The sequence below is a fragment of the Canis lupus genome, chromosome 17 (genome assembly GCF_011100685.1).
Source record: "Canis lupus familiaris isolate Mischka breed German Shepherd chromosome 17, alternate assembly UU_Cfam_GSD_1.0, whole genome shotgun sequence".
Lineage (NCBI taxonomy): Eukaryota > Metazoa > Chordata > Mammalia > Carnivora > Canidae > Canis > Canis lupus.
The window spans coordinates 15,572,435-15,642,583 of record NC_049238.1 but is presented as its reverse complement, the minus strand read 5'-3'; the positions used below and the strand labels follow the sequence as shown (position 1 = coordinate 15,642,583).

At 53.1% G+C, this 70,149-nt stretch overlaps 1 protein-coding gene and 2 long non-coding RNA genes across 3 annotated transcripts in view; 2 read left to right on the top strand and 1 right to left on the bottom strand.

Moving 5' to 3' along the window:
- HS1BP3 (HCLS1 binding protein 3) overlaps positions 1 to 20,283 on the top strand; it is a 33,238-nt gene extending 12,955 nt beyond the window's left edge. Inside the window, exons 5-7 of the mRNA XM_038560874.1 lie at positions 10,709 to 10,869; positions 11,734 to 11,848; positions 18,140 to 20,283. Of these exons, the coding sequence (XP_038416802.1) occupies positions 10,709 to 10,869; positions 11,734 to 11,848; positions 18,140 to 18,398 (535 nt within the window). The 3' untranslated portion in view covers positions 18,399 to 20,283. The remainder of the gene's footprint in view (positions 1 to 10,708; positions 10,870 to 11,733; positions 11,849 to 18,139) is intronic.
- A 17,026-nt stretch (positions 20,284 to 37,309) lies between these two features.
- LOC119869805 lies at positions 37,310 to 45,943 on the top strand. Its single transcript, XR_005372158.1, has 3 exons — positions 37,310 to 37,911; positions 44,221 to 44,481; positions 44,971 to 45,943. It is a non-coding gene; the product is annotated as an uncharacterized LOC119869805 (long non-coding RNA).
- Positions 45,944 to 48,418: 2,475 nt separating this feature from the next.
- On the bottom strand, positions 48,419 to 55,330 carry LOC119869820. Its single transcript, XR_005372157.1, has 3 exons — positions 54,966 to 55,330; positions 54,567 to 54,727; positions 48,419 to 52,015 (listed from the first exon to the last, which is right to left on the bottom strand). It is a non-coding gene; the product is annotated as an uncharacterized LOC119869820 (long non-coding RNA).
- Positions 55,331 to 70,149: the final 14,819 nt, after the last annotated feature.

Below are 70,149 nucleotides of genomic sequence, written 5' to 3'. Positions count from 1 at the left end.
CTGAGAAGGACTTCAAGGGTTTACGCCAGCCTTTGGCTGAAGGTCACGCTTAGCAAAGCGGCTCCTTTTTTGGGTAGGAAAATGCTCTTTGGGGTTGGCAAGGGCCGCCTTGAATTTCCTACTTATTTCTAGTAGCAGATTTTCGTGGGATGCGTCAGCTGTCTGGGACCACCTGCCCCCCAGCACCGTCACCAGCTCTGCACTCCAGGGACCTCATTCCTGGATCCTGGGAAAGCATAGCACCTCAGAGGGATCCCAGAGGCTTCAGACCTTCTAGTTTCTCCTTTAACGACTGGTGTGGCAGTGGGCAGTTATGTTATTATCTTAGGGATAAAAACAAAACAACTAAGGCTTTTTGAGAGCTTATTAAATGCCAGGAACCAATTCCCATTCATGTAAATAGACATTTCTATTTCTGCCCTTTTTTTTTTTTTAAGAGGTCATGACACATTGCTCCCAGGACCTGTGTGGATCTGGTGTGAGAAATGGTGCTCTAGAAAGCCAGCAGTGGCATCAGGCTCATCGTGTGTGTGGAAGCCGAAGTCTGGAGACAAATATCTCATCCAAATTCATGCAGCCACCAATGGCAGAGTCATGATGCAATGGCGTCCCCTGGCACTGTCCCCTGATTCCAGTTACTCTGCAGTGTGGGAGGTGGGCAAGGCCCTAGGATTATCCCCCTTTCACAGATGGGAAAGTTGAGGACAGTTGAGCAGGGACTTGGCCGAGCCCTGTGTGTGTGGCAGCGCACCGACCCCCCTGCTGCCCCCCACCACTGTGACCTGTTGACTCTTGAGCAGGCTGTCCACCTGCCTGTTAGTGGGGAGCATTCTGGTTCTTGCAGGAGACTTAGGCCTTGCATGTATATGTCCCGCTCTGGTGCCTTCAAGTCCCCCTGCAGATGCAGCACCCCACTCTCCCAGATGTGTACCCCCCCCAAGCACCCATCTGGGCCTGGCTTTCTGGAGCAGCCACATTTTCCAGGTGATAGGCGTCCGGTCCTTCCTGCCGTGGACCAGGCGGGGCGCTGTTGCTCCACCGCAGGGCTGCTGGGGGGCGGGGGAGGGGGTGGCCAGCACAAAGCCCCGTGCGAGGACTGGCCTGGCTTTTCTTTGTCTCCTAAACCTGGTTCTGATTAGGGAAAAGACGAGTTGCTACACCAGTACCAAGTGCTTCGAGAGGGAGAGAGCTCTCAGGCGGCCCGTCCTGGCCCTGCTGCCCTCCTGTCTGCAGGAGCGTCCCTGTCCCGGCCACCCGGTAACCACACGCGCAGCGCTTCTCTCTGTCCTCTCACGGTCCCCTTGCGCGTTGTACACAGTTCCCGTGTTTCACTATTTTAGAGACTTCACACGTCTGAGAAAGACGAAGTTCTACCATAATAGCTCTGCCTTCTGCCGGAAATACCCTGTTAGGAACATCTTTAATTGTAACTTGAATAACATAGGACTGGAACAGAAAAATTAACGACGCAGTGAAAAGGCCTTTTGCCGTGAAGGTATATGGTTTTGGATACACATTTTTTAATGTTTTATTTATTTATTCATGAGACAGAGGGACAGAGGGAGAAGCAGGCTCCCATGGGGAGCCCAATGTGGGACTTGATCCTGGGACCCCGGGATCATGCCCTGAGCCAAAATCGGATGCTCAACTGCTAAGCCACCCAGGCATCTCTGGATATCTGTTTTTCATACTAAAAAAGGGATTGTGTTGAGTACACCATTCCAAAATTTGCTTATTTTCAGCTTCTATGCTAGGTCTTTCTAGATCAGTAAATAGACTGACTTCTCTGTTCTTAACTGTGCTGGTCCGTTGGGCCCGGTGGGTGTGCTGTGAGTGGTATTGCCAGGTGCCTGCCTGGGGGCATCGTGGTGTTTTCTGTTACAGACAGTGAGGAGCTTTATCATGTATGGAGCTTTTCCTCCCAGATAACTGCCCTCGAGCAAGGTCCTGGAAGCTTCTTCCCTGGGGACCTTGGTTGTGCAACTCCAGGAAAGGATTCTTTTAGGGACTTAACCCCTCTCTTTTGGGAAGGCATCTCTGCTTTTGCAAACCCTGCCCACCAGGCAAGGTTGCTGCCCCCCACCTGTTCCCCCAGTGCCCAGGGAGCCCCTCTCCAGCCCCAGGTGCCAGAGGACCCTCAGCTCCCCGAGGGGCAGGCTGGTCCCTCCATGAATGTGGCTTCCCTTACAGCTGGGCTGGGCCTCCCTCTCTCTGCTCACAGGGATGGCCTCAAGTCAGGAGGCTAGACCCTTTTTTTTTTGGAGTGTGAATCCTGTATTTTGTCACAGTTGTGTATACATATTTTGCTTTATCTTTGCAAAGTTTCCTATGTGTTGTAGTATAAAAACGTCTTACTCCTTATATTTGGATAAAATCACTGCTCTGGGATGACTCTGTGGTTTTGAAAACCTCTCAGCACACTGCCAGTTACCCCCAGATTTGCTCCACTTGGAGATTTATTTCTCTTTGCCCCGGTTTTATGGAGAACAAATCGGCGTATAACATTGTGTGAGCTTCAGGTATACAATGTGATGATTTAATGTGTGTATATATTGAAAAGTAGTGACCACAGTAAGGTTAGTTGCCACTTCTATCACCTCACAAAACTATTATTTCTGAGATTTGGGAGCAAGAGGTCCCCCAGGGTGGGCCGTGGAGGGGCCGTGCAGGTGGCCTCAGCCCCGCCTGGTGAGATGCACAGGAGCTGCTTCGTGGCCACTTCACTGGCTTGGGATGTCTTTAATGTTCTGACCCCCGCCTAGGATAGCCAGCCCTGCTGTGAATCCAGCACCATCCTGGAGCTTGCGAGAAGTCCTCTTAGACTTGGGCTTTAAGGAGTTCTTTAGGTGATTCACGTATTTAGGGAAATTCGCATTTGAGGAGCCCCAGAAACCAAAGCTGATGAAAGCCTTGGATGAGGCAGGAGCAGCAGGTTCACTGGCCACGGCTCTGCTACCCACAGGGGTTTCGGGGGGCTGGGGGGTTGCTCAGGGCTCTTCCTGCTACCCTCGGTCCTGGCCCGCCTCTGGCTCTCAGGCTTCCCTACTTTCTCACCTGCCACCTGCCAGGACATGGCTCTTCCTGGTCACAGCTGGGCTGTGAGCCAGCACCGGCGGGCCTTGCCCTATATCTCTGCAGATACCACTCAGCTGTGGCCTGAGACCAAAATCAATGAGGAATGCAGGGGGCACCATGACGGCCACCGCCGGCCGCACCCTGGAGCTGCCCCTCTGATCACAGCCACACCCCCCATTAGGGCAGCATTACGTGCTCTGCTGACCGTATTTCCCCGTCCGTGTCAGCGCACAGCGTCTGGCCTGAATGAATGGTGTGACAGTGCTTTCCACTTCTTTAATTCATTTGCAGAAATTTCAGCTCAAGAGAAATCCCCTACAGAGCCCCAGTATGTATGAAGCCAAATGAGGGAGAATTGGCCTGGTTGGGACAGGAGTAGAGCCTGGATCTCTGCCGCCTCGGCCTCAGCTCACCTCTCCCCTGAGAGGAGGTCCAGGCCCCTAGAGCACGGCCTGAGAGTCCCTGGGAAAGCTGAATGTGTGGTCGGCCCAGCCGAATTAGGCGTAGGCAGGCCGTCCCAGTTCTGCCTCTTACCAGCCAGAGAGACTGTCCGGGTCATTGAACTTTTTAGCACTTCAGTTTGTCCTTTTAGAAATGAAAGACCAAGTCTAGCCCCAGGGGTAGAAGGATGAAGTAGCCCCAGGGGTAGAAGGATGAAGTGAGATGTAGTACAGGAAATTTCCTTTGGGTAATGTTACGACCATTTCGGATTAGCTTCGCTCTGAAGAAGCCCTTGGCTGTTTGAACTAAAGGCAGCCTTCCCATTTCCTGTTCTGTTATGCAAATACCAGCACCCAGTACAGCCTGTCAGACTTGCTGCTTCCAGGTGGCAAGGGTGCCTCCCGGTAGCCTTGGTCCAGAACGTGGTCCTGAACATGGTTCAGAGCAGCAGGCTTGATTAGCTGTCCTCTATGGGATTGAATGGTCACTTGACTCCATAGAAACTTGGGAGGTCAGGCCTGCCATTCCCCTGCCTCGGGGGACCCGCAAGTAACAGCATTAGAATGACATAGTCCTTAAACTGAAGGACTTGAGGGAAAAATCCAGAGTCTTCCTGGTTATTAATCAGGAGCCTTCGAGAGATCATACACTCACGTACCATGGAGCTCCTGGCAGGAGCTGTGCCAGGGTACCAGCTTCCCAGCCCTCGTCCATGCATTCTCCATGCTGGGTGATGGAGCTGATGGGTTTTCTCAATCCAAGGGACTTCCAGGTCCCACTGGTCATGTGAGCATTTGGAGTGTCCTCAGGGATATGGGAATAAACCAAGACTGCCCCGGTGAGAACAGGCAAAGGCCTTGATTCAGAGCTGGCCATGGCAAAGCAGGGGTCGGCCCTCAGACCTGCATTTAGCAGAGACTCAAAGGCAGGCTGGGAGTAGGAACGATTCCTCATGGGAACGAGAAGGCTCAGGTGTGCCCCGACTAGAGGCGGTTGGCAAGGGAGGCTGCTGACTGGCAGTGGGGCGTCCTGCACGCTGTGCACTTGGTTGGGGGAGCATATTTGGCTTTCTTTAGCTGGTCCTATGAAGCGGGAGACAGGGGTAAAGATGAGGGTTGCCGGCAGTTATTGGTCAAGTCCTGACCATCGGGACCGTTGCCCATTAGTATGTTCAGTCTCTCGGGGCCGTTTCGGGTGTGAGCAGCAGTGGGGGGGACGTGCCCTTGCAGCCAGACCAGCCTGGTTCCGTGGTGATGCAGGAGCCGTGCTGCGGCAGGGGCAGGGTTTGGCCCCGGCAAGACAAGAAGAAATGTCAACACAGCCCAGCTGAGATGGGTGGGGGGTCATGAGGTGCTGGTCAGCCCTCAAGTGGGGCTCTGTGGCTGGGAAGCCAGGCTCCGGCTGTTGAGAAAGATCCTTGAGTGTGACCCTAGGGCTACAGCAAATGGTGGATGTTTGCCAGGCCTCGTTTATGTTTTAGGGCCCAGAATCAAGTCTTTGGGGCTGAAACATGTGAACCTAGCCGTATGATCACTGTCTCCTGCTGTGCCCTGTGCCAGCCTGCATGTGGGCTCCATGTCGCAGCTTCCAGAGCATTCCTTGCTCCCATTTAAGAGCTAAGGAGAAAGACCCAGAGAAGTGAAATGACTGGTCTGAGGTCAGACATGGATGCCCCTCCAGTGCTCCTCCCCGGGAACAGAAAGGCCAGAATCTTCCCCAGGCCCTTTGGCCTGTGGGCCCGACTTCCCCTCAGACTCCTCCCTCCCCCGTGTGCCTGCTGCCCAGTTCTTGGCCACTCTGCATGAGCCAAGCTCTTCCCACCTTGGCATTTTATAGGACCGTTCTGTGCCTTAGAGCATCACTTCCCCGACTCTGCTCAGCCCCCACCCAGCACTTCCCCGAAGCTCCTGTCGGGGGAGGCTAGCCCGGCTCACGGGTGACTGCCTCTCCTCAGTGACCTGTACCACACTGTTGGGTCATCGTGGAAGCCCCGAGGCCTGGCGCTGCTACAGATAGCGTTGTCCCGGAATAAGCTTCACAAAAGTTCATTTACGGGTACTCTGAGAATTTTCTCTAAATGAAAAAGGAACTGAATTTAAAATTTAAAAATGAAAACCAATGTGTAAAGGCAGGAAAATTGTATGACTGGAAAGGAGGTTGACTTCTGTGTTTGGTGAAGCATCACTCTGGCTTTAAAGGTAAGTCATGTTGTCACTGAGTCTTGGCTTCAGAAGGATCGACCACCTTCTGTCTGGTCCAGGAGATGCTCCTGTAACTCAAGTGATGCGGGTCCTGGGCAGCTGGTGCCCATCGGTGGTCTGCTGGGGTTGGGAGGCAGGTGCATCTGGGAACACGGACATAGGCCCCCTGGGTGGCTGGAGGGGAGGCTGCTGTCATGTGTCTGTCACTGTCACCAGAACTGCCTGAGCCACATGAGCAGGGCTGCCTCTGACTGTCAGAGCTGTCAGCCTCGGCATCTGCTGCCTCCCTCACGTTTGCTCCACACTCGCCTGCAGAATGCGGCTTGGGCTGGACATCTGTCTGCCATCAGGCACACAAAGCAGGAAAGCTGACGTCTGTCCATGCACACACCTGCGTGCTACAGGAACTTGCTTCCACTCGCCCGCACCCATCCAGGGAGCCCCCAACCCATCTCCTGCCACCTGTGCTGTGTCAGAGCCTGCACAAGTTCAGGTGACCTCCTGCGTGCTCACTAGGAAGGCAGGAGCAGTTCTGTTGTCCATGGCACAGCTCTCTTCAGTGCCCAGCTGCCCCATTACCCCAGCCCTGGTGACAAGAGTCTAATCAGTGAAGGGAGAGGAGAGGCATCCTTTATCACGCTGGTGCTGAGGGTGGGCTGGCAGACGGAAACAGCAGAGCTAGGCAGTGCATCCTTTTTTTTTTTTTTAATAAATTTTTTATTGGTGTTCAATTTACCAACATACAGAATAACACCCAGTGCTCATCCCGTCAAGTGCCCCCCTCAGTGCCCGTCACACAGTCACCCCCACCCCCCGCCCTCCTCCCCTTCCACCACCCCTAGTTCATTTCCCTGAGTTAGGAGTCTTTTTATTCTCCCTTCCCTTATATTCCCTTTCACTGTTATTTATATTCCCCAAATGAATGAGAACATACACTGTTTGTCCTTCTCCGATTGACTTACTTCACTCAGCATAATACCCTCCAGTTCCATCCACGTTGAAGCAAATGGTGGGTATTTGTCGTTTCTCATGGCTGAGGAATATTCCATTGTATACACAGACCACATCTTCTTTATCCATCATCTTTCGATGGATACCGAGGTGCCTTCCACAGTTTGGCTATCGTGGCCATTGCTGCTAGAAACATCGGGGTGCAGGTGTCCCGGCGTTTCATTGCATCTGCATCTTTGGGGTAAATCCCCAGCACTGCAATTGCTGGGTCATAGGGCAGGTCTATTTTTAACTCTTTGAGGAACCTCCACACAGTTTTCCAGAGTGGCTGCACCAGTTCACATTCCCACCAACAGTGCAAGAGGGTTCCCCTTTCTCCGCATCCTCTCCAACATCTGTGGTTTCCTGTCTTGTTAATTTTCCCCATTCTCACTGGTGTGAGGTGGGATCTCATTGTGGTTTTGATTTGTATTTCCCTGATGGCAAGGGATGCGGAGCATTTTCTCATATGCATGTTGGCCATGTCTATGTCCCTCTGTGAGATTTCTGTTCATGTCTTTTGCCCATTTCATGATTGGATTGTTTGTTTCTTTGGTGTTGAGTTTAAGAAGTTCTTTATAGATCTTGGAAACTAGCCCTCTATCTGATACGTCATTTGCAAATATCTTCTCCCATTCTGTAGGTTGTCTTTGAGTTTTGTTGACTGTATCCTTTGCTGTGCAGAAGCTTCTTATCTTGATGAAGTCCCAATAGTTCATTTTTGCTTTTGTTTCTCTTGCCTTCATGGATGTATCTTGCAAGAAGTTGCTGTGGCCAAGTTCAAAAAGGGTGTTGCCTGTGTTCTCCTCTAGGATTTTGATGGAATCTTGTCTCACATTTAGATCTTTCCTGCAGACAGCCAGGTGGATGCTGGTGGGGCAGGAGTAGAGCAGGGATGGGGGAGGCGCTCCAGGGCCATAACCCGTGTGTGCAGCCTGGAGGCCACGCTCATGCAGTCTGTGGATGAAGGAAAGAAACTGCGCTTGCAGACTCACCTCGCACATGACATGCCTGACCCTGTCCCCAAGGCCAGAAATCTGGCATCATTCTAGGCACGCCCCTTCTGCCCACTGATCACTTCCCAGTCCAGATTTTCTAGGAGCACTTTCGCCTTTCTAGGAGCACATTCTCCCATTCTCTCTGTCCTCATCTCCCCGTCACACTGCGGTGCTCCCACAGGCCAGGCCCTGATCGTTTCTCCGTGGACCATGAGCCGAGCTGCCGTGGGGACCTGATTCCTGGTCATGCTCGAGCCATGCTCTCGGCAGACCTCCACAGACGAAGGGCCCGCTTCCAGTGCCGAGTCCATGCCTCCATCGCCTTGGCTCCTCCAGGAGCCCTTGGGCTGGGTTGGATCCTTCCTCTGTGCTCTGCGTATCCCGGGACCATTGCTCTGTGTGGTCATGATGGGTCTCTGCGTGTCTGACTCTCAGCTGTGAGCTTCTGGGGACCGTGGCAGGTCTCACCAGGATCTTGCACGTGGAAGGTGCTTCAAAAGTGCTGGGTCACACGGGGCACTGGGGAGGAAGGCAGGAGCTGCTTACAGAGTGGCCGAGGGCCGGTGAGGAGACCAGCTGACGGGACTGCGGGCTTTGGAGGAGCGGAGCCCTCCACGTACCGTCTGTCTCAGACTAGTGCTGACAACTGCCTGTCTTCACACGTGCCATAGGTTCACCTGATTTCAGTTCAAGACAAGGAAGGATCAGAAATGGCTCCAGGGAGAAAAACAAGAACATTCATCCAATCTGAGAGGAGAAGTCACATAGCAGGAAAGTCAGGCCTCATTTGCGTTCTCAGAACCAGAGTAGGTGTAAGAAGGGAGATCACTGACATCTCTGCAAAGCTGCTCCAGACATAACTCGTGTTTGTTTTCTCTCCCTTCCTTTGCTCTTCAGACGCTTCCCTCCTTTCTGTGTTTCCTCCGAATTCTGGTTCATGGGAAGCCTGTCACCCCCCTGCCCCTGGGGACCCATGTGCTCCATATAGGATTCGAGTTTGCTTTCCTAAGAAATGTTCAGGGACCTGCTAGTTTCTGAACAGGGTGGACCTGCGGACAGTGCTGCAGAGGGAAGGCCTCGGCCCAGCCCTCCCTGGGGACTGCAGCCCTGGGCAGGGGCCGGGAAGGGCCAGGGGAGGGGTGGCCATTGGGTGATTGAGGGAAGCAGTGGGGCAGAGCCCATTGATCATCAGATTCCACGGAGACTCCACCACAGCTTCCTGGGCTGGCCCTGCGGTTCTGACTCAGTAGGTCTCGGCTGGAGCCATCTCCGGCTGGCCTGCCTCGAGGGGCCCGGCCTGTCTTTGGTATCCATTTCCCAGGGGCCGTTAAAACCAACATGCCTGACCAGTAAAACAAAACACAGGTGTCCCTGTCAGAGCAGGCCACCCTGGCCCTTCAAGGCGTATGAGGTGGCATGGCTGAAGTTTCTGGAAAGCACTTGCTGCGAGAAGGGAGCAGGCCAGCCTCCTTCCACCTTGCCCAGCACCACAAGCAGGGCCTGGGGGGTGATGCCAAAGCAGAGGCATGTCCCTAGTGGCCTGTGGCATGAGCCTGTCTGGCTTGTGCCCAGGATAGAGAAAGCAGGAACGGGGGCATTTGGGGCTTGCTGGCACCGCCCTGCCACTGAGTCTCCGCTCTCCATTTCATCCTCAAAATGTGCATCCCTGAACCTGTTGTCCTCCCCGCATCCTGGATGTGTTTCCTGCTCCTGGGACACAGGACCATGAGCACAGGACCGTGAGCGGGCCTCTGCCAGAGTGCCTAGGTGTGCTGCATCCTGGAAGTGTGACCCTCCAGCAGGTGCATTTCCAGCTTCTGTAGCTTCTCGCATGTCAGCGGGAGCCCGAGATTGTACCGGAAGTCTATCCCCAGACCGTGGGAACAGTCTCCTCGGAGCACCCTGCCCTCTGGCACCCAGGGCCACCCTGCTGCTTTGTCCATCTGCCGCCGGTTGGGCTGACCACTGCTGAGGGCAGGGCCGGCTTCTCAGTGCAGTCTTGCCGCACACTGTTGCCAACGTGAGCCCAGACGGTGACCTCTGTCCAGTGGAGCTGCCTGCCAGGCAGACGGCTTGTTTCCAGTAAAAAGCGGATTTTCACTATTTGTGGGAACCTTATAATGGCTAAGTTGGGCATCAAGAGCGGGGATTGGATCACCGTGTTAAAGTTAAACCAAGTTTGTTTATTTATCAGCAATGTGGCTGCAGACCTTCAGGGTTCAATTCCACAAGTGCTTACATGCACTCTGTTTAACCACCACCCGGGTCGGGAAACAAAGCCGTCCCGTGGTCCAGAAGCTTCCCTTGTGCTCTCTCCCAGTTTCCCGAAGCAGCATCTAGTCCAAAGCAGGACCTTGGCCAGTGGGTGAATGAGACATAAAGGGATCTTAGTGGGGGTGACAGAGCCAGTGGGGCTCCGAGTAGCCAAGGGGGTGTCCTGAAGGAGGTGGGGTTTGCTCAGTGGGACTGAAGAGTTTGCTAGATTGACAGAGGTTCCACTTCTCAGGGGGCAGAGACACAGGGGAGCATTTACCAAGGCTGCTTTCTGCTGTTCCCCGGTACCACCTGTCCGCAGCCTCAGACTGCGTCCAGCCCCCCTTCCAGTGGCTATGGAGTGACTCTGAGCCTAGCCTCTGGGAGCAGCAGGAGGCGTCGGCCCCCACAGCCTCCAGAAGGAAAGCAGCTTCCCTGCCCTGTGACCATGCAGGCAGGCCTGAGTCCTGGGTGGCCCTTCAGGGCTGGGAGCTGTGCGACAGTCGTTTGGTTCATTCAGACTTTCACCTGCTCCTCCCTCATATCCTGACGGCAGTGGTTCCTGGGGCACAGGGCTCAGCCACTTGCAGTAGCAGGGCCTCACACCTCCACTGTCAGGGTGCCAGAAAGTTCCTTCTTGACACAAGCTAAAGCTCACCTAGCCTGTGTGGCTCTGACCAGGCCATGTGCACTGGCCATCAGTGCTTTCGAGAAAAGTCCTAACCTTAAGCTGTGTCTGTGATTCTGTAGCTCTAAGAAGCCCAAGAAACGCCCCGAAGTGGCTGTGAAGCCCAAGCCCTCACCCCGACTCACCATTTTTGATGAGGAGGTGGACCCTGATGAGGGGCTCTTTGGCCCCAGCACGAAGCTCTCCACCCAGCGCCCTGCAGAGGACGTGCCCCTGAAGGACCGTAAGTAGAGCCTCCAAGTGTTCCCTTCAGTCTTGGTGTCCGTTCAGTGACCCAGCCAGTGTCTGTAAGTGGCTTCGGACCTGCCACACGTGAGCATGATGGAAATCTTCCCCTTGTCCTATTTTGACCTGATGCACACTCAGCTTATGAAGATTTTTCTTCTGGGGAGATCTAGTCTTGCACTTCGTGTCCCGATAGCCTGGAACATTCCAGGGCTGGATGTTTATTCTAATCATCCCATGGAAGAGAAGGTGGCACCTTGGTCGCTTGAGAAGTGTGGACTGTGAGTGGACCAATCTTTTTCATTCCAGTGGCCAGATGTGGGCACTGCCTGGGAGTTGGATGCAACCACCCCAGGAGTGCTGTGACTCTACAATTCAGATTGTAATGAGGGATTTTGTGTGACCTGTATAGACTCCTCTGGAGGGTCCTGTGCAGAGTTGGAAAGGGGAAAACCAAACGGCCTTGGGACTTCATGCTTATCCTAGGTCTGACGTTTGCTCACCCCACCCGGCTCCTCCTTCAGGATGGACAAATGATGTCACCCATGGATCCAACCAGCACTTGGTGACCAGCCACTGAGGGCCAGGCTCTGTGTTGAGCCTGGGAACTCATTGATGAGAAAGACACAGTCCTGGCCTCAGGGCTCTGAGGATACATCCTGACAATTACAGGGTAGCCTTTGAGTTTCTGTCCCTTCCCTTCTTTCTGTTCTTCTGGTTCTTCTGTGCTGTGTCTTGTCCCTTGCTCACTGTTTCCTGGCTGGGCCAGGAGGCTGGGCCAGGCTGTCTCTGCCATGTACCCCCTGCAGCTGAGAACAGGCCTGGACTTCCTCTGAACACTCTGTTCCTGCCTTCTCCACAGCCCTGAAGTTGTTTGAAGATCCTGATCTCGGCGGGGCCGTCCCCTTGGGTGACCCCTTACTACTGCCTGCCGCCAACAAGAGTGGAGGGCCCACGTCCCACCCGGAGCTGTTCAGGTACCACCTGTCCCCCGCGGTGCTCCACAAGCCCCGAGACTAGCCTGGACAGAGCCAGGGACCCGTCCCAGCATGGGAGCGTCTCATCAGCTTCAGCCTCCAAGGGAGGCAGTCTCGGCCCATCAGAGGCAGGAGCCTGTGGGTGGGCACCAACCAGGAGGCAGTGGCGGGGATTGATTCAGGGGTGGGGGTAGTCAGTGGTCCAGGGCAGCTTAGCAAATTCCAGAAAGAACTTAGTGAATATAAGTCTTTTCCTTTTCACATACACTTTAGTAGTTGATGTGAAGAATGGTTAAATTATGTGATTCCAAGCGCAAGGATCACTGGCATAAACAGGATTGGGAAATAAGTGAAATGGATTCTCGGTAGCAGGCAGCCCTCCCAAAGGGAGCAGGACACACATATGCTGGACAGCGGCCAGTCCCTGCAGGGTCCCCACAGCAGGTTTTAGGGGGGAGACCGAGGCCTAGTCTGGATCAACGACGTGTGCACAAGTGCTTGCTCCTACGTCAGACTGCTTGCCGTGGTCAGTGTGCTAGACCCTACACGTGGCCTGATTCCATCCTCACAGCAGCCCGCCACCTAGGCACGATTTTCTCTGCTTTAGAGAACAGAGTGTGGGAAAGGTAGATGGTCCAAGGCCGCAGCTCCCAAGGGACAGAGCCACAATTGGAACCCAGTCTACCCACCTGTGTCCCGTCCCCTCCACTCCTTCCAGGACTCTGAGCACTTAGAGGAGGAGATGCTGGAAGATTGGCCTCCGGCCCTGGGCTGGCCACACTCCCTGGGCTTCTGCGTATGCCGCTGCATTCTCGGTGTGCTTGCCATCACACGTCTCCGTTGCGTCACGCACGCCCCCCAGAACGCGGCTATGCTCAGAGGTCTACAGGAAGCTGAGCAGTCTCTTTCCAGGAACAGTTATATGGGGCATGTGGTCCCGAGAGGCTGCCATCTGCACCCTCGTTAGCGGCCTCGGGCTGTTAAGCAGCCCTGTGAGTGCCCACCACGCCTGCGTCCCAGCGAAGGTGTCTTGTCTTTACATCTCCCCGTGGTCCCTCGCATCTGTTCTCTGTCATCCTGTGTCCTCACCCCTGACAGCCCTGGCAGGCTGGGAGAAGCTCCTATATCTTTAGGAGGAGAAACTGAGGCACAGAGAAGCAGATGTAGTAGAGTCAGCCCTGGGGAGGGTGGCAGGGCCGTGCTGAGTGCACCCTGCCTGGGAGACTGCCATCTCCAGGACCCAGCATGCCCCAGGGAGGCCATCCTTTTTTTTTATATATATAAATTTGTTTTTTATTGGTGTTCAATTTGCCAACATATAGAATAAAACCCAGTGCTCATCCCATCAAGTGCCCCCCTCAGTGCCCGTCACCCAGTCACCCCCACCCCCTGCCCACCTCCCCTTCCACCACCCCTAGTTCGTTTCCCAGAGTTAGGAGTCTCTCATGTTCTGTCTCCCTTTCTGATATTTCCCACTGATTTTTTCTCCTTTCCCCTTTATTCCCTTTCACTGTTATTTATATTCCCCAAATGAATGAGACCATAAAATGTTTGTCCTTCTCCGATTGACTTACTTCACTCAGCATAATACCCTCCAGTTCCATCCACGTCAAAGCAAATGGTGGGTATTTGTCATTTCTAATGGCTGAGTAATATTCCATTGTATACATAGACCACATCTTCTTTATCCATCATCTTTCAATGGATACCGAGACTCCTTCCACAGTTTGGCTATCGTGGCCATTGCTGCTAGAAACATCGGGGTGCAGGTGTCCTGCCGGTTCACTGCATCTATATCTTTGGGGTAAATCCCCAACAGTGCAATTGCTGGGTCGTAGGGCAGGTCTATTTTTAACTCTTTGAGGAACCTCCACACAGTGTTCCAGAGAGGCTGCACCAGTTCACATTCCCACCAACAGTGCAGGAGGGTTCCCCTTTCTCCACATCCTCTCCAACATCTGTGGTTTCCTGCCTTGTTAATTTTCCCTATTCTCACTGGTGTGAGGTGGGATCTCATTGTGGTTTTGATTTGTATTTCCCTGATGGCAAGTGATGCGGAGCATTTTCTCATGTGCGTGTTGCCATGTCTATGTCTTCCTCTGTGAGATTTCTCTTCATGTCTTTTGCCCATTTCATGATTGGATTGTTTGTGTCTTTGCTGTTGAGTAAGTTCTTTATAGATCTTGGAAACTAGCCCTTTATCTGATACGTTCTTTGCAAATATCTTCTCCCATTCTGTAGGTTGTCTTTGAGTTTTGTTGACTGTATCCTTTGCTGTGCAGAAGCTTCTTATCTTGATGAAGTCCCAATAGTTCATTTTTGCTTTTTTTTTCTTTTGCCTTCATGGATGTATCTTGCAAGAAGTTGCTGTGGCCAAGTTCAAAAAGGGTGTTGCCTGTGTTCTCCTCTAGGATTTTGATGGAAACTTGTCTCACATTGAGATCTTTCATCCATTTTGAGTTTATCTTTGTGTATGGTGAAAGAGAGTGGTCTAGTTTCATTCTTCTGCATGTGGATGTCCAATTTTCCCAGCACCATTTATTGAAGAGACTGTCTTTCTTCCAGTGGATAGTCTTTCCTGCTTTGTCGAATATTACTTGACCATAAAGTTCAGGGTCCACTTCTGGGTTCTCTGTTCTGTTCCATCGATCTATGTGTCTGTTTTTGTGCCGGTACCACACTGTCTTGATGACCACAGCTTTGTAGTACAACCTGAAATCTGGCATTGTGATGCCCCCAGATATGGTTTTCTTTTTTTAATATTCCAGGGAGGCCATCCTACTGGGACTTTCCTGGCACAATTCATTCTAAATCCATGACACCGGCACTTCCCAACCCACGTTCTGCAGAGCTCTAGTTCTGCCTTCAAAGGGGTTCCGTGGCTGGTGGCTTGGGCAGTGCCAGTGTTAAGCAGGACTCTGAGGGCATGAGTGGGAAATTGAGTGTAGCATTCCACGTCTCTGTTGGTCTCTGGGACCCTTCCCTTGGTCGTGCCCCTTGGCGTCCCACAGAGCACTCTGGGAATCACTCCCTTAGGGGCCAGGTGTCTGCAGCCCTGTCTTCGCTCTGCCACACATTGGTGATAAAGAATTCACATTTTGAGAGCAGGAGCCATGTTTTATTCTCCTTTGTGCTGGCTCTGTGACTATCCAGGCAGTGATCGGGGTTCCTTATGATTAAAAAAAAAAAAAAAAAAAAACTTCCTGATACTCATTTCATTCACTGATGCTGTCACCATTCATGCCTTCATGGCCATCAGCTAGCCCGAAGCGGCAGGTGGTGGAGTCCGATATGCCTCAGTCTCCTCTTGCTGTGCAGCCACGCCATTGGAAGGCCTGCAGGTGTGGCCTGTCCTCTGCAGGGACCTGGGGAAGGGGAGGGGCACCAGGGTCCTCCGAGTGCCCCGCAGCCTCTCAGTGGTTGACCTTGCACTGGCAGGGCCTGGAACAGAGGGAGGGTTAGACCTCGAGTTAGTGGGTCCTAATTCCAGCCATGACTCAGGTAGCCTGGGAGCACATGGAAAGGGGTACCCCTGAGGCCCCCCCAACCCGAGTGTGACTGCCCCACCTGCCACCTCAGAGCAGCTTCTGATGAGTTCCAAACAGTGATTTCCCAAGCAGTGTAAATCCTGGACTCTGAAACAAGCTTTTAGCTGCTGCTTTATTTACCGAAGGGTCCCGTGTGAGGATAATTCGGTCCTTCTGAGCTTTTCCTGGGCTCTAGTTCCAGTGGAGGGTGAGGAAGAGCCAGCACCTGCCCCCAGGGAGTTCAGGGAGAAGCTGCTGCTTGTGGGGAGCCAGGGCACACCTGAGCTGAGGTTGCCAGGAGCAGCCTGTCCTAGGTTACACTTCTTGAGACTGCTGCAAACCCAAGATAGCTGCCTGTCTTTGAAGGCCTGGCTTGGGCTGGACCCTCTCGGCCTGGGCTGGAAAGATGCCGTAGGCTCACATCGCTGCCATCCACAGAGGCTGTGAGTTCTCCCCTGAGGGTCTGTGCCCCACTCACTGCAGGAGGGTGACCCAGAGCTCCTCTGGCAGCTGGTGCTCGGCAGGCACCCCTCCAGGGGAGGTTTGTGCTGGGCACTCCACGCTCAAACAGACCTCTTCCTAGCCCTGCTGATGTCTGAGCTGGATCCCGTTTACAGATGGGGAGACCGAGGATGAAGTAGAGCAGAGTGATGAGGTGGACCTGAGGCCACTGATGAAGGAGTCCCAGGAGAGAAATGGGACTGTGCTCCGTGCACAGCGCTGGGTTTCTGGACACCCAGTGGCTCTGCAGTCCTGCTGGCTAATGCCGCTGTTACCATCCCACAGAGGAGGACACCGGGGTCTTCTGCTTCCAGCACCTGTGCCCTCCCTCCCCTGTCCCCGGCATGGCCGAATGAGGTCTACTGAGCTGCCTTAGACACCTCGGCCCACGTGTGGGCAGCATCTGTCTGGCTGTCTCTGCTGGTGGCTGGTGTAGGAAGCGTGTAAAGGGCCACGAATCCTCTTTCAGGAATTCATACATTGGCCCTTGGATTTCAAAGGGTATTTTCCATGTGACTCTGTGAAAGCCCCCAGGATAGTGTTGCCAGACTCCTGCCCCCACACCCCCAACCCTGGGTCTCCTGCTGTCTCCTGGTTCCAGAACAGGCTGGCCAGTGTACACCTTCTCCCAGAGGGCAGGATGGAGGCTGCTGTGCCCCTGGGAGCGTGAGGCCAGGACAGCGTCCATCCACCCTCTGCCTGGCTGAGTGGAGAGCATGAGAGCACTGGTCAGGCCATTCTTCCTTAGCATCTCATGGAAGCTAGAACATCCGTGAAATGACCTCATCCGACCCCTCGCCGATGGGGAATCTAAGACCCAGGGAGGGGAAGGGCCCTGTCAGTGGTCACTTACTTTGCAGTTCTTAGAATCACCATGTCCCACATGGGACTGCCATCTGTCGAGGGACAGAGGAGTGGACAGCAAGTGTCGTGAAGCCTGACCCCGGGAGCAGTGGCGGGGGGATAGTCCCTGAGGACGCAGGTGTATGGAGCTTATCACAGAGCCCCAAGCTCCTCCCTCAGGAGGCAAGAGCGTGTCTGGGTCAGGTCCCCAGAGGCCACAGGTCCAGCAGGTGTCACCTGAAGGGCCTCAGGGGATCTGTGGCCTCAGCATAAAGAGGGACCCTCGACCTTGGAGAAACCCCACCTGAAAGGGCTTTGTTGCATTGGTGTCCCAGGAAGGCAGATGCACCTGAGAGACCCAGCCACCCCCGGGCCAAGTCCTAGTCCTTCGCGAGCTGGCCATGGGCCCCAGGCAAAGCCCTTCATGTCTCTGTACCTCAGTTTCCATATCTGTAAAATGGGGCTAATACCTACTACCAGACAGCATCTTATGGTTATGTAGTGAGTTAATGATGTGGAAATGCCTGACCACACTAGATATTGAGCAGAATGTTGCTCGAGTGGGAAGCTGGTGGGATAGATCAAAAGGGTCTTGCCTTGTGCCTCTGGTTTCCAGAAATTGAGTTCTTCTACCAGGAACTGGCAGCAAGTACTCCCCTCTGGCAAAGAGGGCAGAGCCAGGTTGTAGCCTGCTTTCCTTAACTGCCGTCCAGTACCTGGGGCAGGTCCCGTGTGACTGTCAGGCTCCTGTGGGCTGTAGTCCCACCAAGCAATGGGCTGTCAGGTCCAGGGCCATGGTGGCTCCTGCCCTCGGTGGGCTTTCTGCCTAGAACCCGGGCGGCCCACAGTGGGTACATGGAGGGCAGCCTCACCCCACGGTGATCAGATCCCCTCACTTAGTCCTTCTCAGGCTGAACTTGGTCTAGATGATGGCTCAGCTTCTGAAGTCAGACGCCCTGGTCCCGACTCAGACACCGTCACACACTGTCACCTTAGGTGGGTAGGGTAGCTCGGCTTCCTGGGGCTTGAGCATTCATATCTGTAGGGTAGAGCTCGGTCGTACCCCGAAAGGGCTTGCGGATAAAACAAGATAGTGTGTGTGAAGTGCTGGGCACAGAGCGGGAGGTCTGTATCTGGCAGCTGTTATTCTCGTTCCTTGAGAGGTTGAAGGATAAATCCCATAAAGGGCCATCATCTAGAGAGGGACCACCTGAAAAGCAGCTCTCCAGAGGCTGCTGAGGGGCGGGCTCTGCTCCCCCTGTGCTGTGGGGCTGCGGGGAAGGAGTAGCCTGCCCCTGTCCCTCCCTGGGGACAGGCTGGGGCCAAGGCCAGGTTGAGGCCTGTAGTGGGGTGTCATTGCCTTGGGGCCTTGTTCCCTTTGCAGGAGGTTATATTCAGAGCTTCCCTTCTGGTTCCCTAGAGTTGAAGAGGACTTGGACCAGATTCTGAACCTGGGGGCTGAGCCCACACCCAAGCCCCAGCCTAAGCCCAAACCGCCAGTGGCAGCCAAGCCAGCACTACCCAGAAAGCCAGCTGTGCCCCCCAAAGCAGGCCTGCCTGAGGCTTTGGCGGGGCAGCAGAAGCAGCAGCAGCAGATTCAAGCCATGGACGAAATGGACATCCTACAGTATATCCGGGACCATGATGCACCTGGCCAGGCTGCCCCCAGCCTCTTCTGACCCTCCCACCCCTGTACTGGCCCTGGGCTAGCAGAGCCTCTCCCCCGAGGGGTGTATGGCAAGGTGGGTACTCTGCCCTGCAGGACCAGGGCCTCAATTCCCAAGGCAGGGGCAGGTGCCCAGGTCAGAGGACCCCCTGTACCACCTTGTTTTGTTTTTGGTTTTATTTTTGGGCCTGCAAGGTCACAGTACCCTGCAGGGCACAGAGAGAGGTCACCGTTAGAACTGGAGTCCAAATTGTCTCAGCCACGTGGATGTGGAAGGGAGAGCACGTGAGGTGCCTTGCTAACCAGGAGCTCAGCCCAGCCCGCAGGATGAAGCGAGACAGGAGGGACCCAGGGAGGCCCTACTCGGGGCAGGGAGGGTGTGTCCATGGTGCCCACTGCACAGTAGGGAGGATGTGCCCAACCTGGAAGGAAGGGTGGTGTCCCTGAGCAGTGTGGCTCCTGGAGACCTGTGGGCTCTGAGAGGGTCCCCAGGAACAGATGCCGAGTGGTGCTTGGGAGAGCCTGGTCGGGTGGGGCGTCCCTGAGCTGCCTCTGGTCATCAGGTGCTAAGCAGGATACACTTTCCCTTGCATCCAACCTGAGGGAGACATGAGGCCCAGGCCTGCCTCTCTGGAGTGTGGGCGGCCTGACAAGCCCCTGGTCTTCCTCCCTCCTCCTTGCCCGGGGAATGCCTGGCCAGACCACAGCCACCATGGGGCTCTGGCCAAATGGCCAGTGTCCACCACTGCAGCTCTGAGCAGAGCAGAACTCTGCTGGGCCTGCAGCTGGGGTGTCCCTCCTACCCACAGTGGGCCTGGGATGCTCTCAGCTGCGGCTTCGAGCACTTTCTCCCGCGGTGGGCACTGCCAGGCCTTGCCAGTCTCCCAGATCTGCACACGCTCTCCGGCCTTTCAGCAGCGGGGACCGCCTTTCTAGGGAGAAGGAGCCCTGTGCCAGAGCAGGGCCCGTGCCTTAGCCTTCCCCTGGACCCCCACGCCCCGGCACTCGGTGCTCAGGAAATTCTCAGTGAATGATGTTTAATAGAGCAAAGAATATCTTTTTAAATATACCCTTTGTGTTCAGAACTAGTTTTTAATGAAACACAGTTTTTAATGAACTACAACCACTGTTGTCCCTTGGCCTCTTCTTGACAAAGACATGGGAGAGGGTCTGGAACCAGGACCCCAGACGCTTCCCTGATGGGGCGCCCTGACCAAGCTGATTGTTCGCCGCCATCAGTCTCTGGCACCCCTGCTGCTGCCCTGGGCCTGGGCCTGGGCCTGTGGGGCTGTGGGAGCCCTCCCTCTGCTCTGTCCTGTGTCTCATGCACCCTGGCGCCCCCGTCGGTCAGCTGTCTGGTCTGAGAAGGCTGCCCTCCCCCAGCCTAGGCCAGAGTGGCAGGAAATAGGCAATTGTGAGGTCTGAGAGCTGAATGCCTTCTCCGCTGCCTTACCCAGGCTCCAAGGCCTCTCTCCCCAGGGCTCTGCACGGGCTCTGGGGCTCCTAGTGCCTGCCACTCCGCTTCCCTTTCACTGCCAGGCCTTCATGCCCCGAGCCCAGGAGACCTCAGAGGCAGTCAGTGCCCAGGTGAGGGCTGCCCCCTGTTCTCCCTCCTATGCCGGCTCCCCACCCACCACCACCTCTCGCCAACTGTGATGGGGGCTCAGCCTGCAGGCCTGGAAGGGGTCACGGACAGAACCTGCCATCCTGGTGGGGGTTCATCCGCAGCAGGCTGGCCTCCCTGGAGGCCTGGCACCACCTAGACACTTGAGTGAGCATGTGCACGTCCCCAGATGATGATGCTCAATCTGTGGTTGGTTCTCCACCACGGGTCTGTGACCTACTGGTGAATTGATGACGCCCAGTGATCCAATAAAGTTCATTTCCGTGACTCATTCCAGCATTTGTTAATGGTGTTTTTTCCGCGCCTGGGCTGATGGGAAATACTGGGGGCAGGGCGGGGAGGAGGGCAGAGAGTATCCTGTTACCAGTGGGCTCAGCAAGAGGAGCTGCCCTTGAAGGACCCTCAGGTCTTCCACGGCTCTACCCAGGCTCCCAGGCTAGAAAGCAGTAGCTTTCTAGGAGTTGAAGCCAAAGGGAGGATTCCACTATGTAAACTGAGGCAGAGGGGCTAGAGGCCCAGGCCCCACAGGGATCACTGAGTCAGTAACTGGCCAGCCAGGACCCTTGGATAACAGTCTGGAAAGAGAATGCTTCCCTTTTCCAGATGTGCCATCTCCTCATAGTGGCAACTGGCCTAGGCTTGGACCCATCTTAGGGTCTTTAAGCTCTGACATCAGACAGCCCTTCCATATAAAGCCATCCATCCGCACACAAACCTGTCCTGGCCTCCGCACCCCTGCTGGAGCTCAGGTTCTGAGAGGCTGCTTTGTGCCTGGACCCCAGAGGTCCTGCGCCGATAGCTCTGCATCTGACAGTCACTGGGGAACCAGGAATGGGTCCCCAGGAGCCGGGGAGCCCCCGAGCGGGACCAGGTTGTGGACCAACGCTGGCCTCCTCCCACCACTTGGCTTTGGGCCTCGTAACCAAGCTTGAATTGGGGTCTTGGCTCCCAAGGACAAACAGTTGGGCTCTTCTGAGAAGGAGCCTACAGCTGAAAGTTCACCACACAAAGTGAGCCGAGGGGCGGGATTTGAGGCGGCCTTCTTTGTTTTGAAGCCCCTATGAGCTCCATAGACAGGATGTGCCATCTGTGGCAAGGGTCCCCTTCCTTCCAGCATTGTTCCTCTCAGGAAGCCAGGAACTCCAGTTCTGCTGGAAAGTCCCGATGCTAGCTCATGCCCTGGCCAGGCTGCGCAGTGGGGCTCACCGGGGAGCGCGCACCCTTCTGAGTCCCATATTCACGTCGGGGCAACTGTCTGGAACCTCCCTCTCCTCCACGAGCTCTGGGGGCTGCCCCAAAGCTTGAGTCCTCATGCTGGATGCAGACAAGACGGCAATAGTCCAAGCCCTTTTCAGGGCCCCCTGGCCCCTGACCAGCTGCCCCCTTGGCACTGTGTTGATACGCTCTGTGGGGAGACTAAACACCCAGCAGTAGGCCTGGCTTGGCCTCACCCCTGGAATCTCCAGGGAGGCCTGGTGTGGGAAATCCTGTTCAGTTGTCCAGCTCGCCCACTGTCTGGCTGATCATATCCTGGAAGAGAGAAGGGCCGTGGAGCTGCTGTCCCCCAGACAGTGGCCCTGACTGGGCGGCAGGCACCTCCCAGGGCTGCTTGGTCTTCGCGTGAGTTGATGGCTGCCCAGACCAGGTGTGGCCAACACTCAGGGCCTTTTAGAGTGACTGACCTTTCAGTGTCGAGTTTTGGAGGGTACAATTCAGCTCCAACTCTGATCACTCCAAACCGTTCCCCAACAGCACCCGGAGGCCTCGGGGGAGGGGGGGGGGATAGTTACCAAAGGACCCTTGGAGGAATCGGCCATCAGGCTCTGAGCATGGAAAGATCGAGGTTTCAGTCCAGCTGGGCCCTGTGGCACCCTCTTACCATGACCCACCGTGCCAGGTGAAGAGACTTCCCCGGGTTCTCGTGAAGGGGCCAAGTGGACTATGATGTGCTGTTGGTGCTGAAGGAGTCCCCGTGGGCTGATCACCAGCGTGTCCCAGAGGGACCCCTGCCCAGGATGAGCCGAACGCTAATGGGAAGCGGCGGGCGGTCAGAAGGCAAACTCCGCTCAGCTCAGCCCAGCATCCAGGCTGCCAAGTGCTGGGCCCCATGCAGCGTGGCGCACGGGACCACGCGATGAGCATAACCTGGAGGACCGGTGCTAACCCCCCTCATGCTGACCTCAGGCTCTTGCTCTCCGTGACTCCAGCCACGGGGAGAGCTGAGCGATTTCACTCCTCAGGATAAACCACAGCCCCTGGAGGTTATGGGCCGAGCTTGTGGCCTCATAAGCAGGGATCCCCACTGACTGCGTCCAGGGGCACCGATGCTTCTCTGCCAACTCAGCAGTTAGCAGCAGCGTCTAAATTGTTTTTAGATTTAGTAAAGCCAAGTTAGCTCCTCCAGCCCGCCGGCCAGTCATGCCAGAATCCAGCACGAAGCAGAGGGAGGCCGGGACCAAGTAGGAGGCACAGCTCGGGTGCTCCGGGGACACAGGGAATGAGAGATCCCAGGAGAATTTCCTGAGCACCTACGGGGTCCGGTGCCCTTCCCAGGCTCCAGAGAGGTCGCAGAGATGGAAAAACATAAGCCCTTAAAGCTAGGTCAGCCGTGAGCCACGCGGAGCCCCTAGCTCCAGTTCTGTTCTCCAGGCCTCCTGCCCAAACAGCAGGCGCAGCTGAAAGAGGCACCTCCTCCTGGCACCTCTCTTCCCTCCCCTCCAGCACCTGCCAGCACAGTGTTGCGTGCACCCTGAGCCCAGCTTCCCGTCTGCTGTGGTTTTGAGCAAGAGGAATGTATTCCCTCTCAGCTCTGGAGGCCAGAAATCCGAAATCAAGGTGTTGGCAAGGCCACTCTGCTCAGGCTCTGGGGAGAATCCTTCCTGGCTTCTTCCAGCTTCTGGTGGTTGCTGGCACTCCTTGGAGTTCCTTGGCTTGTAGCTGCGTCACGCCCATCTCTGTCTTCTGTGTCTTCTCTGGTTTGTGTCCAAATTCCCTCCTCCTGTAAGAACACCATCCATTGGATTAGGACCCAGTATGATCTCCTTTGACCTTAATTACATCTGCAAAGACGCGATTTCCTAATAGAGTCCCGTCCACGGGTCTGGGTGGACATGAATTTGGGGAGGACGCTGTTCCACCCTGTATAGTCACTAAGGGCCTGGGACCTTCCCACAGGCTGAGTTACTTGATAGCAGAAGCGGTGATTTCTGCCCCCTCAGTATCCACTCTGGGGCCTGGCAAAGACCTTCTCCAAGGGCCCGTTGGGTGCCATCTGGTACTTATCATATAAGGTTTGGGAGACCCTGGAATCGACCTGCCACTGACAGCAATCTCAACCTTTGTCATCACTTGTGATCAGAGATGGGAGCAGGACACACCAAGTGTGTGACTTGTGGAGTTTCACGTCCTTCCCCACTTGGCCAAGGTGTGGCCTTACCCTCCCTGGGTATCAAGCCTCCTCTTCCCCAGGCAATGGCAGGCCGAGAATGGGTCAAAAAACTTCCTGTCCTGAACCACTGGCTTTAGGGGTAAGCTCAGGCAGGCAGCATCCCTGACCTGTGTAGGCCGTGGCCCCTGTGCCATCCCTGCGGGCTCTAGGGGTATGTCAGCAGTACCCCGTCATCTCCACCCCGTCTGTATGAGGGAGGGAACAGGGAGGGAAGTGTCTGATGGCCACCTGCCATGTGCCAGAGTAAGAGTTCTCTCATCTGCAGCTGCCACCAGCAATGTCGAAACCTCTCTTTTTTTTTTTTAATTTTTATTTATTTATGATAGTCACACAGAGAGAGAGAGAGGCAGAGACACAGGCAGAGGGAGAAGCAGGCTCCATGCACCGGGAGCCCGACGTGGGATTTGATCCCGGGTCTCCAGGATCGCGCCCTGGGCCAAAGGCAGGCGCCAAACCGCTGCACCACCCAGGGATCCCTACGCCACCCAGGGATCCCGAAACCTCTCAATCAAAAATTGTATCTCTTTATTGAATAAGGAAACTTCAAAACTTCCTTTAAAAAATGACTCTTTGGAACAACCGGTGGCTCCAAATGGAAAGTCAGCAGTGCTCTGAGCAGTCCTGGCTAACAGGGGCCCACGTCTCCCTTCCTAGAGGGTCCCACAGTGCAGGTGGAGGGCTTGCTGGTGGGGCCGCAGTGCCTTCTGCTCAGAGCCCTGGCTCAGGAGTGGCCTGATGGCTTTCCCGGGCAGCTGGCCGCCAGGGCTGCCCTCCCACTGTCTCCCCATCATCTTCCTGCCAGGCCTCTGACGAAGCTGGTGGTGGGAACCGGCCTCCAGAGCCTGAGAGCTGCTGGCCCACTCCCCAGCGCCCGAGGGGGCCTCCCCTGCTTTCTCCAGTTGGTTTTCTTCCCTTGTGAGATCTCTCCCAACTTCTCCACATGTGTGGTTGGGCTTTTTCTCTTGGCTTAATAGCCATTTTGCTGATTTCTCCCAGCAGGTGCTGTTGGTCCCAGAAGGTGATTCTTCTAGGTGAAACAGCAGAACAGCTGACTTCTTGTCTCCCTGTTTCTCAGGCCATCGGGGGCAGCAGAGAGGCTCTGCAGGACCTGCTGGTGGCCTGAGGGCCTCGTTTTATGGCCCGATGGCCTGGGATTCTCATCAGGCTCGTCTGGTTTTACGGGTGGCCCTGGGATTGGAACCCTGCCCCTGGCCCCCGACTGTAAAACCCATGGGCATGGGAATGGAAACTGTTTCGGCACCTTGGTGAAAGCCTGGCAGTTTTTACAAAGTCAAACATGAATTTACCATATGCCCCAGCAATTCTACTTCTACGAACATACCCAGAGAGAAAAGGAAACAGATGTCCCCACAAAGAGTGTATACGAATGCTCAGAGCAGCCTCATTCACCACGGCCAAGAAGTGGAAACCATCACCAAGCCCGCAAGCTGGAGAACCGCTAAGCACAATGTGGGCTGGCTACACGATGGAATACTATGCAGCAATAAAAAAGAACAGAATGGATGATTCTATTTCTATGAAATTTCCAGAAGAGGCAAATCTGCAGACGCAAAGTAGACAGTGGCTGCCTCAGGCTAGAGGTGGAAACAGTGACTGCAGATAGATACAAAGGCTCCTTTTTGGAGTGGCTGAAATGGCCTAAAGCTGGTTTGTTGTAATGATTGCACCATTCTGTACGTTTACTGAAATTCTTTTACTGCACATTTAAAGTGGGTGAATTTTAAATTAAAGTATGCCATTAAATTATACCTCCATCAAACTGTTTTAAAAATCAATGAGTGGAGCATGAAACAAGCAAGCCAACCCATGGGCAGCCGGGTGCCGTGGCTGAAAGTGCGGGGCAGCTCCCTGCTCTCCTACCTGCTGGCTGTGTGGCCCTGGGCCAGTTACCTACACTCTCTGTGCCTCGGTGTCCTCACCTACAAAATGGGGGTAATGATCTGCTGCATTAGGATAAGTATAAGGAGAAAATGAGCTCGAATTTGTAAAGTTCTTTGACCAGTGCCTGACGCCTAGTACACATATGTGAAGAACTAACATTCCAGGGCATTGTGACTCAGTTGGTTGAACTACAAGTAATTCTAGGATTCAAGTGCTCCTTCTCTTCATCTGAGAGTAAGAGCCGGACCTTTGGGGAAGAAAGGGGAAGCCGATGAGGCTTGCCATCTGAGGGCGTGCCGTCCCATGCCAGCCTCTCGGCTCATCTGACCACGGTCTGCCCATCTGCCACATGGGGCAAGTCAATCTGCTCTGCCCACCTCACGTGAGGTGGGGGTCACAGGAGACATCATATGTGACAGATATGCCATCTGAGAGCCACAAAGGGACCTGGTGGCTGGGGGCTCTGAGATGTGGCCAGGGTCCTAGATCTGGATGGGCCATGGAAGGTGACCGGAGGAAGGGCAGATGGAACATGCTGGAAAGGAACCTTTGGAGAAGACGTCATTCTGATGAGGATTACTAATAACACCTGCAGGGCCATGGCAGCAGGGAGCACATCCCAGCACACCCCACACCCCAGACCAAGTACAGCTTTCCCAGCACCATGGAGACAAGGAAATAAACACATTACTTCCCTCTGCTGGCCCCTGACCTTTTGTTCAGAGCAACTGGCTGGGCAGGGCTGGGGAGAGAAAGTGGGGTGGAGAGAGGTTTCTGGGCTGTGAAGAGGGCCTGAACGTGATACCCCTTCCTCTTTATGCCTTGAGCCTCCTCCAACTTCCTCATCTCCCAGGACTGGGGGTGGGGTTAGTACATTCCCCTTTGGAAAGAAGCCACACCCACAAAGACATATATGCAAATGCTCATAGCACTCTTATTCATAATAGAACCAGCTGAAGGAAGGAACCGAGTAACCAGGAGCTGGTCAACAGATAAACCAACAAATACACCCACACTGTGCAATACGGCTCAGCAAAGAAAAGGAAAATGCGGACAGATATGTTGTCATGGTAGGTCTCAGAAACAGACTAGGTGGAAAAAGCTAGGCCCCCCAAAACCGCATCTTGTGCGATTCCATCTATAAGAAATTCTAGAAAAAGCAAAACCATAGCAACAGCAGATCAGTGGTTGCCAGGGGCTGGGGCTGGACAAGGGTGCCTGAGGAAACTTTCTGAGATGACAGAAACATTCTAAAATTTGAGCATGACTATAAACAAAACTCATTACATTGTACACTTAAAACAGGGGAATTTTACTGTATGTGAATTATACCTCCAGAAAGCTGTTGAAAAAGGAACCAGGATACGAAAACTAAACATACTCTTAACCCTCCAATCCAGCAATCATGCTCCTCTGTATTTACCCAAATAAGTTGAAAACTTTTCATCCACACAAAAACCTGCACACCTGGGTGGCTCAGTGGTTGAGCATCTGCCTTCGGCTCAGGACATGATCCCGGGGTCCCCGGGAGGGAGCCTGCTTCTCCCTCCGCCTATGTCTCTGCCTCTCTCTGTGTCTCTCATGAATAAATAAATTTTTTTTAAAAAAAACCTGCACACCAAGGTTTAGGGCAGCTTTATTCATAATTTCCAAAACTTGGAAGTAACCCATTAACCAAGATGTCCTTCAGCAGATGAATAAACAAGCGGTGATATATCCAGACAGTGGAATATTACTGAGCACAAAAAAGAAATGAATCATTGAGGTACAAAAAGAACTTCCTTCTACGGATGAACCTGAAATGCATGTGGAAGAAGCCAATCTAAAAAAGGCTCTATGCCATGTGATCCCAACAGTGGGACATTCCATAAGGGGCACAAGTATGGAGACAGTGAAAGGATCAGTGATGACCAGGGACAGAGGGAAGAAAGATGAACAGACAGAGCATGAGGAATGCTGAGGGCAGTAAGATCACTCTGTAGGACGCCAGGATGGTGGATACATGTCATTCTGCATCCAGGCCAACCCATCGATGTACAACCCCAAGAGTGACCCCTAATATAAACCCTGGGCTTTGGGAGAAGATGTGTCTGTGCAGATTCATCATTTATTCATCATTTATAACAAATGTACCACCCTGGTGGGGAATGTTGATAATGGGAGAGGCTGTGTGCAGGCAGGGGGGATAGAGGAAATCGCTGTACTTCCTGTTTAATTTTGCTGTGAAATAAAAATTGCTCTGAAACATAAAGTCTATTTAAAAAAACAAACAAAAAAAAAAAAGGAACGACAAGTTGGGGCTCACCAACCTAGAAGACGCCTGCTGCTCCAAGAGGTCAGCCCGGCCATCCAGACAGTGCCCCACCTTCAGTGACATCCTCCACGGCCTCTCTTCTGTATGATTTCCATCTTTCCTTTTTTCCTCCTTGTAGCTGTCCTGGACAGGTAGATGGAGAGGATTTCTTGTAAGATGGAGCGGTGCCTTGCAGAGGTGGGTGAGCTCTCCTGAGCAAATCATGGAGCAGCACGTCCAGGTTTTGCTCCTTTTGTCTTCTCATGGAACGAAGCTGAGAGGCCTCAGTACTAGGAAATCATGCCAGGGGCTCTCCCAAAGGCCTCTACAAGGTCCAGGGACTTGGGTTACACAAGCTGTCAAGAAAATGAGCCTTCCTGGGAGGAAACTCAGTGGTCCACCTGGACCCTGGGAGCAGACTTTGAAGTCTCAGTCCTGCCACCAGCTCTCCCTTTGGGCTGGAAAATGCATTGGATCTTTGCTTGCTGGGATCAAGGAAGTCCTGTTGTGTGGCTCTCAGGGGCAGAGAGCCAAAGACTGCTCACACGGCCCTGTTAGAACAGCAGGTAGGGATGCTGGTTGGGGCAGGGCCAGGCCTCTGCCTCCCAGGAGAATCTCATCCTCCTGTGGCACTGGACACATAGGTAGGTGTTTTGTTTTGTCCCATGGTCACCTACAAGCGGATAGGCTACATGGTTGCATTGGAGGAGCTTTACCCAGGGTACCTCATTTCCCCTTAATGTAAGCCTAAGGTGCTGCTAATAGGTGAGAGGCAGCTCCTGCTGTTGTTCCCACCTGTTCCTGAAAGAATTTGTTTCTTGGCATTGGTGTCTTTGGGCTGAGCTTGAGGAAGATGCCCTTAGACATGAGGCTCAAGGGTCCCACGTTTAGAGAGAGAAGAGGGAGCCCAGAGTCTGAATCCTGAATCTAGGTCCCCGGACTTGCACGGAGATCAGAAAAAACATACTGTAGAGGTGATGCGGCACCTGGGCAAGCTCTCCAGCCAGCCCTCAGGCCTGCTCCTCCCCCTCCTGGAGGTGGATCCTCAACCCCACCTGCACTCATCTCTGAAATGTCCTGCGCTCTGGTGGGGCTTAGCCCATTGTAATTATTCTGGTTCTTCTATGAACATGAGTTTGCTCATGTTTTTCTAATTCTTTTCAAGTTAATTTTGATCATTTATATTTTTCTAGAAAATTGTTCAAGGCACCTCGGTGGCTCAATCAGTAAAGCCTCTGCCTTCAGCTCAGGTCATGATCCCAGGGTCCTGGGGTTGAGCCCTGTATCTCCCTCTCCCTCTGCTCCTCCCCCTGCTTGTTTTCTCTCTCTCTCTCTCTCTCTCTCTCAAATAAATTTTAAAAAAAGATTTTTTAAAAAGAAAATTATCCAGATGTCAAATACATATCATGCTCTTTTATACCTTTAAATATTGTCTTCATGCTGCTGGCTATAGTGCAATTTTCATTTCTGGGTTTTTTTCTTTTTTTATTCTTCTTTTTAATTGGTAATATTTGTCAGAAATTTATTCTGTTTATCTTTTCAAAGAACCAGTTTTTGGTATGAAGGATCTATTTTACTTCTTTTCCATCTAATTCATTAACTTCCACTTTATCCGTTTCTCCTTTTTTGTTTTGTTTTGTTTTATTTTTTTTTAGTTCTTGTTTTTTTAGAATCACATTTTTAATTTACTTTTCCTTTTTTGTTGTTACTTTAAAAAATATGTATGACTACAGAATTTTCTCTGGCACAGTTTGGGTCACCTCCCACAGATTTCATAATCTTCACATTTTCATTAATTTTTTAGAATTCTAAATTGGAAGTTTTTATTTCCCATTTAAAAGTGACGAGCTATGGTAAATACTAGCAATGTTGATGTGTTTGTGCTTTTGCTTCCAAGGTTTTATCACTATTATTATTATTATCCCTCTGTGATTCATTTCTAGTCTTATTGCATATGATCTGGGAATGGGAATCTGTATGATTTCTGCTTTCTATAATTTGAAATCTTTCTTTATAGCCTAACACATAGCCAACTTTTATAAATGTTAAATGGGTATTTTAAATTCTACAAGTAGAATATATAGAATTTTTAAATTACTAATTATGTTTCTCAGAATTCTATATTCATATTTACTTTGGGTCTACTTGACCCATCATTTCCCAAGGGGCATGCCACTGTCAAGATTGTTTTGTCTAATTTTCCTAGGAGTTATTTGGTGCCAGTCCTGGCTGAGGATCCCCAGCAGCCTCTGGCCTGGTCTTAGAGAAGGTACTAAGGGCTCCTATGAGGATATGACCTCAAATCATCGACTTGGACTCATCTGGATTTTGTCTCTGAACTTATGCACCGAGCTTGCCTTTTCTGTGGCTGGCAGCATTATCTTCACTGAGATGCCTGGCTTCAGGGCCGTGGGCATCACTGTGGACATTTACAGGATTTCCCTCCAGCTAAGAGGCAAGGGAACAAAAGGTCCTGCCCGCAGAGGTTTCCATGCCAAGTCAGCAGCCTCCACCTGCCAGAGGTCCAGGTGCCCTGGAACACCTGCGTCTCTTGGATGGCCATCCGTTCTCTCTGGTCACCTGCCAGTCAGACCAGCAAGAATTGGTGGTTTATTTTTCCTCTGGCCAGGCAGGCCCAGACATAACCATAAAATTTGTGTCAAATTGCCAGGAACCCTAGATAGCTAACACAATTTTGCAAAAGAAGAATAGCATTAGGGACACCTGAATTCAGGCTCAGTGGCTGAGCATCTATCTGCCTTCGGCTCAGGGCGTGATCCCAGGGTCTCGGGATCGAGTCCTACATCAGGCTCCCCACGGGGAGCCTGCTTCTCCCCTTGCCTATGTCTCTGCCTGTCTCTGTGTGTCTCTCATGACTAAATAAATAAAATCTTTAAGAAGAAGAAGAAGAAGAAGAAGAACAACAACAACAACAACAACATTGGAGGATTCACACTTTCTGATTTTAAAACTTGGCTACAGGGATGCCTGGGTGGCTCAGCTGTGGAGCATCTGCCTTTGGCCCATGATCCTGGAGACCCAGGATCAAGTCCCTCATCAGGCTCCCTGCATGAAGCTGCTTCTCCTTCTGCCTATGTCTCTGCCTCTCTCTCTCTGTGTCTCTCATGAATAAATAAATAAAATCTTTAAAATAAATAAATAAGTATTTAAAAAATAAAAATAAAAACTTGCTACAAAGCTACAGTTATCAAAATAGTGTAGCAGGAACACAAAGTGATGCAGCCACTCTGGAGAACAGTTTAGAGGTTCCTCAAAACCTCATGACCCAGCAATTACACTACTAGGTATTTACCCAAAGTATACAAAAATACTGATTTGAAGGGACACATGCACCCCAATGTTTACAGCAGCATTATCAACAACAGCCAAATTATGGAAAGAACCCAAATGTCCACCAACTATATATATATATATATATATCCTCTTCTTTATCCATTAATATATGGATATATATGGATATATATATAATGGAATATTACTCAGCCATCAAAAAGAATGAAATCTTACCACTTGCAATGACATGGATGAAGCTAGAGTATATTCTGCTAAGTGAAATAAGTCCATCTGAGAAAGATAAATACCATATGATCTCACCCATATGTGGAATTTAAGAAACAAAACAGATGAACATAGGGGAAGGGGATAAAAAAAGAGAGGGAGACTTATCTGTAGATGACAAACTGAGGATTGCTGGAAGGGAGGTGGACAGGTGATGGGCTAGATGGGTGACAAGTGTTAAGGAGGTCACTTGTGATGAGCAATGGGTGTTATATGTAAGTGACAAATCACTAAGTTCTACTTCTGAAACCAATATTACACTATATGTTAACTAAATAGAATTTAAATTATTTTTTTTAATGTATAGCCAAGTTTAAACAAAATAGTGTGGTACTAGTACATGGATGGACATAGATCAGTGGAGTGAACTAAGAGTCCAGAAATAAACCCATACATCTATGGTCAGTTGATTTTTTTTTTTTTTTTTTTTTTGGTCAGTTGATTTTTGACAAAGGTGCCAGGAGCATTCAATGTAGAAAGTCTCTTCAACAAACGGTGCCAGAGGGGATATCCACATGCAAATGAATGTACTTGGATATTAACTCCCATCATGTACAAAAATTGTCTCCAAATGAATCAAAGACCTAAATAGATATAGAAGCTAAATCTATAAAATTCTTAGAAAAAAACCATAGGGGTAGATTTTTATGACCTTGGATCTGGCAATGGAGTCTTAGATATGCCCCCCAGAAGCACAAGCAGCAAAAGAAAAAATAAATTTCATTTAATTCAAAATTAAAGGCAGTCGTACTTCAAAGGATGCCACCAAGACAGTGGAATGTCTATTCAGAGAATGGGAGAAAGTATTTGTAAACCATATATCTGATAATGATCTAGAATCCAGAATGCATAATGAGCTCTTACAACTCAACAATAAAATAAAACAAATCAGTTGAAAATGCTCAGAGGACTTTGACAGGCATTTCTCCAAAGAAGATATATAAATGGCCAAGAGGCACATGAAAATATGCTCAACACCAGTAGTCATCAAGAAAATGCAAATCCGAACCACGATGAGATACCCCTTCACACTCAGTAGGATGACTTTCATTTTTTTAAATATTGGAAAAATAACAAGTTTGTGAGGCTATGGAGATATTGGAACCCTTACACACTGCCAGCAGGAATGCAAAATGGTACAGCTGCTGAGGAAAAAATTTAGTGGTTCCTTAAAAAGGTAGACAAAAAGTTACAGTAAGGTCCAGCAAATCCTCTCATGGATATATGCCCCCAAAGAATTGAAAAAAAATGTTCAAACGAAACTTGCACGAGAATATTCATGGTAGCACCATTCATAAAACAGCTCACAGATAGAAACAACTGAAATGTCCACCCGCTGATGGGTGAGTAAACACAATGTGGTATATATTGTTTGGCCAGAGAACATCCACACATGAAGTAGTGACATGTGCTCCAACGTGGATGAACCTTGAAGACATTAAGCCAAGCAAAAGAAACCAAGCACCAAGAGGCCACATATTGTATGAAACCATTTATATGAAATGTCCAGAATGGAAAAATCCATAGAAGACAGAAGACAGATTTGTGGTTGCCAGGGGCTGGGGGCTGGAGAAATGGGGAGTGCCTGTCTCATGACTATGGGCTTTCCTTTTGGGGTGATCAGAAGTAGACAGTCATGATGGGCATACAATGTTGTGAATATACCAACCCACTGGATTGTATGTCTTAAAATGGTTAAAATGGTAAATTTTACATTGTGTGTATTTTAACACACACACACACACACACACACACACAAGTGTACCCAGGGCATGCTGGGAAATAAGCCCAGCAAGGAAGTTGGCCTTGCCTGCCGGGCCAAGAGGCAACGGAATCACTAGCTGATGGGGAGCAGGCAGTGGTGGGGTCCGGGGGGGGCCATGGAGGATGGAAGGCATGAAGCAGGTGGAGGAAGGGAGGCAGCATGTTTCCACAGCTGATGTTGAAATCCTGGTGGGAGAGGCTGCTGGAGCGCAGGCCCCCCAGGTTTGAGAAGCCCGTGTGTGTTCGTGCGTTTCCTGAGAATGATATGGGCCAGGGCTTGTCTTTCTTGGCTGCTTCTAAACCAAAGACAAGCTCTCCCCTGGTTTGGCAGGAAACCTGTGAAGTTATTGCCAGACATCTGTTTCATTTTCCTTGGCAACAGAAGACATCCTAACAGATAGGCTCAAGGCTTAGAAGTGGGGACATCCATAACGGGTTCTCCATCTCTCCCATGGGAGTTGAAACCGAAGCACAGAGGCTCAGGTTGAGAGAGGGACAGACCTGGGCTGGGGAGCATGGAGCCCCTGGAAGAAGAAATGAGCCAGGTGGCGGGGGAGGGAGGTGGAAGGACAGCAACAGGACCAGGTGAGGCCCAAGCAAACTCTGTAAAGCCCGAGTGTGGAGCAGCCCCTCATGGGGGATGGGTATGGAGGTGACCGTCTCCCCTGTGACCTGCTTGATTTCTGAAGTGGAGAAACTGGGAGCCCAGTCCAGGAAAAAGGGCATGGGCTTTGGCATCTGACAGGCTGGGTTGGAATCCAACTTGCTTACATCCTGAGTGACCTTGGGCAAATCTCTGTGGGCTCATTCATAGGAGGGGAAATAAGATCCACCTCATAAGTTTCTTGCTGGGATTAAGTGCAGGAATGCACTTGAACCGTGAGCAGAGTATAGCACCCTAGAGGGGGTCCCTGAATGTATCTGAATCCTCAGGGAACCAAGCGAGCGAGGAGGCTGCTGTGGCAGGGCCTGCCCATTTCTGCACCCCTGACCCCTCATTTCGAACAGCAGGGGGGCTGGCCCTGACTTTCTGTAATTTTATGACTACACTCCAGTCCTAGGCTGTTCCTGAGGATTGTCTGGAAAGAGGGCAGTTTATGGGGCACCTGGGTGGCACAGTCGGCTAAGTGTCTGCCTTCAGCTCAGGTCATGATCTCAGGGTCCTGGGATTGAGCCCTGGTGTGGGGCTTCCTACTCTGAAGGAAGGGCCCGCTTCCCCATCTCTCTCTGCCCTCCTACCCCCCACCGCCCCGCTCATGCTCATGCTCTCTCTCAAATAAATAAATAAAATCTTTAAAAAAAAAAAAAAAAAGTAAGGCAGTTTATATAAGGCCTGAGACACACAGGGTGTAGACTGAAGAGCTCTTCATTCTTCAGCTGAAGGTCAAGGAATGAAATGGCCACTGAAGGGCAGACAGCCACTCCTCAGGCCATCCCCAGCCCGCCCCGGATCAGGCTCCCTAGGGAACAGGGGTGGGAAAAATAGCTCCCGATATGTTCCTGCCTTCCAGCACTCTCTCTGAGTTTCTCAAACCTGTAAATTCTGATGAACTGCTATTTAATTATTTAAACATTAACAAGGCCCATGGCAGTCAAATCCCATAAAGAGAATCTGCAAGTCCCGGTCACTTAGGAAGGTTTCGGCAGTGGTGGAGGGGGGGTTGAGGGGTGCTACAGAGGACCCCCCGGAGAGCATCATAGTCTGAGTGCTGGCTGGCTTAGGCCCAGCAGGAACCCATGATGCATCTGCTATCACTGTGTCCATTTTAGGGAGGTGAAGGGACTCCTGTGAGAAGGTTACCCAGCTGGGAAATGGCTGAGCTGGAGTTTAAACCCATCTCTGCTGCCATGTAGACCTGAGTTGCCAAGAACACTCCTTCTACTGAGTGGGCCAAGCATGGCGACTTCCCAGGATTTTTTAACAAGCTTTGTTGAGATGTAATCCACATACTATACAACTCTCCCACTTAAAATGTACAATTCAGTGGTTCTTATATTCATAGAGCTGCACAACAACCCGCACCATCAATTTCAGAGCATTTTTCATCATCTAAGAAACCCCACACTCTTTGGCTACCATATGCCAATCTCCCCAACCCCCTAGCCCTAAGCAATCAATCTATTTTCTGGACATTTCATATAAGAGAAACAAGCAAATAAATGGCTTTTTGTTGTTTGTTTCTTTCACCCTGCACAATATTTCCAAGGTTCCTCCACATTCTAGAATGCATCAGTATTTCTTTCTTTTTGTGGCCAAATAATATTCCATCGTATTATTATATGGAATAAATTATTATTATATTATTATTCCACACTTTGGAATATCCATTTATTAATTGATGGACATTTGGGTTGTTTAGACCCAAATAGACCTTTGGACTATTATGAATAACATTGCTAGGAATATTCACACACAAGTTTTTGTGTAGCCATATGTTTTCATTTCTCTTGGATATATACCTATAGTAGAATTGCTGAATCATATGGTAATTCTATGTTTAAGTTTTTGAGGAACGGCCAGAATGTTTTCCAAAGTAGGCGCAACACTTCACATTCCCAGCAGTGCTGGATGAGGGCTTGGATTTTTCTACATCCTCCCCAACACTTGTTACTATCTGTCTTTTCATTATAGCCTCATGAATATAAAGTGGTATCTCATTGTGCTTTTGATTTGCATTTCCCACTAATGATACTGAGCATCTTTTCTGTGCCTATTAGCCATTCCTATATCCTCTTTGGAGAAAGGTCTGTTCAGAGTCTCTCCCCATTTTGTAATTGGATGGTTTGATTTTTTATTATTGAGTTGTAAGAGGTCCTTATATATTCTAGATACAAGTCCCCTATCAGACCTACGATTTGCAAATATTTTTTCTCACTCTGTGGGCTACCTTTTCACTTTTTCAGTAGTGTTCTTTGAAGCACAGAAGTTTTAGATTTTAACGAAGACCAATGTGTTTTGGTTTTCTTTGGTAGTTTGTACTTTTGGGGTCATAGATTTCCCCGTTTTTTAAAACAATATTTCACATAGAAAACTGTGCCCATACCAAAATAGCAAAAGCTCTTGATTCTCTTTTTTGTTTTTTCAAGCTGAGACTTTTAAAGAATTTTTTAAATGATATGACACTTTGATCCAAACATAATTTGATGCTACTTATGGAAATTCAAATAAGAAGAAAACTATAAATAAAGAATTCTAGACAAAACATAAGTATGCATCTGACAGAGAACTAAGGGTAAAGTCAGTGTGTAGAATTACATACACAGGGCTTCTTAATGGCCAAGGAAAATGCAACTAATGCAAAATTTTAAAAAATGTGTTCCTGAATTAATAAAATATTACATTATAAATATTAGATTATAAATATTCTTTACAAGAAAATTTGATCCTCCAAATCAATGAGGTCTTATAAGTTTTATTAACTGAAGTTTGACTACAGAGGGAAAGAATGACCATCCTCTAATTCTCTGTACCAACGTTTAAGAAAACAAGTTTTTAGAAATACAAGAAAAGGGCAGCCCGGGTGGCTCAGCGGTTTAGCGCCGCCTTCGGCCCAGAGCCTGATCCTGGAGACCCAAGATCGAGTCCCACGTCGGGCTCCCTGCATGGAGTCTGCTTCTCCCTCTGCCTGTGTCTCTGCCTCTTTCTCTCTCTCTCTCTCTCTCTCTCTCTGTCTCGCATGAATAAATAAAAATCTTAAAAATATATATATAAGAAAAATCAATATATGTTCATTATAAAATACAGATAAACCAAGAGAAAAAAGTGACATTTGCCAAAGAATCACTGAAAACATTTTAAAATATTTTCTTCTGTATTTTTGTTGTGTATACATATATATGTATATGATTTATAGATATACATATGATTTTTTCTTAACAAAAAAGGCATCTATGGACAGATTTTGTAACCTTGTTTCCGTGTACTGTGAGGACTTCAACGCAATAACATCATGAACGTGGACGTGTGCATGAGTGCAGCCCAGGCTGTGGTTTGACCGCGCTATGCTTTATGTAACCATCTATTGAACATTGGGGTGTTTCTCGTTTTTCTCTTCCTCCTCAGATTCTGGGCTCAGGGTGACTATGAGGCTGATGCTGGAACCATTCCCTTTGGTGTACTGGGCTTTCTGTGACTTGAAAACATGATGCATCTCCTGGTAGAGCCATTGCGACTTGTAATAATGGCGCTTTGTGGCTTAATGAGAACAGGGCTCTATTAATCCTTCTTTGTCTGACCTTAGCCAACCCCGCTCTCAGTGGAAGCAGGATTCTTAGGCTCTTGGGACCCTATTGAGCTGTTGTCATAGCGATTGGTGCCGGGGGCAGGGTCACTGGGCCAATGTCCCTCACCAGACCATCTCTGTCTTAATGACACACACAGGTCATGGCTGTTCAATCCCCAACTCAGAAAGGGACGTGACAAATCCTGCTGCTAGGCCAGTGTTTGTCCTGACTACCCTGAGGCTTTCTGAGGCCTGGCATACTGTCCCCAGAAAGGCAGCTCAGCTCAGCTGCCCGAAGAGCCCCGGGCTGCTCTGCGGTCGCCTATGGCCCTGGGACCACACCCAAGCCCCTGAGGGCTCGCAGCTCAGGGGACACTGCATCTGGAATGAATCCAGACCACATAAGTATAAACCTTGAGAAGGCCCAGAAGAACCTGGACAGACACAGACTGTCAGTTTGGTTGTTTGCTGCCTCACACAGTAAAGCTTCTTGTTACCTGATGTCAGGGCTGGAAGGACCTTGGAGCCTGTTGGGTTCACCTCCCCGTTGTACAGATGGAGAAACGGAGGCCCAAGGAGCCAGATCTGACCACTTGACAAGTCGGGAGCACGGTCCGAACCAGTCAGTCCCTACCCCCATCTCTAAAAAGGAGCATGTTCGGAGTTAACTGTAAGACAGTTGATATTTTTACAGTAAGTTCTTTAAGGCTTTTAATAATTTTTATTACCTAAGTAGTCCACGAATACGTTTTCCTTGGGGGAAGAAAAAAGAGAACATTGCAGAGTAGGTTCAAAGATCCTTTGGCCTCCGTCTCCAGTGCCAATACTCTCTCCTGAGACAGACTCCGGGTTTGGAATGTGTCCCATTCTGATTTTAAAATACCCACATCTCAGTTGCTTGACCTGGGTGGCCAGGACGACTGGGGTGATGCAGGCTCCTGTCCCCAGCTGGGCATGAATCCAGGTGGCTCGCTGTGGCTGGCAGCACTGCCCACGTCAGAGGCATTTCCCTGGGCCCCGGGGGGTGGCAGGGAGTGTGGGACCGGCCGGCACTGCTGTGTCCTCGCTCAGCCCTGGGCCGTGACAGCTCCTCCATCTTCTTGCCCCAGTTCCTGTTTTGGAATCCCAGCAGCCCCTGTTACTGGGTCGGCTGCCAGGAGCCTGGGCAGAATAATAGAAACTTTGCCCGCAGAGTTTAGTAACCTCTCCTATAGGCCCCAGGTCCCAGGGGATAGTGCTCACTCGGGCTTCAGTTCCCCGTGTCCCTGTCTCCACACCGCTCACCCCATCCAGCCAACCCCCAGCCTACCTCCCCCACATCCATCCCCTCCCTCCCCTATGCCAGGGAGACACTCCGCTGACCACCCCAGGAACCCATGGAGAAGGAGGAGGGAGATTTAAAAGTAGACTTTGTTTATTTATCTAATGATTTTATCCACCCATTTATATGAGAGAGAGTGAGAGCGAGAGAGCACAAGCAGGGGGGGCAGCAGAGGGAGAGAGTGAAGCAGACTCCCCTACCCCCACACCGCCCCCAGCAGTGAGCCTGATGTGGGACTCGAGCCCAGGACCTTGGGATCATGACCTGAGCCCAAGGCAGATGCTCAACCATCTGAGCCACCCAGGCACCCCTAAAAGAATTTGAAGAGCACAAAAATATAGTCGGTCTTAAGTGAGTGAAATGCTGACATTGAAAGCAAAAGACAGGGAAGACAGAGGCTTTGCAGGCACCTCGTAATGTCACAATGACAGCAGAGGTTCATGGCTGGGAAACAGGAAACAGCTCTTTTCCCCCCCAGTTTCTCTCTGTCCCAATTTTGAGAATTTCAGGACACACTGGGTGTCTAAATGCATAGAAATCGTATCTAGTAATTCACAGGTGTTTTTTTTTTTAATCAGCTAAAATCTTTATTCTTTTCTCAAGCAAAAAATCCTACCCAGAGCTTTAACATGTCTGACATTAAAACAAAACAAAACAAAAAAAAACGTGCAAAGTAGTGGGCTTGGCAAAAGTACTCTTAGGTCTGTGGAATCCTAAGGCTTCTTCAGCCCAGTTTTGATCACCTCTCACCAAAATCAGCTTCCTTCCCTTGTAGCTGAGGAAACTGAAGCAGAAGGCTCAGCAGCTTACAGGAGCCCCCCGGATGAGTAAGCGGCAGATCCTACACTGCCCAGGACACCTGGGAATCTGGCCGGGGCTCAGAAACTGGTGCAAGACCTTCCTCAGCCTGAAACTGCAGATTTGGACAAAATCAGAGCTTGTGAAGACAGTTGGCTGGTCCGAGGCTGCTGGGGGAGAGGGGAAGGGAGGCGATCACGCTGCTGCCATGGTTACCCTGGCCCAGGAAGTGACCTTTTGCCCCAGAGTCCTGGAACAGAGATGCCTCTTTCCTGCTGGGCTGGAGGGCCCGGGGTGGGGGGCGGCAGTGGCCGGAGCTAAGATGAAGAGCCTTACACTGCTCAAGGCCTATAAACCTGGATCTCCAAAGCCACACCAGAAAGATCGAGGGAGCCCAGGGTTCCTCCATCCTCTGGGCCTCCCTCTGCATGCGGAAATTAGCAATGATGCAGGCTCAACCACTTTGTGTGGCCTTAGGAGTAGCCCTGAGCTGGACCTCCAAACACCATCAAGTGGCCCAAATCCCACCTTCAGGCCAGTAAGCTGAGGCCCCTGTGGCTGCCTCCCGACACCACTGAGCAGTCACCCATATAGGGCAGATGGGTTCCCAGCCCTAGGGAAGGCAGAGGTGAAAAGACAGCAGGCTCTGAAGGAGATTAGACACTTGTGGGGACAAACAGGGAATCAGGTACTTCAAACACAGTAGAAGGAATACTTTGATGCTGGGCTGGGGACGAAGCAAAGGGAGAGGAAGAAAGGACCACTTTGTCTACATCTGTGAGTGGCTGGTGGAGGGACATCACGGTAAAAGCTTCTCTAACAAAGTGGTATCCTAGCTGGGGTCGTGAAGGATGAGTAGGAGTTTTCCAGGAGAAAAATGAGAGGGAGGAAGGAAGAAAGGGAGAGAGATTAGCATTTGGGATGACAAAGCAGACAGTGTGAAAACCTGTGAAGGCCTGGCCAGGAACGGGAGTACCTGGTGTGGCCACACGTGGGGCTGCAGAGGTGTTGGGCAGGCAGAGGGGAAAGTTGGCAAGAGCTTTAAACATTTGGGTCGCATCCTGGGGCTCAGGAGTTTTCAAACTACTGGTGGCCCAAGAAGTGTTTCAGGAAGGTGTCCAAAAAGTGGATAGGGTGTAAGCTCCGGGTCATTCCTTCTTCCATTTTATATTCTGGAGCTCCGCACAGGAAAACCTTTGAATTAAGTTCCCAGTGGTAAAAGAAAAAAAAAAAATTATGTGGAAAATCCAGCCGTGAGCCATGCTAGAAGTTCTTGTCGGTTAGTGCAGAACTCTGCCCCCAGCCGCCCTCTCCTGCTGGTCGCTCAGAGGCCTTGGGGCCCTTTGAAGGCCTCTTCACCCAGCTGAGCTGAGCCCGGGGGAGGGCAGACACTGAGGGAGGGGGCCATCCCCTTGCCCAGCTTCCCTGCCCAGCAGGGTCCCGTGGGGACAGCCCCCTCCGCAGGCTTCCTTGGCTTTGAAGTTGTTGTGCTTGTTGTCTCATTTGCATTTATGTCACAGAAGAGTCAGCAGGAACCAAAATACAGAAGTAGGAAAGTAAACAGCTCTGCTGGGAAAGGCACAGAGCGGTCGCAGTCCGTCTGGGGGAAGTCAGCTGTCCAGACTTGGCCCGTGGTGGTCAACGTTGCTTCGGACCCCGCGAGGCGCAGCTCAAGCCCTCCCTCCTCCAGGAAGCCTTCCTGGCACCACGTCGGATGACTCCCTCTTTCTGAACCTGCCTGCCTCATTCAGAGCATGAAGATCTGTAACGATGAAGCTAGTGGTTCAGCATGATCTGGAACCCCAGAGCTGCCACTGGCCCGCAGGGCGCCTTTGTGCGCATTAGGAAAAGGTGGTCCATCCTCTAGGTGGCCACAGCTCTGGCCCTGGCCATGTGGCTGCCACCCACCCACCCAAAGGCCATTGCCTTTCTGCCAGGCACAGCTACACCTGCCCCTCCTGAGAAGTCAACAGCTGGTGTGATTCCTACCTCACGGATGGGAAACGGAGGCTCTAGGCATGTTGGGGCACCTCCTCCCAAGGTGGCCAAGGCGCTCAGGCTGCTCTGGCAACTCTGGCTGTGAAAAGTCTTCCCAGCATTCCGGGAGGGGGTGTGCGGGGCTCCGTGTCTGTCCCGAGGAGCCCTCACTTCTGACAGCTGAGGAGGGCATTGGCCAGGCCCAGGCAGGGCCACGGCCGCGTTGATCCAAGCCGGGGCCAGAAGCCAGCCTCCACCGGCAAGCACCAGGGCTACACCGAAGCCAAAGTGTAGTGTGGGGCCTCGGCTCACTGTCCTGTGGCCTCCACTCCAGCCTAGGAAAGGAGCAGTGTCTCCACTGGGTCACTGAGGATTTCCCGGCCAGCAGTCACCTCGGCTGCCTCAGAGTCCCCAACCGAACCCAGCAAGGACTTCTGGTGCTCCCGCAGGCATCCGCAGACCCGTGTAGACCTGTAGCCCAAAGCACCGTCACACACATCTCACTGAGCCTTCCCACACCTTGGCACTCACTCTCCCCCGGCCCCCGCCCCCCGCCAGCCCCATGGCAGACATTGCTAACTGACCACTGTGCTTCCTTCCTTGTAACCCTCGACTGAACCTCAGAATCCTTCTCAACTCAATGCTCCAGGCAGCCACAACAGAGCTCTTTGGGTCAACATAGAAGAATCCTATTTCAGCCATCCCTCCTGCGCTCGAGCGCCCTGACTTAGGGATGAGGAAGCAGACCAGCAATAGAAGGGAATGTGTGTGTGTCCCACAGCTGGGAGGGGAAAGACAGGGTCCTGCCTACCTCTGGGCCCAGGGTTCTGGCCATAATCTACCACTTCTGAAGTGGAGACTCTGCTGGGGAGGATTTTCAACCAAATGTAGGGGTGGTGTTTGGGGGAGCCTCCCCACAGTGTTGCAGGGCCTTGGGCGCTGCCCATGTGTGTTCCTCTGTGCCCTGGAGGCCTTCATCCAGGCTTTAGTGCATCAGAAGGACCTGCTCCCACCCTGTGCCCCTCTCCCATGGCAGCTCTGAAGGGGGGCAGGGGCAGCAGGGCCCACCCATCCTTCCCACACTGGTCCCTGGGTACACATGTCTGAATGGGATGACTGTGACCAGGGCAAGTGTGTGGCAAGAGGGGCCAGGAGAGACCCAGGGCCTGGGGTTGACTTGTCTGTGGACTCAGGGAGTGTCTGCAGAAGCAGTAGTGACCCCCTTCTAGACTTACCCTTGATAAAGAGGATGCTCACAGGTTGACTTGTGGGCCCTTCAGAGTCCAAGTTGTGCCAAAAGTTCAGGGAAGTGGGGCTAGCACAACCATGAAGGCTTCTGGGAACTCAGAACTCAGCCTAAGCAGAGGCTTATCCATTCATTCATTCATTTATTCATTTATTCATGCATTCAACCAAGGCCGCCTTGCCCCAGCCCTTCTAGCTGCTGAGACACAGCCATGAGCACAACTGACAGAAACAGCCCTGCCTCCTAGGAGAGGGCAGACAGCACACAGATAAAGGAGGAAACTGCATGTAGGTTCAATGTGATGAGCGCTGAGGGGACAGACACAGCAGGAGACAGAGAGGGAGTGCTTGGAAGAGTGTCAGAAGTTTAGACGGGGTGACCAAGGAGGCCTCCCCATCAGAAGATTGACACCCTAAAGAACGCTGTCTCTGATGATGAGAGGTGTGTGAAAGACCACGGTGCACTCTCCCAGCAGCGGGACCAGCACCCGAGGAGCCCAGGCCAGAGCTAACCTGGTGTGCTGGAGAAACAGCAGGGGTGCCGGGGTGGAAGTGGGCAGCGGTGGGCTGAGGTGGGAGGTGCAGAGTTTGGATGGGCACCAGATCCCACAGGGCCTCCCCGGCCGGTGTAGACCTATAATGTGTGACATAATGACCTGTCGTGAGTTGAATTGTGCTCCCCCCAAAAGATATGCCTACGTGCCAACCCCCAGCACCTGTGAATGGGATCTTATTTGGAGAAGGTAGGCTTTATAGATGTAATTAAATTAAGGATTGCGAGCTGAGGTCATCCAGTGACAAGTGTCCTTGCAAGAGACCCTCAGAGGATGGACACAGAGAAGAGGAGAAGGCCGTGTAGATGCGGAGACAGACAATGGCGGGATGCAGCCACAGGCTAGGGATGTCTTGGGCCACAGAACCTAGAAGAGGCAAGGAAGGATCTTCCCCTAGAGCCTCGGACTGGGCGCGGCCTTGGTGCCAGGGCTGTGCGGTCCTTGGACCCACTGCAGGACATGATATCGAAATGTCCCTCGCAGCCCTGCCAGTTGCTGTCAGATTTCATAGCCGCCCCAAGCCAGCCGCCTGTGGCTGTGCTCCTGCTCGGAAATCTCCGCTCACAGGCAGCCCCGGTGGCTCAGTGGTTTAGCGCCACCTTCGGCCCAGGGCGTGATCCCAGAGTCCCGGGATCGAGTCCCGCGTCGGGCTCCCTGCGTGGAGCCTGCTTCTCCCTCGGCCTGTGTCTCTGCCCCTCTCTCTCTCTGTGTCTATCATGAATAAATAAATAAAATCTTTAAAAAAAAAAAAAAAGAGAAAGAAACAAAGAAACAAAGAAAAATCTCAGCTCACATGGGCTCCAAAGGGCCAGAGGGCAGCAGGACCACATACGGGGCCGGTGCGGGAGTCGGAGGACAAACACTCTGACAGTGAACCCCTGAGCGGCCTCTGATTCTCGGGGCTCCTACGCTCTGAGCAGCGGAGGCTTTGTGGCAGTTGGTGGCCCTGCGACATTTGAGGCTTTTTGTGGCCTGGGGGTAGACAGCTTCAAGCAAGACTGGGTCCTGTTCCTGTGAAGCAGGAGAAAGGTAACCAGGCAGTGAGTGTGGCAGGAGGGCTGTTCCTTGCCCCAGGACGATGACAGAAGGTTTCTCCTCCCTTGGCAGCTCCCGTCGCGGACAGAGCTGGTGGCATCACAGGGACACGGGCACAGATGGAGATGCCCCTCTTCAGTGGCTGGGAAAGTCTTGGATTCTGCCCCCTGTGTCGTGAGAACAGCTGTAAACTACCAGCGCCTGGCTGGCTGGCTCCAGGCCCCCCGGGGAGACCATCCTGCCCCCCGGCCTGGCCCCGGAGCCTGGCTTTGCTCCCGAGGGCTCCCCACTCCCCGGAGATGCCACGCTTGCCAACACTCGCAGCTCCGCAGGGTGAGGATCATGTAACACAGAGGAGAGGGGGGCGAGGGCCGGCGTGGGGCTCCTGGGTGGTGTGTGGAGAAGCACCAGCTCAGCTCTTCGTCCTGGGCCAGTAGCTTCAACCCTCTGCACCCCAGTTTCCTCGAGTGCGACGCGGAGTCAATACACGGCACTTCACAGAGTCCGACAAGGATCACCAAAGTGGGTAGAGGTGAAATCCTAGCTCAGTGCCAGGGTAGTATCCACCCCTGCGTTGACTCTGAGTCTAGAAATACCGGTTAGTCCGGTTGCCCATGCCCCAGGGATGGGGGGTGGGGGATCCATCTGTCAGCTGTGTCAGGTGGTGAAGGGGTGGGATGAGGGGCCAATGAGTCAGACACAGCCGGGACCTGGGAGAGGGTGACATGGAGAGGAGGGAGGCCAAGGAGCTGCTTCCAGTGTCCGGTGGGAGGCAGGCCCCACGGGCCCTCTGCCATGATCCAATCCCACTGTTGCCCACAGGGAGCCCCAGAGGCCGGAGACACACCCTTCCACCAGCTTCGGTGAAGAGGAAATGGAGGATGCCACTCACCCTCCCCCGGTGTCTCACAGACCCTGCAGAGCTGGGAAGAAGGGAGGCCCACGGCCAAGCTGGAAGTGAGGAGGATACAGGGAATGAGGATTAGGCTCGAGCCCAGAGCCAAAGTCCATGCACAAAGCCCAGAGCCTGAGGTCCAAGCCACTCAGGTGAAATCGCCAGAGCCGGCGGGCTGCCTGGCCTCTGCCTCAGCACCCCCATCTGTCCACCGGGAGGGGAGTGGGGAATCCAGCAAGGGCAGCCTGAGAACTGCTGGGGCCTGGATGACCTCGATGCATTAGCCTCATTCATTCATTCAGGTGCTGACTAAGTGCCTACTGTGTGCCAGGCACCAGGAATTCAGCAGTCAGTTGAGAACTGCTGGGACCCACTGGTTTTTGCTGAGTGGCAAAAAACCATATGGATAAATCCATACATACAAAGTCCAAGGTGACCGTGTGTAGGAGTGTGTGAGTGCATCCCGTTCCACAGTGGGCTCTCGGCTTAGAGGAAAGAAACCTGTGGGCATTCAGTGATCAGAGCCAGTCCTCCTGGCCCCAGGGATGTCCCTCTCCAACTGCAGTGGCATTTTAGCCTACCAGGGCCCCTGCCTGGCAGCTGGCATGTGTGCTAGGGCTGGGGGAGGATCAGCTCCTGCCCCAACTCAGTGCTGAGCTGAACTGTGGAGTCACATAGAAACATCTGGGCTGGGATCCCTGGGTGGTGCAGCGGTTTAGCGCCTGCCTTTGGCCCAGGGCACAATCCTGGAGACCCGGGATTGAATCCCACGTCGGGCTCCTGGTGCATGGAGCCTGCTTCTCCCTCTGCCTATGTCTCTGCCTCTCTCTCTCTCTGTGACTACCATAAATAAATAAAAATAAAAATAAAGAAACACCTGGGCTTGAGTAGAGGTCTGAGGCACTGGAATATTAACCTGGAGAAGGCAGTTGTGCCAGATGTGAGTTCTCGAGTGCCAGGTTCACACCCACGCTTAACTTCATGGTCAAGACAACTCCCCATTCTGCTTCCTACCTGCCGTGCCCTGCAGATAGAGCCCTGCTCCCGCCAGGCAGCTCTAGGCTGCTGTGCCAGGCACGGGTGGGGACAGGGTTCAGGTTCTGAGGGTTCTGCAGCATAGGGAACGTTCTGGCCTGCATGAGGCCAGAGGAACCTGATGAGCTCATCAGTCCCAGGGCCAGAAGCCACCCCTTGTTCCCAGGGCTGGGCCTGTGGTCAGGCTGTTCTTTTGTCCTTCGGGGGCCACACGTTCCAGGGAGGCTGGACAGGGTGTGCTTGGCCGTATGTCTCTCAAGGCCCCTCCGCCCCAGTGAATCCGAGCCTCCCCCCAGGGATGGCAGCACAGTAAGTCAGCAACAAGATCCAAGGACACATCAGGTGGCCTTCCCACCCTTCTCACCATGGTGAGGAGGGAGTTAAAACTCTGAGACCCACTGGAATGTCTCCTTCTCAAGAGCTAGACCCTGCCCCAGGGCAAGGACTTAGGCTTCTGACTTTCCCAATGACCCAGCCAGGGACAGCAAGCATCTGAGAAGACCTGTCTCAGGAGGGCACACTCTGGACAGAACATACTGAGGGTCTCATGTCCCTGTGTTTCATTTGCACGAGCCCTGGTCTTAGATGACTAATTAGCACCTCTCCTTTGGATAACCCACCTCTGGTTTTCTGGTGACAGGTTGGCTGTGGAGGCTTCTGGGCAGAAATGTTGACTTCCCCAATGTCAAGGGGAGGCGCCCCCATGGGTTTGAATAAGCTGTGTGACTTCTATGGAGGAGGGCGGCCCGGGGATGCTGTTCCTGAGGACACTTCTCAGAGTCTCAGGACTTGCACCACTTGGAATTCTCTGTCCTCTGAATCCCAAGGCCTTGGGTGCTTACCGTCCTGGAACTTGAAGCCTCGGGATCTGGAAGAGAGCTTTGAAGTGACACAGCCCATCCTGGCGCTTGGAGGTTAAACAGCCTCACGCAGTGTCTCCAACACCCTGCCTTCCTCCAGCAAGAGCCGTGTCCATCTGCGGATTTCTATGGTCAACAGGTGGCGGGGCTGGTCTCTAGACAGGCCCTTGAGTCACCTGCGGCAGTGCCCGTCTCCACCTCCAGGGGAGCCAGAGCAGCCATACGATTGCGCTGGCCACTGTCCCTTCACTCTCAGAGAGGAGCATGTCTCACTCCCCTTGCGGGATGCTCTTCTCCAGACAGAGCCTGGGGCACAGTCGAGCGTCCTTAGTAGCCAACCATCTGACAATGTAATTGTAAAGACAAGCTTTACGCGATACGATGAGCACTGGGTTTTACACGCAACCGATGAATTATTGAACACTACACCTGAAACTGATGATGTACTCTATGTTGGCTAATTGAGTTTAAATAAAAAATACATAAAGACGAGCTTTTCACGCATGAAAGAGCTAAGGATCTGTGTGGTCAGGCAGAAAGTGCTGGAGGGGTCCAGAAGAAACAGGCCTGGGGCTTGTGGAAAGGGAAGGATTCTAGAAAAAGGCTGGCTCTGGAGGGGCCTGGGGCTATCAAGTCCTGGAATCAGCCTCATCCCTCAGAGGCCAGCAGGAATCCATAGATCCCCACATGGTCTACACGGCCTGCTTCAGTCCTCACAACAGGTAGGCAAAGGGTGAACTCACATCCAGTGTTAGAGATGAGCTAACGGGGGCTAGAGAAGCTCAGCATCTCACCAGGACCAGGTGGTGAGTTGGGGCAGAGACAGAGGCCAACGACCCAGTTCTTCTGACTCCTTTCCACAGAGCAGGTCAACCCAACCATTGCGCCTGTCTCTGTCCATGGAGCTAATCTGGGGACTGGTCCTTGATGCTGTCATCTGGACTCGGATTGTGGTGATATTCGTGGTCCACTGGCCTATGGTCCACTGGCCCTGACATTCTCCGGACCTACCATTACTGGTGGCACCTGAACGTCCTGCTCTCCGGGCCATTTTTGCTCTGGACCTTCCCCCAGGCTCCTTCCCCATTCCCAGCCTCCCCTCCATCCTCTGGAACATTAAGTGATCTCATGACGTGCCTACCATCCTCAGAGGGCAGGGGGTGGTGCCAGCTTACATGCCTTAGGGATGGTGCCTGAAGGGAAAGTGCCATAACATACTCTCCCTGACCCCGGGGTATATGGTTGGCAGTCGTCATGTTTCTACATAGCCGTGCCATTCATGTACGGATGCATGCTTTTTAAAATTGGGATCATACAATTGCCTTGCAGTCTGTTCAATAACATTTTTTTTTTAATTTTTATTTATGATAGTCACAGAGAGAGAGAGAGAGGCAGAGACACAGGCAGAGGGAGAAGCAGGCTCCATGCACCGGGAGCCTGACGTGGGACTCGATCCCGGGCCTCCAGGATCGCGCCCTGAGCCAAAGGCAGGCGCCAAACTGCTGCGCCACCCAGGGATTCCCCCTGTTCAATAACATTTTATAGTTCTTTTTGCTCTGCATGAACATTCTTCAAAAATACCATTTTAAAGGGCCGCGTAATCATATAGCTGGAGTGTAATATATTTAATTTTTCACCTATTTTGGAATATCTTAGGCTTCTGAGTTTTTTGCTACTCCACATTCCCATTATGGATCATCTTTGCCCATAATTTCTTGTTTGAATTTCTAATTATTTCCACAGAGAAAATTCCAAGACATTTATGTTGTCTAGTTAAACATCCTTGATTCTGCCAAAATATTTCTAGAAGGGTTGTCCCTGACTTATATGCCACCACCAGCTGAGGTCCAAGAGGACCAGTGTCATGGGTCTGCACCAGTTCCTGGAAATACCAGCAAATCACTCTATGAGCTCTCTCTACATTGCCATTGTGACATTTGTGGCATATGTGTTTTACTAGTGTGCTGTTTCCTTTTATTTTTGTTTTTTGATGGCTTTTAACCTCCCAATGTTTATATTTTTACATTGTCAAAGCCACTGGTTTTTCCTCTTGTGACTGTCCACTACTTAGAAAGTCTTTCCTGGGAAATAGCTTTTTAAATGGGTCAAGAGGTGGACTCTTCCTCCCCTTGGTTATCTATTTTTGGTAAATTTTGAACAAACATCCTTTTCCCAAATCCCCTTTTCCCTGGACCATCTGGAATGTGCTTGCTTTTATATCTCTCTCCCCCAGGGACCAGGGTGTTGGGGCGGGAAGAGGCTCTCACAGTGTGCTGGTCTCTGGGTGCAGAAACTGGAGCAGGGAGTTCTGGTCTCCAGAAACGGTTTGTTTTCTACCTTCAGGGTGGACATGCTCTGCTCTGAACATTGTCTGATCTCTCCACCAAAGAAATAAAAGCGCCGTCTGGAAACCTTTTAAATGTGATGTATCAGCAAATGAAGACCATCTGTGTATGGGCCTCAGACCAACTCATGGGGCTTATTGCTGTGCTCTTGGGCAAGACAGCCCTGGCTCCTCGGTAGCCAAGATGCCTGGGGACTTTGAGAGTCTTTGGGTCCATAAAGTGGTTCAGCCATTTGTCTCTGCCATACACGCAGTGGAACCTTATTCCCTTGCAGCCCACACAGCGCTCCATTGGTGAGCTTCCGAAATGGCACCCTGCGCAGAGTTCACTTGGCTCAAAGCTGGGATCTCCACGTTCTGACCCCTCTGACTCCTTGCAGCTGTATGACCTTGGGGAGTTTCCTTTCTGTGCAAGGAGGACCAAAACATCCTGCCTGCAGGGCTGGCGTGAGGATTGGATGCAACGCCTGGCACACGGTAGGCACAGCGATGCTTGTTCGTCTGATGATTATGATACCTCCACCGCCAACAAGCAAATCAGATTTGTGCACGCTGTCTCTCAAAAAGGGAACAACATGCCAAAGATAGCCGAAGTGTGGGGCTGGGAGGAGAGCCAAGATAACTCCAGGACTTTAATTGTTATTTCTCTACTATTTGGAGATACTGGATTCTCACTCCTTCAAGGCATCAAAGGAGAGGAAATTTGTGTTGTGGCTAAGTCAAGGGGCTTTGAAGTCAAGAGCTGAGTTCCTAACAGTTTCCGGATCTGCCACTTCCAACTGTATGACCTTGGGCAAGTTATTTCTCTTCTGTAAGCCTTGGTTTCTCTATCATAAAATGGGGCTCTTAGCCCCTCTTGTAGGGCATTGCGGGGACTAAATAAAATAATATCTATAAAATTAGAGTGAATATACACCTATCTTCCAAACCAGGACATTTTTGAGAGGGAAAAGAGGTACTATTAATAATTGTCCAGCAATCCAGGCAAACCAGGGCACATGGCCACACAACACAAAGGGCTTGGTTACAGTGTGTGCCTGAATATGCCCTCTGTGACAGCAGCCGATTTACTGAGGAGTGCGGGGGTTCTCTCCACAGCTGCGTGGATCATGCTGGAGACAGAAAAGGAGCATCTCAACAGAGCACCCTGGATGGAGCACCCTAAGGTGGGCGAGGGGCTAGGATTCACAGCCATGGCTCAGGGGGAGCCAGGAGCAACCAGACCCTCACTCAGCTCTCTGTGCCCTCCAGGAGGTTGTCCTTCCTGGAAGGAGGTGGGGAGGGACCAAGTCCTTTTCCCAGGGCTGTGGCAAGGGAGCCCTGCTTGGACTGGCCCCTCTCCACTCTTTGTCCCATGGGATCAAATTAAAGCCAACTCTGGACAAAGCAAAGGCTCGGGTTCTTGCCTCAGTCTGACCTCTTCCTTCTCTGGTCCTCTGGGGCCCATTCAGAACCGCATCTCAGTGGCTCCAAAGGTCACAGCCTTGTCCCTCTCGTCTTTGTTGGGGGAGGGCCCTCATCCCCCGCCCCAGGCCAGCTGGACACGGAGTGAACTGCCTGTGGAGTGTGCAATCCCTCCAGGCCCTCAGCTCTCCTCCCAGCCTTAGCACAAACACATTCCCGAAAATAGGCAAGATCCGGGAGTGACTCAGGCCTCAGGAATGTGCAATCTGATCCCCCTCGTTCGGGGAGCAAATTCCTCATCCTAAGGTGGGCAGTTAGCTGAGCCTAGAAGCCCTGGGGGGTCTGAGCCCATGAGTCAGCTCTGAGGATCAAGCTTTCATGGTAGCTGCCTCTGGGCTCTGCTCCTCCCCTTCAGACCCTTATGGTGTTGTGGGGTGGTTGTCAGGTCAAGCGAATGCTCAGGAACCCTCTTCCATGTTCAGGGCCAAAATTCAGTTTGCTGGAGAAAGCAGGCTGAGTCAACCGGGGCAGGAGTCTGGAAGCAGAACTGTGACGGGGATGGCACCCCACGCCTCCCCAGGCCCATCCCCTGAGCCACGGGAGAGGAGAGAAGCCTCTAGATGCAGGACCAAGAGAGCAGTCTCTGGCCTATCCTCCTGGCCTCCCAGATGTCCCTCTGGATACTGACTATTTTCAGCTGGGAGGCTGCTGCTCCGGGTTCCTCATTCCCAGCCCTGCCCAGCCTAGACCAGGGATTCTTCATGTCCTTGTTCAGCAGAACCAAACAATGTTATAGGGAATCTTGTAAAATCATAGAAGAAATGCCCCATTTGATGACTCTGAGGGTGGACATTCGCTAGAGGAGCAAAACACCAGTTAAGCTGAAGTCTATGAGCCACGTACCAGATATGGAGTGTCAGAAACCCCAAGGTATGGAACACAAATGCCTGTGTGTCTGTTAAGGCTTGGTGGGGGACTCAGTTCTGGGATGAAACGAGGCACAGTTGCTTGTCATCAACACAAATGGAGAGTGCACAGGCCAGGTCCAAAGAGTGACCAGTCCTCCAGACATCCTGAGGCAGGTCAGAGAGACCTCAACCCGTACTGGTTGGATCTGATGCACACTGGGAATGCTGGGCCCCAGGAGTCACCATTGCCAAGACGGGGGAGTCTACCTGAGAGGTGACGGCCATGCTCTTCCTCTGCTGGACGACCCCCAAGAAAGGAGAGCCTACTTCGCACCATAGAAGATGAAGTTACTGTCCACTCCTCACTCCTCAGCCAGGGGGTAGCTTGACCAGTCAAACTCTTGTACCTGGGGTTTTGAATCTGGAGGGAGTGACACAAAGCTTCAGAAAGAGGCTGACACGATTGAAGGATCCAGCAGGGTCCACCCAGGGGTGGAAGGTACTAGCACTTTGTCCCCATGGGAGACACTGTCCAGCGGTGCTCACCTCCCTTGCTCTCCAGCCTTCCTGATAATCCATTGTGAGCAGCACAATACTCTTCCACTAAAATCTTTTTCTAAGTAAGTTAGCCAAAGCTGGTTTCTGTGGTTTGCATCTGAAGACCAAGTGCAACAGACCAGCGTGTGCTGAGGCCAGCACCGCTCAGAGGAGTTAACCATCGTGCCAGGGCCCCACCTTTGCTTGTGTATGCCTTATCTGGAACCCTTGCTTGGTTGACGTGTGAGCAAAGGCTGAGGGTGATTGAGGATATTGGTTCTGGGTCAGGAACCTGGTCCTGGGAGCACTCAGCTTAGGGTGAGAGTGGTAGGTAGGCCAGAATGTGAGAGGAAACTGAAGTAGGCCTGAGATCCAGGGTCCAGTCAGTGGCACAGGGCTGGGACTCCTTGTTGGCCAGGTCAGAGGAGGCAGGTACCCCATCCACCTCACAGCTTGGCAGGTGGTCAAGGTGCAGAGGCAGGGCAGGGAGTTCTCAAGAACTGGGCAGGATGAAAGCCAGGACATCTGGGCAGGATCCCAGATTCAAGGACTCACCCTTACCCGGGGCCACCAGGGCCTTGTGCCTTTCTCTCAGGAGGGCATGGAGTATGAAACCTGGGCTGCCAGGGCAGCCCACAGGCACTAAAGGCTCTGAACCTCCAAGAGGGTCCCTGCTGGATCCGAACCCAGCAGTGGGAGGAGGCCCAGCATAGTGGGTGCTTGTTCTTGGTTGACAATGTTCCTCCCTGGAGCAGGCTGAGCTGAGGCCAGCAGGCTGACAATCCTCCCACTATCCCTCTGTGGGGATACGTAGTGCCCTCCCATCTGCCCCATAGCTGACCTCTTAGGCGCCCATGAAAGCTGTGCAGAGGAGGGGGTGGGTCCCCCAATTGCAAGGATAGTGGGGGCAGAAGAGGTTGCAATGTAAGGGGCTGACATGTATGAGGAGTGCCTGTCTCTGGGGCCCTCTCAGCTGGAAATAGAGAATTGGTCATCCCAGGGCACCCACAGAGTACACCGTGCCTACTGCCCCAACTCCTCCTCACTTACTCATGCTGTTGGAGAGGCCAGCCCTCCCCAGGACCTCATTTCCCACCCACCCCTCAAAATCCTCCACACCTCAGGTAGACAAGCACCCCAGCACCACTCCTGTTGGCCCTTACTCCACAGCCCCGCCCTCTCTCCCCCTCACTGGGTGCCCAGTCCCACCCTCACCAAGTACCCTGTCCCACCCTGCATCAGGTACCCTGTACCACCCTGTGGGGAAGGCTGCATCTCCCAAGGTTGTTCTTTACAACCTGAGCCTTCACCTCCCTTCAGCAGATGGGAGCTTTCCTCTACAGGAAGACAGAAAAGGTGGTGGACACACCCTAGAGTGGCCCCCATGTTTTCCCGCCCTATGTTCAGCCCATAATTCCCTCCCCTTGGGTGTGGGCAGGACCTGTGACTTGGTCCTAGCTCATAGAATATGAAGGGATTTTGCAGGTGTCGGTAAGATTCCAAACCAGTCAATTCTGAGTTAATCAAAACAGGGGTTATTCTGAGTGGGACTGGCTTAATTGGGGAAGAACCCTTAAACATGGGATTGGACCCCCTCTGAGTAGACAGCCTGTCCTTGCCAGCTTGGTGGAATAAACAGCCATGTGAAGGAAGCCCATGTGGCAAAGAACCACAGGCGGTCTCGATCAGGGCGTGGCCTCCAGCTGAAGTCAGAAAGAGCTGGGCCTCGGTCATCCAGCTGCAAGGAAATGCCTGAACTCAGAAGCAGCTTCTTCCCCACTTGAGCCTCCAGATGAGAATGCTGCCGGCTTACATTTAGACTACATTCTTTTGAGGCCCCGAGCAAAGGATCCAGAGAAGCCAGGCCCAGATTCCTGATCCACAGCAACTGTGAGATGAGGTGACAAAGGCATGCTGCTTTAAGCTGCCAAGTTTGTGGTGATTTGCTCCCCAAAGATAGAAAGCTCATATTGAGTGGGGAGGGTTGGGATGTTATCCTGGAGCTTAGAAAGGAAATGGGGTGTCTTGCTTTCTTCAGGGTCAGGGTCCTGAAACCAAACCCCCAAGGGCCAGAGTCGGCAGCTGGACAGTGGTGGGTTCCAGGAAGGACAGCAGGTGAGGGAACCTCCCTGGGGCCTGGTTTCCAGGTTTCCAGGTTTTGCTGAAGAAGGCCCGCACACTGGGGAATACGTGTGCATGGGGGTGGGGGGGCCCCAGCTGGGGAAGGGTTCTCTGCCATGGTACTCTAGGGCCTCACCCAGTACTCTGGGGCTGAGCTCCACAGGGGCAGGATTCCTGCTCAGAGGTCTGTACACATTGAATTTACATAAAGATTTCCAGTAAAAACCCATCACTTGCCTGCCGGTGTTTTTTCCCCCCAGCAGCTCCTGAGAGTTGATTCCCCCCTTGCCCATGCTGCCAATTCTCGACAATACCTGTCTTGGTCATTTTTGCCAATCTCTTGGGTGTGAAATAGTACTTCATTGTTTTAATTTGCATTTCCTTGATAGCTAGCAGGGTTTACAACCTCTTCACGAACTTGTTAGTCGTTTGGATTTTGCTTCCTGTAAATGCTCTTTTATATCCTTTGATTCCTCTAAAAAAAAAAAAAGAAGAAGAAGAAAGAAAAAGTTTTGTTTTGTTTGTTTGTTTTCCCCTTGAGGTTTCTAAGGACACCCAGCTTGGCCCGTCCCCAGGGGCAGCGGGGCAGCCCGCTCCTCCTCATTCCCCAGCTGTGCCCAGTTTAGGCCACCTGCCCGGCCCCTTGGGTCCTGGGGGGTGCCCTACATGGGGACCCGGAGAGAGCAGAGAGAAACAGGTCATAGCTGCCTCACCTGCTGACCCACAACCTTTTCACTCACTCTTTTTTTGGAGCCAGGAGGGAGAAAGAGGGGGTCCCACATCAGGGGTGTACTTTTGGGGTTCAAGGGTGAGTGCCTGGCTGCTGACTTTCCTCCTGCCGCAGGGGCCCCCACGCCCCAGAGGACTCTAGCCACAGAGAACCAAGAACACACAAACGCCCCCTTTGAGGCTGCAGCGTGAGAGGGGGGGCTTCCGGAGCAAACAATGGGCCTCTGTGTCTGGTTTCTCCTGGGCCCGGAAGCCCCTGGTGCGGGGCCCACCGATGAGTCACGCAGGATGTCCCCCGGCCTGCTCTGCTGGCAGATGAGGTCACAGCTGTCCTGGGGAAGCCCTGGCAGTGGACAGCCCGGGAAGCTCACCGCCCCCTAACTGCTCCTGCTCCCGGGGCCTGGGCCTGAGACAGGGAGGGGTGGAGGCGGAGGCCGGGGCGGGGGGGGGGGGGGGGGGCGTGATGCTGGCCCCAGGCCGAGCCAGGAAGAAAGGCCCAGCTCACGGAGCCCAGGGAAAGCCCCACTGCGCTCTTGGGGCTCCCCGCGGGTGGCGGCCGCCCGCCCCCCCCCACCTTCCTGAGCTCAGGCGGCCCCAGCCAAGTGTATGAGGAGCACCCCCGGAGGGGCCACCTGGGACCAGCAGGAAGTCGAGGGCCGGGGTGGCCATCCACCCTGGCTCGGCCTGTGAGGCTGGGAAGGGAACAAAGGTCGGACTTTCCACTTGGCTGGATTCGACAGAGATTCCAGAAAAAATGAGCCATGTGGTCCCCAGGCCGTTTCAATTCTTGGAACTTGGACGTTTCTGTTAGTGGTGGTGGTGGTTCCAAGCATCCCTCCCTGGCTGGGGCAGGGCATGGCTCCAGAGTCCCAGAGCCACACACCCACTAACTGAGGGGCCTTGACCAAGTCCCTCTACCTTTCTGAGCCTCAGTCTCCCCCCTCGATAGAATGGGATTGTGCATGAGTTTGCATCCGCCAGCTGCCCCGCACACAGCTGGCCCTCAGCAACCAGGAGTCTCCTCTCTTGCCCTCGTTCCCCTGTGGCTTTGAAGAGGCCCCAGGCTGGGCTTCTGTTCTGGTTCACCTCCCAGAGGCGTGCACAGCCCAACGTGCTCCTTGCACGCCCACCTTTCCTCTGGACTCAGGTGAGGGCAGGCAATGGGTGGGGTGCCTCCAGAGCCTCAGGAGGAAACAACCACCCTAGTGGGTCTGAGACCCAAGAATGGGGTCATTGTCACCTTCTGCTGGCGTCTCACATCTGACTGGTTAGCAGGATGAATGACTGCTCCAAGGACCACCTGGAAACACCACCAGGCTGGAGTCTAGGCCCGTAGGTGTGGGGAGCCCAGAGCTGAACCCCAGGAATCCCAGGGTGCGGACTGCCCCCGTCCCACCTCTGAGGGCTACCATGAGCAGCTGAAGAGCTGCAGGGAGGATGCCAGGCACTGGGCAAGAGAAGCTGTTCCTGGTGGGCTGCCTGCCCACCCCTGCCCTACACCCCTGACCAAGAGTCTGGGGCCCTGCACCCAAGCCTTCTTCCTATACCCCTCACCAGGGCTCAGCATGCTACCTAAGGGGAAATGACACAGTGCTGAGTGTTCCGTGTCAGAGGTTCCCAGACTGATGATCATCAGGAGAAACTAGACACGTTACTGGGGCTTTTGCAAGTCCATGGTCATCCCCCAACCACAGAAACATCACCTGTGAAGTAAGCCAAAGAGTCACACTGCGGAGGTTTGATGAAAGAGGCACCACATTGGTTCTGATACGGCTGGCGTGCGTGTTCTGACCTGTGTTACAGTCTCTGGAAGACCCATCCCACCCCCCGTGCCCCGCACCCCAGCCTCAATGCCAGGGATAGGTGCTTGGACAGTAGCCCCTCGCACTGCCTCCTGACTGCATGGAGCAGCAAACCACTTGACGGATGTCACTTGCCTCAGGCTCAAAAGCATGGTCATCACTTCAGTGCCAGGGCCTTAGTCACTCTGGCCCCCGCTCGGCTCCAGCGCCTGCCCACCTCTCCTCCCGGTCTACCCTCCAGCCACCAGGAAGCTCCCTTACACTTACCACATGGGCTCTTCTTCCCGCTGGAGGGTCTTTCTTCCCCATGCCCCCTCTGGCCAGTCGGAGCTGTATTAAAGCCACGGATGTGTCATAGGGAATTCAGGGAGCTGGGAAAGTCGCATGAACCAGAGCTTCTCTCCGGGAGGACAGTGCACATGATGTCAAAGGAGGTCTTGGACAAGACATTTGGGAGGAGGTGAGACCCCCAAGAGTCACGCTGGGCCCTGCAGATGGTTGGGAGCTTTCTAAGGAGGGTGGGTCTGCAGGCCTTTGGTCTCTCTGAGTGGGCTGCGTGTGGGGCCAGGGCTGAACCGCTCGGGTCCACAGAAAGGGTTCTCCTTTCTCTGTCTTCCCACTCAACCCCTCCCCCACACATAAATGTGGAGCCAACATTAGTATCCCCAATTCCACATCCTCAGCCTGCACTGGGCCGCCCCAAGTCTTAGTGGCCCACCCCTGCTGGTCCTGCAAACCCCGCTCAGTGGCAGGTGTTGCTTTTGTTCTTTCTCCAGAACTTAGCCCAGGCGTGGCCGTGTCTGCACTCCGGAATGCTTGCAATGACTGCAGGGCCTCCTACCCTGAGTCTGCAGTAGGCACGCGTGACACTGGCTTGCAGCCCAACGTGTGCAGGATGTAGGGGTGTGTGCAGAGAGGTGTGTGTGTGTGTGTGTGTGTGTGTGATTACTTCACCAGATTCATGCCCTCTCCCGCACCGGATACACTCCTGCCTGGCCCCAGCAGCCTCTCTGCCAGCTCAGCACACCTGGAGTCTGTCTTCAAATCCATGCACGTCTGTTCTCCTCACCCCACCCATGATTGCCCAGCCTCAAATTCAGATTCCAATCCTCTCTGCTCAGACCTCACCAGCTGTACCAGAGGCATTCAGGTCGGGAGTCCCCAGCCCCAGCTTTCTTCAAGACAGGACCCTGGGGCAGCCCTGGTGGCCCAGCGGTTTAGCACTGCCTTTAGCCCAGGGCGTGATCCTGGAGCCCCGGGATCAAGTCCCACGTCGGGCTCCCTGCATGGAGCCTGCTTCTCCCTCTGCCTGTGTCTGTGCCTCTCTCTGTGTGTCTCTCATGAATAAATAGATAAAATCTTAAAAAAAAAGAAAAAAGAAAAAGGACTCTGCCTTCCAGATACAGCCACAGGCCCACTGCTATCCACTGCTCCCCTCTTAGGGCCCCCGTGACACTCCTGCCACTACTGGCCACTCAGGACCCTACGACATGCCCGTGTTTTGCACTTGGAGCCTCTAGCATACACCCTCCGCTCTGAGCCTGTTGGCCTCTTTGTGGCTGCTACACAGTCATCCTCAATCCCAGGTCTTGGTCTCCACGGCTGACTCTTCACCTGCCATGCTCTCTTCTCTCCCCTGCCGGTCACCTAACTGCTGTCCCCAGGCCCAGGTCAGCTGCCAGTCTCCCTGTGTCACCCTTGCTGGCCAACAGAGCCACCATGATTTTGCCTTCCTCTGTACTCCTGTGGGCTTGATCATTCCACAGAGTTAGTGCCGTGGAGCCTCAGTCTAATTATGAGACCTACCATGGTGCTCATCCAGGACACTAATCCAAACAGGCCCCTAAATCAGCCTGGCCAAGGCTTGACCGAATGTGGACTCCACGTAAAAAGCCCTCTGGCATCAGCGTGGCCACGGGACTGAGCCTTCGCAGACATTGTTGATGCGCCGGTCCAGGCCTGGCCTCCCTCTGGAGTGGTCAGATCCGGAGCTAGACCTTCCCGCAACGGGGCTGGCGGGACCCTGTAGACCCCAAACAAACTGCTGCTGGGAATTCCCAGAAACCATCTATCCAGGACATCTCACTGGGAAAGGGTCCTTTAGGGGGAATTCTGACCTTATCATTTATTTTCCGCTGACCCAAAGGATATTACTATATATGCTTTGGTTCATAGAAAGCAACTGCTCCGTGCAGAATAGAAACAGAAACTCCAGCCTGCATTGTCCCTCTGATAATAAATTCTACTTCCCAGAAGGAAGGGAAGGCCCAACAAACAGCATGGACTGAGTGGGATGGGGTCAGCTTCCATTTCTGTTGTAGAATAAAACCCCCAGATTGTGGCACATGCCCTGGACTCACACTGAGGGTGCCACTCAAGCCTCCCTCCCTGCAGAATATCGGGGGGCACCCACTATGTGCCGGGCCCTTATGACACTGTGAGGTAGGTGACACTGCCCCTGCTTTAGAGAGAGTCATATGGCCAGGAAGCCTCTAGAATCAGGCCTGAGTCTCAGGGAGGCCCCGTACAAAGCATAGAAAGCAGGATGCCAGTGGCAGGAGGGTCTGCATGGGGAAGGCTTCTCAGAGGAGGTGAGGCTCAGGCTGGCTCTCAGGACAGGAGAGAGGAAGCGACAGGCAGAGTCTGGGTGGAAGGAAGAACATGAGCAAAGATGGAGAGAGAGAAGCCTGAACAGAAAGAAGGTGGCGCGGGATGGATTTGAAGCTCCCTCCCAAATAGCCTGTCAGGAGCTTCTTAGCCATCCCTCTTTATATACAGCTGCCTTTTTTTTTTTTTTTTTTTTTAAGATTTTATTTCTCTATCCATGAGAGACACAGAGAGACAGAGGAAGAGACACAGGCAGAGGGAGAAGCAGGCTCCCTGCGGGGAGCTCCATGCGGCACTCGATCGCAGGACCCCGGGATCACGACCTGAGCCAAAAGCAGACGCTCAACCACTGGGCCACCCAGGTGTCCCTACAGCTGTCTTTTAATGGGCAATCCCTCCTTGACAGCAGGCATCAGGGACCTTCTAACCTCTCACACATTAAAGGGGTCCCCCAGCTGTCCTGTCCTCCCTGGCCAGGGTGGGTCAGAGGGACAGGGTGGCACAGAGGACATGGAGGAGTTACAGACCAGGATTCCATGTGGAAGAGCTCAGTTCTGTGGATGCCAAGCCGGTGGATAAACAATGCAGGTGCTTTGAGGCCCGAGCCTAGAGACACGGGAGGGAGGAGACATGCTTGGCTTCCTCCCTAGGGCCCTGGCCCTCATCTGACACTGCAGTGGGGCCACCAGGGACACTCACTACATTTGGGGACCTACAAGGTGGAAGCAGCGTGGCTAGAGAGCCAGGGAGCCTGGTAGCTAGAGACTGTGGAGGCCAGACAGCACCTTGGAGGGTCAGAGCTGGAGGAAGAAGGAGTTGGCACTTCTTGGCCTTTTCTGAATTTTAAGAGTCAAGCTGATGACCTAGAATAAGCCCAGGAGGCCCTGGGCTAGGGCTGCGGTGGTGACACGGTCATGTCCCAGTGCTTCCGACCCCCAGCACGGCTAGCTCACTAAGCTTCAGGACTGAGCCAGGTCAACATCCCTCCAGGCCCTTTACTCTTGGAATGTGGCCTCAGCTCAGCAAATGCATCCTTTGGGGCCAAGAATGGCTGCAGAACCAATCCGCAGAACCCATTGTTCTGGAAGTTCCAAAACAACCAAAATAAACCCTGGACAATATGGGAGTGAGGAGGGAGCACGGAAAGGGCCAGTGGAGCCTTTGTCCTTAGACATCCAGACTTTACATTTTCCACATTAATGAGCTAGGAAATGGCTCTTTTTATGCCAGTAATAACAACCACCCCCTCCATGTTCTCATCTAATCCTGGCCAAAACCCAAGCACGGCCCATATTAGCAACCTGTTACAGAGATGAGGGCCTGAGTTCCAAGGGGCCCATGACCTCCAGTGCAGTGAACGCTGGAGCTGAGGCTCGAACCCAATGCCCAGCTTCTCTCCCTCCAGCTCAGTGAGGCCAGCTGTACCCGTCGAGGGACAGGATAGGCCTGAAGGACATTGCCTGGTTCCATTGAGCCTCCTGGCACAGTGAGCCAGATAAGGAAGCAGACTCTTGCAGGGTGGCCAGGAGGCCAGGCTGACCCAGCACTGCCTGCCCCCAAGTGCCACTGCGCCAAGGCCAGGTGTCAACCATCGTCCTCACATCAACCTAGGGTTTTCTGTCTGTAGCCACACACTCTTCAGGCCAGGCAGTACTCACATCCTCTTGCTGGTGTCCTGGCCCGTGGGGACCTGAGAATGAGGTCTCCCACATTCCCTCTCCCGGGCCAGCTCAGGCCGCTCCCTGACCCCGAGCCCTGTGCAGTGGTGGCAAGAAGGGAGCGATGGATCGGCCTCTTGTACACAATTTAGCAATTGACTGTATCCCTTCCAGACACTGTAAGATTTTCACGGGCTAATATTTTTAGCAGCAAAAGAAAAATTGCTGAACTCATAAATTGCGATTTTGCGTACTCATCGATTTCTAAAGCTCATTGCTAGATAACTAAGAGCTTGTTCTTTGATTATGGCCATTTAGTAAAAGGAATTCTAACAGGCTTGCTTGAGGCTCACGAGCCTTGCAGTTTGCACCAAGAAACTGTGTGTGACAACACTTCCATCTGGCAGACGGCCTCACTGGAATGCACTCAGAAGTCTGGAGAATGGAGACATCCACAGAAGCACAATTAATCAGTGCAATTGTTTTCCCTGCTGTGAACAGGACATTTGTCTGGATTTTTGAGGGCAGCACACACAGCAAAGACCTGGCTTGGCATTCTCCATGGCATTCAAAACCGTGTTGAGTGCCGGGCATGTTTTGGTTTCTGATACTGGTCTTGCTGCTCGCTCCCCGACTTGGACTGGTGCAGCAAAGCCCTCAGCTCTCCTGGCTGCAGTCGGGGTGAGAGTGCTGGGTGCCTGAGCAGCCTGAGGTTACTGGCTCTGACTGGAGGCTCTCTGGAGCCTGGCTTTGGTCATTGTTATTTTTATGACAAAATTTCTTGGTTTTGTAACTTGCAGACCAGAAAAAGGAAAACAAATTTAAGCCAATATCTGGACAGGAAGGGGAAACCCAAGAGCTCCTTATCGAGTGAACTGCAGGGAGTTGTAGATTTGGTTAAGCCTCCAGAAGCACTCCTTTCCAACTGCTGGTCTACCCTAGCTAGTCCTTTCTGGGGAACCTCTGATTCTTAGATTTTTTTTCAGTCTATGAAAGGCAACTCACAATCTGCCCAATGATGTGGGTTTCAGGATTAAAATAAAGGAGTCAGGTGCTTTGGGGTCCCCCTTGAAAGAACAAGGTATAAAACACACCTCCTAGAGAGACCCAAGGCACTGTGGGTGGGGGTGGCAGTCTCAAGGTTGAAGAGAAGGTTTTTCTGTGGGAGGGAAGGGGTAGGGGAAAGCCAGACAAGATCATGGATCCGCTGGCCTTCCCTCCTCAGGACCCAGAGCCAGCAGAAGCCTGGGGACCTGGGCTTGCAGCACCTGAGATAAGGTCTTCCCTCTCTCAAGTGTCTGGGCTCCCAAATTTCCCCTCCCTCACGCTGAGAGTTTCCAGTTGGTTAAAGTAAAAAAGCGTCCTTGGTGTTTTCACGAACATCATGCTGTCCCTCCTTGTAAAAAATTTTTTTTAAATTTTTATTTATTTGTGATAGTCACAGAGAGAGAGAGAATGAGGCAGAGACACAGGCAGAGGAGAAGCAGGCTCCATGCACCGGGAGCCCGACGTGGGATCCAATCCCGGGTCTCCAGGATCGCGCCCTGGGCCAAAGGCAGGCGCCAGACCGCTGCGCCACCCAGGGATCCCCTGCTGTCCCTCCTTGTAAGGAACCTAGAGTTCCAAATCACAGGCATAGCGGGAGGAGGATGTGAGGAAGTCGTTTCAGAGCCTTAGGGCTACACCAGCAAGAGGGGATTCTGATAGGAACAGAAGTCTTCAAAAACCAGTTATCATGGGACGCCTGGGTGGCTCAGTGGTTGAGCGTCTGCCTTCAGCTCAAGTCGTGACCCAGGGGTCCTGGGATCGAATCCCACATCAGGCTCTCCACAGGGAGTCTGCTTGTCCCTCTGCCTATGTCTCTGCCTCTCACTCTGTGTCTCTCATGAATAAATAAATAAATAAAATCTAAAAACAAAAACAAAAACAAAAACAGTTATCATGACACTTGTTATAGAATGAGGGGGTGGGGAAACTCTAGTCAGGGAACTGTCACGATCCGAGCCATACAGGGACCACAGCAATGGGGTTTTGCAGTGGAGGAGGGAGACTGGGCTCACTCTGAACAGGACGAAAAGAGGGAATTATAGCCAAGCAGCGAGGGTGGAGTGTGGATGGAAAAGTACTGAGAGGAAACCCCAGGGGTCAGGGGATTCTGGGGACACCAGCCTCACAGGATTCCTGCTGAAGCCAGGCCAGGGAGGTCACATGTCACCCCCGGGAAGGCATGGGGTTGGGAACTCCATTGGATGTCGAGGATGATCAGATATTGAGGATGGGGGGTTCTGGGTAGGCTGGTTTAGCAGGATTCTTGCTACATTGGACAACGCAGAGACAAACATGGAAGCCCAAAACCCAGGCCAAGTTGAGAAGAGAGCTCAGAAGAGCCTGACTGGAGTTCAACCCAGGGGAGAATGTCAGTCAGAAGAAAGTGGCTCCAACCTGGAAATCTGGGTGCTCTGAGCTGGAAGGAGGCAGCTGAGCCAGATAAGAGCCTGGCAGGAATCCCGTAAGAAGTTGGCAGCAGAGTCAGGCCTGAGCCACGCTTCCCAGCCTCTCCCTGGGCCTTGTGCTACCCCTCCCTCTCCCCATAGAACAAGCTTCAGGACCAAGTCAGCCCTTGGCACAGGGAAGAAAGGGCACTGGGCATGAGGCCAGAAGTCTGGGTCTCGGGGCCAGTCCTGGCTTTATCAGCTCTGTGGCCTTACCAGATGACCCAAACCCCTCGGAGCCTGACTTCCTTGGAAATAAAGTGAGGATGGAGCAGGGCTGCTGGCATCTGTGAAGTGGTTCCAAGTCTGCAGCCCTGTTTCCCTCAGCTGCTCCAGCCTACCAAGGAGATGTGCAGACAGGACGGCATTGACTTGGTGATTTGAGGTCCATCCCAGTGTCCCAGGAGCGGAATCCAGGAGGCAGCAGGTTCCCTTTCAAGTTCACAAATTGACGCCTGCTGTCATTAGGGTCAGCCACCAGCTTTGCCTGGGGACCCAGGGACCTCGGGGGTTCACTGCCCCTGGGACACGCAGGCTGCCTCCAGAGAAAGCCTCTCTTGGGAAGTCCAGTGGTCAGGGGCCCAGAGCAGGACCACAGAAGTCCCTGTGGGCTAGGATGAGGGTCCTGTGGAAGGGTCGGAGGGGAGGAAGCAGGCTGGGAGGGTCTGTGCCGTCTTCCTCAGCAGGAGGAGGTCCTGGGGGCTTGTGGGACTCTGTTTTCTCCGATCCGTGGCGCCAGTCTGAGTTTGGCAAATGACCCTTGGAGAGAAGCAGGGCAATAAAGTTAGAATAGCTCAGGCACAGGAAAAAGGACACAAAGGCGAACAATGTGGGGAGTGTTCAGCAGGAAGAGATGGGAACAGGGCCGGGGCTGCCGGGCAGGCCTAGGCTCCAGGAGTCTGGAAGCGCCTTGGTGACCCCAAGGCTCAGGCAGGGCCAGGAGGGGAGGGGGTCTGGGCCCGAGGTGGAAAAACACAGAGGGATCAGAGGGAGGGGAAGGCCTGAGACAAAGGGGTGCAGCCTGAGGATTTTACCGATGGCTCTTTGGGATAAAATCTGAGCTCCTCGACGCATCCAAGGCCTGTCCTCCTGCCTCCCTGGGCTCACCTCCCCCAAGCCCTCTAGCTCAGAGAGCTGCTCACTCCCAAGCTTCCAGGCCTTTGTTCCCCCTTTCTCCTTTTTCTGAAAAGCTATTTCTTCTCTCCTTCCCCAATAGAATCTGACTAACCTCTGGGGACTCAGTTCAGGCATTGCCTCCTCTGGGAAGCCCACCCTGCTTTCTCAGCATGGGTAGCCCCCAAACACCCGCCATGGCAAGCCTGGAATCATCGTAAGGTGATGAGACATTTACCCATCTCACTCCTACCATCCTCAGCTCCTTGAGGCCACAGTGGAGCCTCTCTATGTCTTCAAACCCCTGAGACCAAGCTGGACCTTGCTGAAAGCAGGTGTCCAGAGGGGGTTCTAGTTAAATGAGCCAAAGAGCTCAGGGTCAGTGATCTGTGGGTGACCTGGTGGAGGTGAGAGAACAGAAGAGAGGCATTTCATCTGTTCTCGGGTTCCATAAAGCTGGAAACGTACATACCTCAATGGTTATGATGGAATGCTTTAAAACGGAAGCGGGGGGACGCCTGAGCAGCTCAGTGGTTGGGCATCTGCCTTCAGCTCAGGTCATGATCTCAGGGTCCCGGGATCGAGTCCTTCATCAGGCTCCCCAAGGGGAGACTGCCTCTCTGTGTGTGTGTCTCATGAATAAATAAATAAAATCTTTAAAAATTAAAAATTAAAAAAAATAAAATTAAATGAAGCAGGACTTGAGCTTTGGGTATCTCAGCCAGCAAAGAGGGAGAAAACATGCCTTTCAAACATGGCCCTCCGAGACAGGTGCTAGGATAACAGGCCCAGCTCTGGAGCATCCAGAGCCCCGGAGGAGCTTGTGGCAGGGGAGCAGAAGTGTGGGACTGTTTCCAGGGGGAGGCAGCCCCTCCTGTAAAGGGCCAAATTTTGATTTGTGTCCCTCGTGTTGAGGCCAGAAGGCCAGGACAGGGGTCAGGGCCAGGGCACAACTCCTCCTTAAGGACCAGGACGAAGGTCCTCACCCCAGGGGGGAAGACTTAAGGGGCAGGGAGCAGCACCACCTGCCAGCCTTTCCTGAAAGGAGAGAGAAGGAGAGACGGGGGAGCAAATGAGCAGCGGGACAAGGCTTAGATGTGTGGGCTGTAGCTTTGGGGCTGCTCTAGAGCTCGGCCCCCAGTCTGGCCTGTGACCTGAGGGCCTCAGTGCCCCCGCCCCCCGCACCAGCAGAGCTGAGCCAGTGCCTGGGAGCCAGTTCCCCCCCCAAGGGCCAATGGACCAGGAGGGGCCTCGGGGACCCATGGGGCTGGTGGCCAGGAGTGGCATGCTCGGTGGACTTAGGGGCAGGTGGCTAAGTAAAATAGAAGTTAAATTTGAATTTCAGATAGATGAACACACTTTTTCTTTTCATTTAAGCACATCCCAAATATTGCATGGAACGTACTTAGACTAAAAAAGTATTTGTTCGTTTGAAATTCAAATTTAGCTGCACATTGTATATTTTTATTTGCCACATAGGGCCATTCTATTTAGGGGCCAGCCTGGTCTGAGGGCCACCATGGCCCACAGACCCCATAACAATAAAACATTTCAAAAACAAACACCACCCCCGGCAGCTTGTACAGAAAAACAAAACGTGTAACTTCCTGAGAACACTGTATTGTCTGAAAGTGGAAGTCTGTGATTTTTGAAGGAAAAAACAGTTTTCTGCTGAGGAAGAGTGAGTCACAGGCAAGCTGAAAATGTGTCTCTGGCTTTTGGGGTAAGGTGGTCTCTGGCCTCCTTTCTCTCTCCTTTGCACATTCCCTCATGCTGCTACCTTTGGAAAGGCCCAGCTGGGCCCTGACTCAGTTTACCAAGAACTCCACCAACAATGTCATTCCCAGCCCCAATGGGTCCCTGAGGCCCTTCCTAACTCCACTGACCCCAAGGGGTGAGGTGGGCCCCTCTCCAGCTCCGCCTCTGCCCTTGGAGATGGGTGCCGGGGCCCTTGGGTCACAGGCCAGACTGGGGGCCAAACTTTAGAAAAGCAAGAAGGCCTCTTGGGCAGCCCGTAGACAGGCGCCGAGCCCGATGGGGACAGGGTGTGCTGTGTCCACGAGGAGGCCTCAGCCCTGAGCTCTGGGGCTCAGAGCCGGGAGAGGCTGCCTCGGCCTGTTTCCCCATCAGGCAGGGGCTCAGTGGGAGAGGCACAGGGTCCTGTGGCTATGCGTCCGTCCTAGCCTAGAGCTCTGTCTGTCTGCCGAGTGTAGAATGGATGTAGCCTTGGCAACTGCACAGCCCCAGGGCCCCGGCCCAGGCTCCCGTGGGACCGGCGGAGATGGGTGCAGGCTGGCCAGGCCTTGACTGGGCCCAGGAGCCTCCTGCCCCCTCGGTTGCCCCCAGTCTGGCCCGCAGCAGAGGACCATGTTAAATCCCAGCGCTGCTCTGCTCAAAACCCCACGAGGGCACCCATCTCACCCCGAATGAGCCCTGAGGCCTGGGCCTGCCCCCCGCCATCACCGTGGGACTCGGCTCCTAGGAGCCTCCCGGGGCCGACACTGCGCTTCCTGCTGGGCCCTGTTCAAGCAGGACTTCGTTCACACTTGTTCCTTTTTTTCTGGAATGCTCTCTCCCGACAAGGCTCACCTCCTTCAAATTTTCACTCAAACATCTCCTTTTCACCTGATCACACCGACGGAGATGGCAACCCCCTCCCACTGCCCAGCACCCCCTTCTCTTTCTTCAAGGCAGCCTCATGCTCTAGACTCCCATGGGTCTGGGCTGATTGGTCACCTCCGACGCCAGCACGCGTGCCTGCCCGTGAAGGGGGGTTCACATCTGCTCCCAGGACTGTCGGGGCGCCCGGCGGGGGCGGGGAGGGCCCTGGAGGAGCCGGGGAGGTGGGGGCTGGAGGTGCCACTGCCCAGGGAGCTCACACTGGGGAGGAGGGGACCCAGCTGCGTCTTCAGGGTAGAGCCCAGCCTCCTGGGGACAGCCTGCTCTCCCTCTTTGGCTTCCTGAAGGCTCTGCAAACTGGGGTCCTCCTGTCGTGGGAGGGACACTGCAGTTCCCGGGAAGGAAGCCTGGGCTCCCCCAGAGACAGAATGAGAGGGCAAGGTCACAGGTCAAGGAGTGACCTTTCTAACTTGGGGTCAGTTGTCCAGGCATACTGAGCACAAAGCCAGTCCGCCCCTCTGCAGGAGGCCGTCTGGCCCCACGACATTCCAGGCATTCTTTGGGGTCCTTGTGGCCAGAGCTCTGTGTCTGGGGGGGAAGTAGGGCTTTGTGCAGTGAGGAAGTGTCTGACTGCAGACCCCTTTGTTTGGCTGCCAGCACTGCCTGCCTTCCTTGGGGGCCCCACTGTCTGGCCCAGTCAAGCAGCTGGGGTGAGAGTGGGGGCGGGGCAGAGGTCCCGGGGCTGCTGCCCCTTGTCACCCTGCAGGGACATAGCCCTTGCCCGTCCTGCTCAGCCTGGCCTCAAGCAGTCCAGCAGGGATCTGGCTGAGGGCTCTAAGCTTCTGCCCCTCATTCCAGAAGTAGCACCCTAAGTGGGATGCAGTTTGGCCTGTTGAGATAATTCAAACCCAGGGATCATCCACCTGGGTTTGAATCCCAGCACTGGTGCTTGCCAAGGAGGTGGCCTTTTCCCAGCGACGTCAGCTCTCCAAATCTTAGTCTTCTCATCTGTAAAATGGGCTAGTAACACTCCCCGGATAATGCTATTGAGAGGTGGCTTCTGCACGCACATCACCCGATCGTTGTGGATCCCATGGTGTCAGAAGGCTCTGAGAGGGAGAGGGGGCTGGAGAAACACAATCCCCGAACTCAGGGCCAGCAAGGCTTCTGGGAAGAGGAGAGGGAGACCTGGAACAGCCTCCCAGCTGCGTGCAGACAGGCTCAGGGGGGACTCCGCTCCAACTCGTCGTCCTAGACCATTCAAGGCCCAGTGTGACTTCGACATCTCCCAGGGCCTCGGAGCTGGGGCAGCAGGGGTGGAAACGCGGGAAGCTCCAGGGGTGTCCCAGGCCAGTCCACATGCCCCCCATCCCTGGGCAGTGCAGAGGCCAGGCCAGGGAGGAAGTCCGCTCAGGCACCGTCTGTGACTCGGAGAGCCCTACACAGGTGCAGGGGGCACGCAGTAGTCACGGGGAAGCAGCTTCAACTCAACCACAGGCAGAGTAAGTCCGGCCACCTCAGGAAGGGCTCCTGAAGGGGGACTCCCAGTCTGCGGTGGGTGAGACAGAGCAGCTGAGTGTGGGAGCTACAGAGTCCTCGTCCTGTGAAACCTGTCATGTCCAGCCCTGAGGGCTCGGAGCTCCTAAAGACTTGCTAGCTGCATGACCTTGACAAGTTCATTGAGCTCTGTCTTCATTAGTGAAACAGGATCCTCATAACCACTGTGCTGACTGACAATGCTCGAGAAATTGCAAGGCTGGAGCTGCTGTCAACAGGTGATGGCTGTTTCCACAAAAGCCTTGGCCTGTGAGCCCTGGCTCAGCCTCCAGAGCACTGTGTGGCCCCAGCAGGTCTCTGGCTCTCGCAGGGCTGCCCTTTCTCCCTCCCATCCTGAGGACAGTTACAGAACTTCTTGCTCTGGCCTACTTGGTGGCCTTGGCTTGGTCAGTCCAGGGGCAGCAGGGTCAGAGGTCCTACATTCATTTTCCAGTGCCATGACTGCATGCTGGGAGTGTCCCATGAGGCATAGCTGGCCTGCCCAAGGCAGGGAGGAGGTGCCCGCCGCTGCCCATTCTGGGGGTGCTTCAGGCTGCAGATGTCTGCAGGGGTCAAGCCCCAGAGACAGCCTCCTGAGCATCCTTGTGTCAGGCATGGCATGGGCGGGGAGGTACATTCTGCCAAAATCAGTAATTGTGGGGATGGGGCTGTTAACAGGCCAGGGTGCTTGGAGGGATCCCTAGACTGTGTGGCAAGTAAACAGGAGCAATGACCTTGGAAATATCTGGGCAGCCTGGTAGAGGGGCAGTCACGGCAGTGCCGAGAGCAAGCTATGGGCCAGGGAGGCAGTCAGAGAGATGTGGGCCACAAGGGAGTGTGCGATATTAGTAGGCCACTCGTGTTTGGGGTCCTGAGCTGGGTGTGGCCTTGTCCCCATGTTAAGCCCTATGCGTAGCTGGCACTAGGCCTTTCTGTTGGCTGGCTGAGCCAGTGTGAGAGTCCTGCCCTCTCTCTGGTGGGAAGGTTCAAAGACTGGTGTCCTTAGCTGGATACTGTGGCCCTGTATTCTCCCACAGAGAGTGTTGGCTGCTGCTGGGAAGAGGTGGGAGCTCCAGATGCAAAATGAGCTCAAGCAGGACAAGGCATGGATAGAGGCTGGGCCTGCTGCTATCGTCCTGAGCCCCCAGAGAGCAGGATAGCTCTGATGGACATGGCACAAGGCTCCCTGTCTTCGCTTAGAAGTGGCAAGTTTAGACATAACAGGACGTGCTTTGGGACATGTTGAACTTCAGCAATTATTTCATGGAACCCCTGATGGACTCTGCCTTTCTAGATCAGAGATCTCAAGCTGAAATGTGCATGTGACTGACCTAGAGGGCC